This window comes from Dromaius novaehollandiae, chromosome 4, assembly GCF_036370855.1.
Source record: "Dromaius novaehollandiae isolate bDroNov1 chromosome 4, bDroNov1.hap1, whole genome shotgun sequence".
In the NCBI taxonomy this organism is placed as follows: Eukaryota; Metazoa; Chordata; class Aves; order Casuariiformes; family Dromaiidae; genus Dromaius; species Dromaius novaehollandiae.
The window spans coordinates 24,603,181-24,675,269 of record NC_088101.1 but is presented as its reverse complement, the minus strand read 5'-3'; the positions used below and the strand labels follow the sequence as shown (position 1 = coordinate 24,675,269).

Genomic DNA, 72,089 nt, shown 5'->3' with positions numbered 1-72,089 from the left:
GGAACACCGTTTTTAAGGAGGCCCTCTAATGTGTAGCTACTTAGGCCATCTTCCCTATCCCCATAAAGCACAGATGTAGCCGGCATTACAGGGTGCCTGACTAAAGAAAGCGCATTTCTGCTCTTGGCAGTTTCAGTTCTTAGCTATCTCTCTCAATGCAGGAACAAGGAGTCACTTCTATAGCAAAGGATAGGTGTAACTGGAGTATAGGTATACTTGAATTCAAAAAAAAAATTGGCATTTGAATTGCCAGTAAAACTGTTATTTTGGAGGGCAGTGAAGAGGAGATAATGGAAAACAATGCACACATGGTTTCTGTCACTGAGACTAGATTAACAAGAAAATTAAATTCTGCTTTTAAGAAGGTCGGTTTCTTCATCAGCCCAAGGGAAACACAATACACTTGAGGAATAAAGTTAATTCATTGCTCCTTTCATGTCAGGACTAGCGGAGTTAGTTATGATATTTATGTGTAACAGCAATGCCAAGAAGTTTCAATAGAATCATCGTGCCAAACGCACAGAAGTGCCATTTATCTTCTGCCCCTTAGAGAGACCTCATTTACAGCACGGGAGTAACGCGCTGGCAGATTAAATCTATAGACAACTGTTTAGGAAAGCCTGATATGATGGTACTGTGTGAATGCACTTTTGTTTAGTTTGAATCTTTGCAAATGTTGTGCAAATGTTAGACTATTTGTCGGAGATGTGTATCCATGAAGAGTAAACTCTATAACCACTTTTTTTTTTTGGCTAAAGTTGGAGACATAAAAGCGTAAGTACATTCATGTAATTCATGTTCTGAAATGATATGTTGTGGTAGGTTTTGCTGTCAGTATTTTTTTGCTGTCAATATTTCGCGGAAGAAAAAAGCCAGGCCCAGGGAAATCCTTGGTGGTTGTTGAGCACAGCAGTCCCCGACACACTGGTGGTTCCTGTTAGCTTGGCGCCCTGGCTCGCGGGGGCGTCTGAAGGGCGGGAGGAGCGAGGACCTGCCCCTGCAGCCTCACCTGGCGGAGCAGTAGCACGGGCAGAGTTTAGTCTGCCGTGGAGATTTCACAAGAGGCAGTAGGGTAATGAGAAGGGAGGAAACGACGGAAGGAGGACCTGAAACCCTTTGGATAGGCAGTGCCGCTGTTTCTCTGTGTTACTTACTTATTTTAAAGATGCAGGCCCATCTAATACTCAGGAAAGTAAGGAACAGTAATTGAAACTCCTGTTGACACCAGTGGGGCCAGGACTTTTCCCGCGTGGACGTGAGCAAAGGCCATGACCTAGGTGAGGCTGAGGCTGGGGACAATCCACACGCTCCTGTGGATGGCACCGTGGGCCCTTCCTGACGCTCACATGCATGGCCTGGCTCAGGCAGTGTCTCCTGAAGCCGGTGTCCTGATGAGCAGGGCGATACTTCCCGTGGAGGCTGCGAGGTTTCCTGGTGGCCTCGCGGTGGGTGACAGCCCTGGTGGCATGGGGCGCAGCTGGAGCCCAGGCCCCCAAAGTGGCCCAGTGGCAGCACAGCGGTGGCACGCAACCCTCCTCGGAGGCAGCCTTATGCTCCCCGTCTCTATTTGCAACCAGAAGAAGCTGCCAAGGCATCTGTTTCTTTGGAGCACCAGCGACATCGTGTGGGTGAGTGTTAAGCGTGCTCTCCATGGAAATCCTGCTTCTGGCCGCGGCTGCTCTGCCGAAAGCCGGCCGGCTGAATCCAGGTGGCATCCGCAGCCACCTGCTCAGCACATCCCTAGCCGTGGCAGCAGAGTAACTGCTGGATTGCAGAAGTGCTCATGAAGCACGAAGCCAAGGGCTTGCTAGGAAATTCAGTTAGCAGGCTCATATTATTTGGAAATAGTGTTTTAATTGGAAACTGACTTGCTAGTAGCTGTTACACATATTTCATCAAGACGACATGTAGAAAGCTTAGCTTTAGTTGGACAACAGGAGACTGAGGTATTTGTTAACACTAGTATATTTGAAGATGACCATAACCTGTATTTAATTTGCAAGAGTGCAATTAGATGAGTGTTGTTTCAGTCATCTGTTCTCATCATAGTAACACTTTCTTTTATTTTGGTTTTCATCCTTGATCTTAACTTTTATGCTAGTCTATTTGCCAGTTTGCACCAGTCTGCTAGTAGGGCTTTATTCAGTTCAGATCTAATTTTTTTCTTGGCATATTGAATTTGTTGCTCCAGAGGATTTTGCATTCCAACTGGGCTTCAGTTATTCTCTGATTCCCCCAGGGCTCCATTTTGAGTCCTACTGTGATTTGCATTTGTAGACTTTCGATGGGTAAACATTATAGCTTCTCAAGCTCTGTACTGTCACATCCTTTCAGATGGCACTCAGCTCCTGCTGATCTTGTAAAAGAGCATGATGCTTTGCATAATATTCTGCATGACATTCAATTATGGAGATCTTCACATTTAAAAAAAAATGTAATTGAGAGAGGAGCGATCTGCTATTAATTAGCTGTCCAATGCACAGGACTCATGTTGATAGTAATGGTTCCCCTTAGTTATGGTTTTATTCATCCGTAGGAAAATATGCCTTTATAGATAATAAAAATTTGTTTTAAAGGAATACTTCCAGCTTGAAATTTGGAGTTTATTTTTTTTAGTTTATTAATCTCTTAGTAAAACAGTTTTAAATAATAAGTTTTAGATGCGACGTGTTCATTTCCAGCAAACTTTAAGATAATGTCTTCATATGTGTGCCAATACATATTTGTGCACAAAAGGACGGGAATGAGTGATGTGTGAGGTCCAATCCACCTATCCCAGTATGTGCGTGCACAGATCTGCACATGCAAATATACAAATATACAAATACCTTTTCTGTTCCTCTAATGAAGTTTTGAAAATGAATGTATTCAGCACACATCTGCTGACTACCTCTTCTTCCTTGTGTCATCCTTGTTTTAAAATCCAGATCTGTAGTTCCCTGATGGGACCCTCTCACATGCCCTTGTACAGACAGGGATCTATCCAGAAAATGGTGACAGTTAGGTGGGTAATATGCAAAATAAACAAATTGAAAAAGTGAAAACAGGTTTTTTTCTGTAATATCTTTCTGCAAGAGTACTGTGTCAACTTGGCATTGGAATCAGCTTTTCAACTGAAAATACGCTTTTGAAGTTATGCTGTATGTTAAGAATATACTTACAAACAGAGTATTTTGGAACATATAAACTATCATCGTAGGTCTAACAAAAGATATGTCTAGGCCAGTGTCTTGTCTAAAACTGCCAGGTTGTGGAAAGATTGGAAGTTACAAACCTGAATATAGAATAATCCTTGCCTTCATGTATCCTCCAAGCATCTTCCCAAGTGTAGGGAGCGTGGCATTGCGGTTTACATCTGTTAATGAAGTTTACAGGTGTACAGTTACTCAGATAGTTAAAGAGGTGCCTGACCTGGGCCCCACTTGTGCCATCTTGAATTTGACTGTGTCCAAGACTCTCAGTTGCAAGGTAGAGCTTAGCTCCAGGTGTTGTATTTGAATACCTTTGTTTCCAAGCAATGAGGCGCTCTCACAGATTCATCCCTTGCCGTAAATGCATCCTGTTGGCCTGGTTTAAGCAGTAACGCAGAGTGCCCTGGTACACAGACCTGAGGGAACTGAAGCCCTGTACTCAGAGGCAGGCATCCCTTCCTGGCAAGGTTTCAGTGAAGGCTGACCGATACTGTACTTTTTTGCCCTTGCTGACAAAGAGTTAACCGTTGTTTTTCAGTATCATCACACACCATCTTTCTCGAAAGAGCAGCAGCATCTACAAGGAATTTCATGTTAGACTCATAGCTGTAAAAGTGAGTAAATGTGAGAGAGAGCCACAATCCAATAATCTACTAATCTTCTAAAGTGGTAATTCATCACAGTGCCATCTATTAAGAAACATTATAAATCAAGTGCCTTCCCTGTACTTATAATGATGTCTGTAGCAGACTGGTGTTTTTAATCTATTAAAAAGAAATTAAGGAAGATAACAATCCAGTGATCTATCAATTTCAGAGCTGCATTCTCTTGGACACTAAACATCAATTAATTAAATAATATAGGTGCAGTTTGTCATTACTATAATACATTTTTAGGGCAATCAATGTTTCCTTTTTATACGTTTCTGTGGACTATGAGTGCTGTTCTTCTAATGATACTGGCACATTAAGGGCACAAGGAGATGTTTGTCAGAGCAAAATATACTCCTACGCTATCTTAGTGTTTATTCTACTTTTTTGAAAGAGAGTGATTTTTATAGTGATTCATTTTGTGGTACAGCTTAGCTACTGGTTTTTCAGGTTCTTCTGGCCTTTTTATTTTGTATCTACCAATTTTCACACCTGCTTTTTTGCATGCTATTGAATATTAAGTGTAATTATACTGCTGGTGTTTATTAGTTCTAGAAGTACCCTTAATATGTTGGATGTTCTCCATAGGAGGGCAGTTACAGTCCTATATGGGTGAAACCCAGGAGTTAGATTTGCAGAAAAAAACCATACATTTATGCTCATTAGTACTCATATCGTGTGAGTTGCAAAGACAGAAGTGGTTTCTGACAATTATTCTCTAAGTGTTTCTAGCTCTCCTACTTACTTTCCTTCATTGGTTTGAGTATACCATTTAGGACATTCTTCTTCTAAGGGAGACAAAAGGCAGCTTCTTCCAAAACCCTGGCAGCACAGTAACTGTCTTCTGCATTGCTCCATCCATTCAGTAGGAGTCAGACTGGTCTATTCTTTGACATGGTTTTATCTGATTTTATGATTTTTCCTTCCTTTCTTTAAGCTTTGATACAAGAAATGTCTTTTACTTAAAATTTAACAAAATTATGCTGCAAGATACTGGCCAGATATTCACAGTTTATCTCAAAGGTCAGTCTAGCTGGCAAACTTTAGTTTTCAAGTCAAACTCTCCCTACATTTGGGATAATTAGCACCTGAGACTTTGATTTTTTTTAATGATTTTCAATGACTTGGAAGCCAACTGGAAAATTCAGATATAAGCTTTCCTAAATTTGGGAGTTTTCGGCTACAGTGTTCTGATTCAAGCAAGTCTGAAGTGCGTAAACTTTCTTCAACAAACCTCACACTCTCACTGACTTTCCCATGTTCAGTGTTGTATTGTACTGAAACACCTTTAACACATTTTATTCTGGAATTCAGGTATGAAAGTTTGGGACTTTCCCAATGTGGATGAGAAAACAGCAAACATCCATATTTGAAATGCAGTAAATTAAAATACCTCCTGATATTTCAAAAAATAAAAATAGAGACTGACAATTAGCTCCTGAAGATCCTGTTAAGACTGTTAAATAATTTGCCTGATTTTTGAAGAAAGGAGGGTGCTTGACAGCTTGTGTGGAATGACATTCAACAAAAGAATGATGGAAAGTGATAGGAAACCAGTGATTTGCTGAAACACAAATTGTGATTGCTTCTAACTATATATTTTTCTAACTATGTATTTGAGAAACTGGAGGGAGTGACTCTTTGCATTTAATTTTCTCCAATATGACACTGATTTTGAATGTTAGCTACAGAACAGAGTTACAGAATTTTCTTCTTTCAAACTTAAAGACGCTGTATTGCTTTTTAATTAAATGCAATGTTAAACTGCTTTTGTTCCAAAATACCTGTTCTACCAAGAGAGCAGTAGCAGCTACATTTTCTTTAATTTACATTGAGCAACTTAGCTGAAAACATGAAAATCTCTGCAGATATAAAATCTGGAAAGATTGAAAATATATTTCAACAATGATGGCCATGATCATTTCTCAAAAGAAAATGCATGTAGCACCTAGCTGCTAGGTTTTGGGGGGAGGGACAGGGAGGTGTGAGGTTGTTTTTTCATTTTTAAATGAAGATGTGCCATTTAAATAATGGAAAGTATGAGGCATCATTCTGCACTTTTCCATCTGTGCCAGCTGGTATCTGTTTCTGGGAGGGGAGTGGGAAAGATGTTTCTTTAGTCTAGCATCGCATGCAGTTATAAATTGGAAGAAATACAGCCTCATTATAGCAATGAATGAAAGCAGACATTTACTGTACCTGTGAATGGTGGGTGTTCTCTCACTAACAGAAACAAGTGGCAAATTTTTCACAGTTGTCTCATCTTGTTTTGAAACCACTTTCTTGGGAAATTAAAAGTGAAAAGCAGTCTAGATTGGTGCATCTTTGGCATTTACAATAGAGAAGACAGAGAGTGGTACAAGTCCTGCACACCATCCTTGGAGGATTATTTCTCTGCAGCTTGACCATATGTACAAAAATTGCAAGATGTGTCCTAGTATATATTCATCCACCTATAGCACTATTTTCTTCTCCTAGCAGTTCAGCACGGGTAGGTGTTCAAACTGGACTCAGGGCTCCAGAGCTGGCTTGTTAGCAGAGCTGGGCGTGTGACTCTCCCTTATTTAGAGTTAAATTTTTCCTTTAAAATAGAAAAAGAGCAGTAATTCTTTCCTCATGGCCTGATGGCCTCTGAAGTTCCAGAAGTATTTGATGTACTCCATGGTGTACTGAAGGATATATACATTGTTTTCTCCTCTTTGTTTCTAGCAGATAAAATATATTAAGAAGCATCTAAGTAGTTTACTGACAGAATTTCCTGTGTGATGGCTTGCTACGTATTTGCCCTGGGGGATTGACTTTCGCTTATGTGAAAAACAGAAGCACTTTGAAATGACAGATAGGAGAATGAGTGTATCCTGAGATAGCCTCTCTCCAACATAGGCAGTGGGACCATAGAAGTTAAGCGTGGCACTGGCCGGCGAGGATGAACAATGATCAATGCTTTCGAGGTCTGCAAGCAGTCCTGCACGTTTCATTAGCACCGCTTGCTAAGTGGGGCAGAATTCAAAACAAGGCTTTGAAAATATGCAACAGTCATGCCAAGAAGTATCCATCAGTAGTTCATTAATATGTTGTGGAAAATGCATTTGAATCCAGGCTCTATGTTGGAACAGGAGAAGGTGTGAAAGAAAGTGAGAGATCAAGAGATTTAGGAGTGGGATGACGAATGCGGATTTATTATCATTATCTTGTAAAAGAGGGAGAGCTATGGGTTTTCAGAGAGAAAATGTAGAACATTTACATGGGGATGTTCTATGAACTACTATTTGAAATACACAAAAAAATCAAAAACTGGCTTGTATTTGTCAAACATATGAAGCTTTTGACACAGCATTACTAATTTAGAGACATAAAAGAAACTAAATGAGGTAGAGTGCTAAGACCACTGATGGTAATTCACATCCAATCAGATGCCCTACAGTCAGTGACCTACAGATGAAAAACTACTGTGATCTATGCAGAACTTTCATATGGAAATAATGAAAATCAGGCAATATTTCTGCTATTTGTGAAAACTTGTGGGAGTTATCCACAAACACTTATGTGTTCTTCGTATATAATTACTCTAGTAATTTGAAGTGTCTTGCACTAAGTATAGTTTAATAGTTGAATGCCCCCTGCAACTCCATACAGACATTTCAGGGGCAGGAACATACATTTCACAAGATAATTTAAGTTTCATCCACTGTGTTTTCTGTAATATTTGATTTACTTTCTTTTTCAGTGTTCACTTTTATCATTTTTATTGCAATACTGAAGAATTAATTCTTAATTATTCTTAATACTTAAGAATACTTAAGAAGTACTGCAAAAATAATAGTGTTCCAGTGGCACAGAAGGGTTCAAAAGGAAAGGAGATGAACTTTGTGTACTTAGAGCTATCTCTGCATGATCCACACTCTGGCTGTTTGATTACTGCGAATTTCTTATTATGGTGGAAGGCTGGTTAACTGCGCTGGCTTCCTGTAACTGCAATGAAATGGATGGGAGAAGTTGCAGAGCGTGCTGATACTCCAAGATGTACTCCTTGGAGGAATTTTCCTGTTAAGAAAACTTCCAGATTTTCAAAATCTATTGAAGCTGAAGTTTTATGCTAAGGTTAGGCTTACACTGAGGGCTGTAATACCAGCTAAAATTTTAACAAGTAAAATATCTTTCTATAGCTAAGTTCACACCTAATATATTTCCTTTCATTAACTTTACATATTAGGTGGATTGAGACTAACATCTTTAAAATTCTATATTGGAAGAGAAGGCAGACAAAAAGATCATTTGTGCAGTTTATTTGAAAAGGCTACAATAATTCTTTCCAGCTTTTCTCTCCGTACCTCTTGCTGTTAATTTAAAAATCAGTAACGAAGTGGAAAAGTTGGTTCTCCAATTCACATCTTTTTGATGCCTGAATGTTCATTACGTACAGGCATGATTTGGGTTAAGGTTCTACCAGCTATTTGTGTCCATGCACATCCTCTCTTCACTGTCTTCATATTAAATATTTAATTCAAATTTTGTGAAATATTTCATGAATATTTCGTGTAGTACTGAAACAAGGGAGGGAGAGGACATTTGTAAGGCCAAAGACCTGAATTCTTGGGCAATTCTTTACCATAAGTCAAAATAAAATAAAAATACTTGGTCTGGACACACCAAATCTGCTATTTTTGGTGAAGATATGGTGCCTTTGATGTGTTCTAGGATACTTTTTTCTGTAAGTGTGAGAGAGTTATTTATTTATTACTGTATCAATCCTGATTACTTCAGAACTCCTTGGGATTTTCATGTCTGCTTCTAACTTGAGCAATACCTTAATGTCTTGTGCATCCGGTAAAATGCTCTAACAAAGTCCCTTTTCACTCTGTTCATTCACCATTTAAAAGCCTCTCTTGAGCCTCTGAATTCCTCTGGCTGTCATGTCACTGGCCAAGTCTGAAAGGTTACAGCAGTGCCTTAGAAACTGGGAGGTTACTGACTGAAGTAATTTATCTTTGCTTACCACTGTAGTGCTGGATCTGTTGTTTTCAAATGGCTGTGCAAGCTTGTCAAGCAAATCCAAGGAAGCAGTACAATGCCAGTGTGATGGTCTGAGCTGTTCTCCTCTGCTCAGGCAGAAGGAAGCTCCAGAGAGTCATGTCCTTCCTTTGCGGCCTCTCAGCAGCCCCAGAGAAGTCCTGAGCAGGAGCCATATAGCAGATTGCATCATGGCAAGCATGATGGAAAGCATGTCGTTCTGAGGAGCTCATCAACATGATAAAAAATAAATAATAATCTCTAAAGCCTAAAGCTACATGAAACACAAAATAGCCACTATTTTCTGCTCTAAAGATGGATTCATTTCTGATTCCTTTTACTAATTGTAGCTACAGAAAGTCTTTTTCTTTGGCACCTGGTCAGAAGTCACTGGCTGTAATCCTGCTGCATTTGTTCATTTCACCTAATTCTGACTGAGGATTATGATGTCTTCGCAGCCCCAAAGCTCCTATCTTTGCTGCAGTTTGTCTTCTGGGTTGCTGAGGGGTGTATCTTCAAAGATTGATCTCTTCTAACAGGGATGCTGAGCAGAGAAGTGTCAAGCTGCATTTAGTAACGGAGTAAAGCAACTGTTTGCAAATTCTGACTGGTCACTGATTACCCCACAGTACTGGCTACAAGGAAGAACAGGAGCAGTTAAAATCCCTAGCTAGTGATGCCTTCTGTAGCTCGAGGGAGTGAGTGCATTGCACCAGGCTGAGAGTGGAGGGCAACGGGACTAATGCCTTTTTGGGCTGAGAGTTTCAGACAGCAAAATGAGGCGAAGCACTGTGGACCTGCTGTTGCTGCAGTCCTCTTCCAAGTACCTTACAGAGCAAGCGATCTATTAAGAACTGTAGAAAATGGATTATGTGTATTTCATTAAAAACATCAGTTTGATTTACTCTTCAGAGAAAAGCATAAGAAATAGAACTCTATTTTCTTTGAATCCAGTGGCAAAGTACTTGTTGGCCTCATTGTGAGCAACATCAAGCCCTTTTTCTTCAAGTATTCAATCATGCCAGTGCAGCACCAAGCATCTATGTGTCTGGTATATTTTGTGAAGAGAGACATTCTGATTTCTGGGGTAAGCACCTAACCCTTTCTGTGAGAAGCTGAATGATGCTGCCTGTCAGGTGCATATCCAAGTTGAGCACTCACTGTGCTGGCAAGAGCCCTGAGTCTCTCTGGATGTCCGTAACTTGCGTAATGCATTTCCTCACACTGCTGCTTTGACTAAGTAATGCATTATATATATCTTGAGGTATGATGGTTAGTGTAATATTTATGCATATAGGTATCAGTGAGAGTCACCTCGAGCACAACACAGTCTGCAAAGAGCAGATAAACAGCCTTAGTGCCTACAGTGAGTGCAGCACACTTACAGGCACTTTACTGCAATCCAGCATCTAGACTTTATGTAAGAAGGTAAAAATCATGAAACTCACTCAGCAGTTGGTTTACTGATGGTTCTTCTAATAAGTTAAATAAGTGAATCAGAAGGAAAAAAATACGATGTTGGGGTCTTAACTAAAATACATGCTTCTAGACTTCAGCAGAAGTAGGTCTGCTAGAGACATGAATGTGATCATTTGAACCACTTGAACTCTCTTCACCTCCTAGGAGTTAAGAGTGGTAAATGGCAGACAAAAGCAGTGCTGATAAATGTTTTTTCACACTTACCAATCCTAGTTATGCATACACAGTGGAGAGCTCTGAACTAGCTGTTATCACTTGGGAAAGAAAGCTTGAAGTTTTAATTGATATTCTGTGCAAACATTAGCTCAGTGGCGGTCAGAAAAGCAAATCACATGTTGGAAATTGTTGGGAGAGCGATAGAGAACAAGCAGAGGATATCTTTATGCCACAATGCAAGTCCATGGTGCTCCCACATGATGAGTATTGTATATAGTTCTGGTTTCCCATCTTTACCATTTTGAAGAAAAAGGTATAGATGGGTATGATAAATGTGGTCAAACTCATGGTAGGTTTCCATATGAGCAAAGAGTTAATTCACTAGGATTTTTCCCTCTGAAAAAAGGAGTAACGGGGGGGGGTATGTTTAGGAATGGTGGAGGGAGAGAGGGTAAAATGGAGTTCTGCCATTCTGAAAGTGTTGTGGAAATTAAACAAGAACTGCTCTTTCTTTGTTTTTCATTACATAAGGACTGCAAGGCATCAAATGAAATGGTTAGAAGGATCTTTCAAAACAAGCCAAAACATGCAATGCTTTTTCTCACGTATAATCTAACAGTAAATTCTTTTCCACAGGACCTTGTGGATGCCAAAACTTTATATGGTTAAAAATTGGTTAGATAAATTTATGAAAGAAAATGTTTATTAAACAAAAAATTCCACCTCAAGGCTCAGGCTCTCCCTGCCTTGCAGATTGCTGCAGGCTGGGACAACACTGGGGAAAGTGTCATACGGTAGCCTTCATAAATTCCTCCAGAAACATCTGTTACCAGCCATGGTTGGAGACAGGACGCTGGGCTTTTGTCTGGCCTTGTGCAGTCGTTCTTGTGCTCTTACATAACTACACTGGCTGTAGAGCTGAGGGTCAGGTGCAAGCAAAACCTGTTTTTTTGGACACCCTACTGAAGAGAGAGGCTTGCGAGCCCATAGGAGTCTGGGGGTTGCCGCTGCTCCGCTGAGCCACATCACGGGAGGGAGGGAGGGATCACTGCTGCAGTTGTGCGAATGATGTGGAAGAGCAGGGACCTGAACAGCAGAGGCAGAGCAGCAGCAAGCTCAGAGCAGGCTCATCTCTGCCGTTTACTGAGGGCCAGAAAGATGGTTTGCAGTCTGAGTTGAACCCCTCTGTTATGAGTACCTGAGCTAGCTAGAGTGGGTATAACCGGATACAGAAACACAGCCGTTGCCGACCCTTTGACTGTTTGGACTTGATGAGAAACAGAGTTCAGTGCGATGCTGCAGAAGGGCAGGCAGTGAAAGCTCATTCACTACCCCTTCACTGCTTTATTTAATTTAATTTCTGAAATCCTCTTTAACTTATACACTGAGCATTAGCAGGATACAGGGATGTTTTTATTATGGGATTTGTAATGACAGTAAGTGTTCAAATCCTTCCAATATTCACCTCCAGCAACAAAGTGCACCAAGGCACTGAACAGCATGCTGGCATATCGATTTAGAGCTGAAATACCTCTGTGGCTCCTCGGGCTTTTTCAGAAGTCTTATATGCAGACAATGAAGAGGTCCAGCCCTCCTGAGCTTCTAAGTCCTGATGATTTCATGGTATGAGTCAAACCTAGCTTAAGGCTCAGCCTTGCTATTCCAACTTCGTTATTGCTATGTATTTTGGTGTGCATGTAAACTACCTGAATTTCAGCTGTGTTATTCTCAGGGTAGAATCAATACTGGCTTGATCCTGTTTAGCAGAACAAGGGTCAGCACTTCTGGTGTGAATGAAGCAAACAGAGACTTGCTCTTTTAGTTAGAGAAATGAAAACAGGGCAAGTTTGCCTTTGAAAGTGTGGGGAGTTTGTGTGTTTATAGCAGCTCCCTGTCCTGAAGTTGCTGGGTTTTTTTCTTTCATAACACAAAGCAGTTTTTCTTCCTGGTCCATAGCACAGAAAATCACTGGCTATAAGATGGGTGGTTACCTGCCTGTCTTCAACCTTTTTCTGTACAAATACCCTATCAGTGCACCTCAACAGAGTGACAGGAGGAATCCTGTTGTCTCCTACGTGGTAAATGGACAAGCCATAAATCATGAAAATAGTCCTACTGAAATCAGGAGATTTACTCATGTCAGTAACAGTGCACCACAGTAAGAAAGGCATTCAGGTATTGGCCCATAGTAATTATTGCCATCTATCCACTTGTTAAACAAGTAATTTTTGATTTCAGGCTGTTCTTTTTCTTACTGCAAGTATTAGCCTCGCAACCATCTCGTTACAACAATTTTCTCTTATTTTTGCTGTATATTCTACAGCCTTTTGCAGTCGGGTGGGACTGTGTTGGGCACTGCCATTTGGATCACACGTGGTTTTTACTGATGAGGAATAGTGGTCGTTCCGTAACTGTCTGCTTAACGCAGGTGGTGCTTCTTTCATCATGAGTGCTGCTCTTTCCCGAGCCACAACAGTGCCGTTATTAGCTTGGAGAAACAGAGAGAGAGGTGTATAATTGTCTGTGATGGTGGGCAAGAAAAGGCTGCTTTTCTCCTTCTCAGGCACGGCCGTTTTCCGTACGGCAGTAAGAATCCCCAGGGCCTACTGAGGAGCAGGCAGGCAGGCGCAGCGAGCACGTGCTGTGGCTGGGCCTGCAGGAATATGCCGCTCTTAGCCGAGTGATTGTTTAACAAAGTGTTATATAGAAATTCAGAGGGCGAGGGATGTTGTAAGAGTAGGCCATTAAACACTGCCAGTAATTGGGCTTTCTGAGCCTGCACACCATTACACTGACTTAATGGTGGAGAGACTCCAGTGAATACCTGTAACAACACTGGCATCAAACAAGTAACAGTGCTGGAGTGGCCTTAGAGATGAAATCTGGCACTCACTGAGGTTACTGGGGGGGCTTGCTATTAATGTCAATAGAATGGGGACTTAAGGAAAACTTTTTTTTCACCCTGAAGCACTATACTTCTTTCTTCCTTTCCCTTCACGTCTGCTTTTCGTATTTTGCTCTCCTTCCTTTGTTGCTTTCCTTCCCCTCCCTTTCACGGCTGTTTTCACTTTTTTCTTTAATGGTTCACATCTGTTTCTGCAGAATATGTACTGCTGCCTCCTGTCTGCTCTGCGGGGCAGGACTTTAGCTCTCTGCAACCCTGCAGCTTCCCCGAGTGCCTGCTGCGTAGGGGGGAGCAGGGGGGCCATCCGCCTCCCCTGGGGTCCAGAACGAGCCACTGTGAAATGGGCTGCTCTGAGGAGCGCAGGGACTGACATCCTTAGCTTACTCCCAGTGCACCAGGAGTGTAGTTTGCCTGGAAAATCTGTCAGGCAAAATTTGTTAGGTTTTTTGCAGCTCTGATTTCTCTATCCCCGAGAGTGTCTTTGATAAGAGAAAGCATTGATTTTTGCCATCCAGCGCACACACGTATGAATATGATTCATTCTACTCTATTCCTCAAAATAACTTTTGTGAGCTGTTATCCCTGCTAAAATGAGCCTTTTCACAGTTCTGTATTTCCACCTAGTACACATACAATAAAATTACCAGAAGTGAAATAAACTTTCTTTGACCTGGAGTAAATTTTATGTTGTTGCAGAGAACTCTCTCTGAAGTAGTAACAGTTAGTCTTATATTACATTAATTCATATGTAAACCTAGTACTGTATTTATTTGGTTTAAATAAGGGGTCAGTTAAAACAAGAATCAATAGTTTGACTGTAAGGTCCATCTTATAGCATTATAGTATATTAAAGTAAAAATCATTTATCAAAGGCCAGATTCTATCACACTGACCAGAATTTTTCAGTCTGACTGAAAAAATAACAATTTATTCAATGGTAATAACACTATGTTTCTTTGCATTAGGATTTTCCTAAGTTTCTATTCATTTAAATTTAGTGATAGTGATAAAGTGAAAGAAATGTTTAGGTAGACATTTTTAAGATGCACATATTTAATATATTAAATTTGTGATCAATAATGTACATTAAGTAAGAAGAGGTTCTACAAACTGAAACAAAATCATATCTAAAATTAAGCAGAGCAAGACTTAGTAAGGAAACGCTTGTATATTTTTCTGGAAAAAAGTAGGTAAAATTAAAAATCCTGTAGTTTGTAGCTATCCAGAGGTACGTCAGGATTATGATCCTGCATTAGGAGACCTTGCTGTGCATGTGCTGCTTTGTTTCTGTTTTCCCTCATTTTCACACCTTCAAACTGAAGCAACAGCGGAATCACGGAAAAATGAGAAGTGTCTGGGACCTCCATAAGAGACTTATGTTGTTCCCCAAGGCTGGATCAACTGGATCTGTGTCAGCTCTAGCGTATGTTTATCTAACTTGCTTTTAAAGTCTTTTAGTGAGAAGACTCTGAAGCCTCTTTATTTAGTCCTGATGCCTCACTATCCTTACAATTAGGAAATTTTCCTTAACGTCTAATCTCAGTCTGCCTTGCTGCATTTTTCCCTCCCTCCACAGATAATGACAAAATGACTATCATCTCCTTCTTTGCAGTGGTCTTTTTATGTATTCTAAGATTTTTTAGTGCTTTTCTCTAGGTTATACAGACCTGAGTACACAGACATCCTCATAAGTCTGCACCCAGACATCAGATTGTTCTTTGGGCTTTCTCCATTCATCCACTTCTTTCCTTGAAGAAGGATGTCCAAAAATGAGAGGACTTCTTTCCAGCTAATGCTACAAATGCTGAGTATACTAGAAGGATTATTCATTACATATTGCAATTCGCACTGTAGAATACCCTGACTAGCATTTGCCTTTGCCAGGGTAGAACATACTGATTTTGATTAACTATTTTTCTGAAGACTTGCTATCAAGCTAGTTGATCTCTACCCTGCATTTATGCACCTTACCTCTACTGCCTAAAATTAGAACTGAGCAGTATATGTATTGATTCATATACAATATTTTCCATATCATTTCTCCAGTTTGTGAAACTGTTCTTTGGATAGATCAGCAGGATCATTTGACATCTAATCTTGATAGAGTGCCTTAACTCCTCTTTTCCCCTTTGCTCTTTTCAGTCATTTTACACTCCATTCATTTTTCACAGAGGCTCAAAGATAACTAGCCACAGCTCTAAAGTTTTGCCAGCTGGTTTTTCAAGGCTCATGAGGCAAACCAACCAACACATTCCAACAACCTGTTAGGCTGATGATCTGAAATAATCAGAACTGTCTAAGTACTGTTTAATCTGTTTCTTCTTTATCTGAGATCTTGGAGATCTTTCCTCTTTTTCGCTGTGTTAACAACTTGATCTCAGCTGTCATTTTGATACAAAAAAATAATTAAATATTTTGACCATCTCACCATAATTTATTGATAGCTTTACTGTTTATAGTGAACCCATACTGATTTTTCATTTTACTTTTATTGTAGATACTTTTAAACAATAATGTCTTGTAGAATTACAATTGCTTAAAATTTGTGCCTTTGGCTGTTTGGATACATACTCACGCTATCATTTTAAGCCTCACCTTAGTTACACGGGCTGTTTTCCATGACTTACATGCTCATGTTTTGGCCAACTTCGTGTGTCATTAGCTTTCCTGTCTGGTTTTCACAAGTTTTAAATTGTGTTTGTGCTCTTGATATGATTTTTTCAGGAAACCGCCTAACCTCTGTAATTCTCCCTGCTGCTAGATTTGTCTCCTAGGAGATCTCCTCTATTAATGTTTCGGGATTACTGAAGTTTGCATTGGTGAGGCCAGTTGTTTGGGTTTGCCCTCCTTTTTCTCACCATTCTAAAAAGTATGAATGAGATTATTTCCTGGTCACTCTCCGCAAGCTGGCTTCCACCTTGCTGCTCTAAAGCTCCTTTCTACTGGTTAGAAGCACATTTATCAGAGCTTCCGCACTGTTCTCTTTTACCAATTTGGGGCAAAAAATCATAACCAATATGATCCTGTAGCTTCCTATTGTACTGTTTTTACAACAGATGTCCCTTTACAACAAGTTCTGTGCTTGGATGATTCTGATCATTCACAAAAAGCCTTACCTACTGTACCTAGTGCAGCACTATTATATCCCCCAAACCTTTAGAAAGTTTAAATTATAGAGAATGAAGGCTTTGTGATGTGTGTTTTTAATGCAAATTGTCCAAAAATACTGAAGACAAATTTTCTTGCATCCATTCATATCACAGATACCTCATCTAGCTAAGCTTTTATATAGTCAACCCAAGCTTTGCTTAGGTTTTGAATGTTTAATTTCATTTATATATTCATATTGTAAAACTCGATGAAGAAGATACATAATCTTGGTTATACACAGCATCAGTTCATGGAGGAGCACACCCTATTTTAAGAACTTACTTACAAATTGCACAGCAAGTGGACAGATAAAGCTAGTGGGTTTTTAGTTTTATTTTCCATTTAAGTCATCACCATTTATGTGAAATTCAGTGTTAAACATGCAAGACTGCTCATTCATACATATTCATATGTCATCAAGTAGATTTACTTCAAGTTTGCAAATCTCCCTTCTCAAGTAATTCATTATTTTGTCTATGATTGTGAACTACTAGATGCCTAACTTGTCTTACTGGAAAATTAAGAACTGAAGTTAAAATGTCTCTAGACAAGAGAAATGTTTAAGTAGAAGAAAAACCAAACAAACCTCACTTCAGATGAGAGACAGCATTTCTGTATGTTTGACAATAAGAGCCTGATTTATCAAGACACCCAACATAGGTGGGAAAAAACGTGGAAGAGCGGATAGGGAATGTGTTTGGGCAGGCTAAGAATGGTAACGAAGATGTACGGGCTGCAATCTCTCATTCTGATTTCTGTGGAGAGGTAAGACTTAGGCTGCAATAGGAAAAACTGCTAACGGTTGAGGAACCTCAGTTCCACACAGAATAGGCAATGTACAATTTTTTTCTTTTTCATTGAGGAAAAGAAATTGTGTTATTAAGTGAATTATCCATTATTTACACAGGGGAATAGCAAGATAAGAGATGAAACAGTAAGGTAGCAGATGAGAATCTGTCCAGCATGAGCATTGGAAGCCCTGCAGAAATGTTATTAAAACAATAATCCAAAACTTGCATTTCATAGAGGAGAAATAAATGAAATCTGCTGTGAAATATGACAAGCTTTTCTGAACAATTAACCTATAATAAAGCTGTTCTGATACAGCAAAAATTCAGAGGCAGAGACCACTAAGGACATCGGCTACTGAAGAAATCCTATAAAATTGATTCTTACAGTATGTGGAGACCTGAGTCATCCATGTGGTCTTATCAGAATATCTCTTATTCTTTCAGCTGAGTTAATCCTGCAAAGTATTTAACCTCCAGAGTTCTAATTTTTTTAAGAGAGAGCTTCATGTACCAAAGGTGCCTTAAGGTGTTTGTTCCATCAAGCTGGGTTTGTTATCACTATTAAAAAGAAAGCCGTGACTCACTTGATTTGAAAATCTTCTTCGGAGAGAAGGATTTTTCTTCAGCATAAATCTGAAATGCTAGAATACAGTATGCAAAAGTGAAGAGGAAAGTCATGAGCAAGGGAAGGAAAAGCAAAATGACTGTGGGCATGTTTTACTGAAAATACTAGGTTCTGTTAGGAAAAGTAAAACTTAATTTTCTGTTAGCTAATTAGAATTATTGATTATATTGGAGTCTTTTTTCATGAGAAATCTGAAGAAATAAGCTGAAGGAAGAAACTTTTTAAAGCTACATTGATGATTATCAATGTTTATCTTTTTGAGTGATTAATAAAGAGATAAACAGAAAGGACTGTAGTGGCCTCAAAGCTTATATTTTAACTGAGAACAGAATATGCCTTAGGATTAAAAAATAATAACTTCACTCTTAAGTTTTAACTGGTAAAAAGCTATGGTATGTAGTGTGCAAGCTGTGGGCAATATTGAAATGGGTATGGCTGGATAGACACTGGTAGCAAAATAGCAAGAGTGGAGGATAAGTACCGAGTGGGTCAAGATCTGAGCACTGAAAGGGAACACAGTAGCGCTGCTTTTTGCAGTCTGCCAGCTGGAAGCACCAGAAATTATGGAGTGTGATGACAGCTGGGAACATGAGTAGGGAGCTGAAGATTTTGGTAGCATACACACAAATTCTTTTACATACATATTCAAAAAGACAGCGTGACTGAGTGTAAACAACAATCCTTGTACTGCATCCTGAAACCCTGAAATATTAACCTGACATCTTGGGATCTTAAATTTCTCTACATAATTTCTAACCTGTTCTGTGCTGACATCTGTGGCAAAGAATGACATCAAATGCTGGCTGCAGGCCCACCTGGTTACAGTAGACCCTTGCGGTGCGAGGCAGCGGCCTAGCTGCAGTGCCCTCCCAGGGAAATGCGAGAGCATATGGCCTGGCAGGGAGCCTGCGCCGCTGACAGCGAGGGAGCATGTTCCAGGAGCAGCCCAGCATCTGGGGCCTTGTATGCGAATGACAGTACATACTTCATTTAACTTTTCAAGCAGGCTTTGGGAAGGGGTACTCTCATAAAGGATGACTCTTGCATTCGGGATAAATGCTATAAATGAAAGCACAGTTTTAAAGGATGAAGCTTTGAACCATTTGCATTCAAAAAAGATTGATACAAACTTTTTATTCACTTTAACAATACTTTTCCCCTTAACTTCAGAAGATTTTTGTTTGGTGTCACTCCTTCCTACAAAAGAAATATTTTCTATGTACAGATTTGGAAGGAAAAAAGATTATCATCTTCTAAATTATAAATAAATGCAATTTTCACAAAATAGAAAAGCAGTGGGCCTGTGAAACTGCAGTTACAATAGTTCATGGGACAAATCCAGGTATGTAAATATGGAATGAGCAGATTATTCTTCTGGCTCTAAGTGTGCACTCTGATGTCAGATTTTGATTGCAGGTATGTGAGTTGTGAGCTGACTGAAGCAATTTGAAAAGGCAAAGAAAGGTTGCCTGTGTCTAAATAAATGGAATAGTGCTGCACTGATGAGCTTCATCTAATCATGGCAATACATTGAGGGTGAATTTCCAGGACCTAAGAGTTCTGGATGATGCCCTGGGGAAATCAGTGCTCACTTTGATGGGCATTTCCTGCTAGGGAAAGTACTTCTGACATCTCCCATGCTTGGCACAGGCAGGGAAATGGGGAGTGGTTATTCTCTTGTGATATAATGTTCACTAAGGAAGCATAAGCAATGGTAGAAGTCGAAATTACTCGTCAATAGCTCAGAGCCTCATGGGAGCTATGAATTTGGGTACAGGTGAAAATCAATCCTGATGTCTTTTGTATTCAATTACAGGAATGAATAACTACAGCTGAGTTGAAGGTGGACACCCCTCCAGGACTGGGACTCATATTTTACTCCTGGGTAGAGGGTTGTCTTTGGAGGAATACTTGGTTAGATGAGGATCTTGCTGATAAGACATATGTTTGGTGCTTGGGAGACAGCCGTTCAATTTTCAGATTTGTCATTGAATTTCAGTGTGACTTTGAACCGGTTCATTGGAAGCTTCATCAATAAAATACCTCATCATCCAAAGTAGGAAAGAGTAAATGATCATTCAGCAAATTCAGAAGATGGATGCAATTACTCAGATAGACAACGCCAGGCATTATATTAATACATTCAGTCATGATGGGGGATGATACAAAATAACTGATAACCCCTCACTGATATTTCATATCTTACTGTTAGTTTTGTAGAAATATTTTGTAAGACAGTTTGAAAATACATATACTTACCACGTACCACATAATGAGGTAATACCAAATGCTGTGTGTTGCATAAGAAGAGAAACTGAATCTTATTTATCTGCCTGAAGAAACTCAAGGAGAAACGAATTATACCCACAGAAGCCTGGAGGTATATTTAACTCTGCAATATCTGTAGCAAGCAGAGGTTTTCATGTTTTTTAAGATGACCAAAAATAAGGTTTAGCTTCTATTGATTTTCATTAAGATTTACATACCAACTAACATGACACTCCCATCCAGGAACTTTTTAGTTTATTTTTGTGGTTTTTAAGTTACTGACTTTCAATGTTTCCTTCTTTAGTACCTGAAGGAAAAGGAATGTGTTATCTTGGAACAACATTCTCTGAAAGGAACCGAATACGAAACACAATACAGTGTTGGAAATGGAAAAGCAGAGCCTTCTTTTATCATATTGCAGGACATGTTTACTACTAAATCTGTTAGAAAATAATTTAAAAACCTGAAGTCAGATTTTCAGCTGTGCAGAACTCTGCCTGAGAGGAATGACGAGGATAAAAATATGGCTCTGTCATCTGCTGCTGCCTGATCTCTACACTTCCCTGAGCATAATTCTAACTTAAACTCTGCTCTTGCTCACTGCAGAGTGGACTAGCCATATTAATGCTGATGTTATCATTATTTCCAGTTCCAGAATTGCTTTATAAGCCAGTTAAGGTGTTAAAGATACTAAAATGCAGATTAAATGCTTCAGTAATATAATGCAGTCAGTTGCTCTTGTTGCTAAAGTGGAGTATAATGTATTGCAGAAAGGAGTAAGAGACACTCCAGGAGAGTATTTCCTTGTGAAGCTCTGGTGTGCCAAATTATGAAAAAAAGACCCGAGAACCATTTATTTCTCGTAATACTGCATTTGCTGATCTCTTTTATCACCAATTAGCAAAATTATATTTGTCCCTTTAGCCTTAAGTAAATGGTTCAACATTATCTGCATTCCTTATTTGCTACAAAATATCCCAGATTCAGAACAAGAGATGTGTATCATACGTAAGTTGGAATATGTATCTGTAATCTACCCAAAGTTGAGACTGTCTCTATATCTTCATAGATGGAACTTCAGAAAGAAGTAAATCAGTTCCTTTCATCCCTGCGAACACAGGATATAAGGATAGCAAGAATATCTGGGAACTCCAGTTGATTTACCTGCTTCACAAACTCATTAAATACAGCACACAACAATCAGCAGTCCCAAAGCTGGAGACATCCAAGGTTAAAATGACAGAAACATATGAAACTGGGCTTGCTACATTCTGCTAGTGAACAGAGTGCAGTGCCTACACCAGTCATCGTTTTACTATTACCTATTTCTTTGCAAGAATGCTAAAATTCATCAACATATATGTAAGTAAAGCAGGTATTTGACTGTTTGTTTGCCTCTGAAGTTTCTAGGAGAAAGGGGTCCTCTGAGGGGCAAATAAGGATCAGTGAACTCTCACTCAGCAGTCTGGGCAGTGCTGTATTTCATCTATTTTATTTGAGCTTCTGATCCATTTTGACAGCATCTTACATATGCCTGTCTTAAAGGTCAAACCTGCTTCTCACCAGTGATAACTGACAAATGAAAATATCGGTGTTTTAGAAAAATGACATCCATAATAGGTTAATCTAATCTTTATCAACTGAACTTGATAGAATGCTCTTCAGAACTGATTGGGGATATTCACCATAAGCATTTCTGAGTCTGTGAAAAGCTCAGTTTAAGCTTCCCTTATAACAGACTGTAAAACCGATCAATGTGATATCTGAAAAATATTGGTGGCTCACTGCAGATGCCAAGTTTTCACAGTCATTTAGGATTACTCTGTCAATGAATTTGACTGCATAGCTGAGTCTGCGAAGGTGCCCTCCAGAACGGAACAGTTTTTAAAGGACCTTACTGTCAAAGAACGCAAAAGTATAGTTGTATTTTTCTCATGTGCCTTTCTGGATCTGAGTAATACACAAAGGCATTTTAAAGCAGCTTGAAAAGCCCTGAACAAACTCGGTGTATTTTGTAGATGTCTGTAGTGGCAATGCAGGTTAATTTAGTGTGCTCTATATAGTAAAACTCATACAGCTACAAAGATTGAAACCAAGGATGATCAGGCTAAGGAACCAGGAGAACTAAATGGACTGGGACTCTTGATTAGGAACATCTGTCCAGGAAAAACAGTTTACCATTTTCCACAGTATAAGAAATAAGGGTCATCAGCTGAAATTACTATGTGACAGGTTAAAAAACAAGAGGCAGTTAACCCCTAGAACATGCCACCACATACTGCTGCCAAGAAGTTTGGCATGGATTCAAACAGCAATCGGATGTATTCATGGGGGGGAGGTGCGGGGGACCATCAGTACTTACTAAATGCAAATTGCTGCTGTGGCCCAGTAAATTTCTAATAAAAAGATGCCTGAGGCTTGGGAGACTGCCCTGGCCAGCCATCACAACAGGGTTGTTTTAGCCTTACACTCCCCAGATGTGTCTTACTGGCCACTGTTGGAGGGGGTGTACTGGGCTGAGGTAGACCCAATCGTATGGCTACGCTTTTTTTTTTTTCCCCCTTGTTTCTTGTGGCTGCATTTTATTGCTACCAGTAACTCTGATTTAGGATGGTAGCTGACATTTAGGTAATTTACAGCTCTTGTTTATGAAAATGTATTTCTTTTATGCTGAGTGGGAAATAGTCCATCACGTGGGACTATTTCCCACTAAAAAACCAACCACATTTTACATACACATTCTTAAAAGCTATCCTCACTCCAGGATGACTGTGTAACTTCCAGCATTAACAGCTGTGATCCTCAGTGACCAAAAGAAGCTGGGAGCCTGCTCACCCTTTGCCAGTTTCAGAATGAAATGTGATGCCAATTTTGTTTAAGCTTTTAAAATAAGCTAATTGATAGGCCATCCCTCTCCCTTTCCCGATCCTGACATTACCTGTCTTTTTCACTTAAATTTTTGGAAGAATCTGAGGCGCAAACCGCATCTCAGCAGGATCTCCGCCTATGACTGGGAACAAGAGTGGGAAGAATCAAACGCAAATCAAAAGCGATTTGTCTCAAAATTTCAACATGCTTTTAGAGGTTCTAGAAACAGCAATGATGTTCTAAAATTGCATCCACACTTGGTATACTCTTGCCCTGACTCAGAAAAATGATGAAGCATGTGTTCAATTTGAAATGTGCCCATTGCTTTTCAGCAAAGAGAAAAAAAAAATGGAAGCACTATGAAATGCTAAAGAAAATGCCTACACATTCAATGATACATTTTCTAAATATACTGGGTAAGTCTACCCTGTTCTTCAGAAATAGTCTTAAAATTGGCTGCAAAAGGGCAGACAGTATTTTTCTATCAAACTGGATTTGGGTCACCTCCAAAGACAACATGGTGCTGGTCTTGGGAGTGCCTTATGCTTTAGGCTGTTCATAGTTCAGGACAGCTCAGGAATGATGTACTTACATGATACTGTCCAAAACACATTTGATTTTAAAGTTAAGAAAGAAAATGCAAGATGAAAAAAAAAAAAAGTAAAAGTAATTAACTCCCTATAGGATCAATTTTAAAATGATATGTAGAAAAGATTAGCTATGCCACTACATAAATAATATTCAAGAGTAACTTGAAATGATTCTTCCTGAATATAGTTCAAAAAAGCGTTACTGTCAGAGCTGTATCCTTCTGCTGCAAAAACAGTCATTGTAAATGCTGTAAAAATGCTGAATACAATTTATAGATTCACTTTTATTATGTTAAGATGACACTACAGTGATGCCATGATAATTAATTATAGTGTAAAAGCCATCTGTGAGTTGGCTTTTCTTTATTTATAAAAAAGATGTGTTGAAGGCTGCAGTAACGTATGGATAGCCTCATTCACCACTGTACTACTCCAGTTTTAAATGGATGTAACATCATATTACAGCAGCATAAATATGAAGTACCACAGTGGGGAGTCAGTCCTCTGGTCTGCATTATTCCAGAACAATAAGCACATGACATATGGGTAATAGCGCTATGTTCAGTAGGAAAGATGATAAAAATGTAAAATTAGACACAACATCTTCTGAGCAATTCCACTAAGTTTAGTTTAAAAGGTGTGATCTTACAGCCATCCAGCAGATGCCCACTAAATATTAGAAAGGCAAACAGTTGAACTCCAAGTCGCCTAATTAGACAGTACTGAGCCTCTAAAGTGAGTTCCTGTCCTTGTTTAAGGCAATTACAAAATAGGGGGTGATTCTGATGTGGGAATGAGATCAGCCTCAAAGTACTATTCTGTGTATTCACTTGCAAGTATTCGTAGTCTGCGTTTCCATACTGCTTAGATGCATGTCAAAACCAAAACCTTGAAGAGCAAACCTTAATCTGCTTAAATTGGCTTAAGCTTCTGTCCCTTTTTTTTTAATTTTTGATGTTTGGAGAAAACCGTAATTAACTTTGGTTTTACATAACCAGAACTCATCAAAAACAGGTCTCTTCGGGCCACTCTCAGTCCTTGTATAGGTCATACAACGCTTCAGTTCCCCCCTGCCCCCCCAAAACCCGGCTGGTAAAACAAGTGAAAGGAGTAAGAGCGATTGTGAGTGGAGCTCACTGATGGCCAGTTGCAAACTTCCCTGCTCTCACCTTGGAAATAATGAGGTAGAATAGTGCCCAAAAGTTAAAAGACTGAACTGATGAAGATGCCTTCTGAGGAATGTATAAGGAATTATTACATATAGAAACTGAGTGAGTACTGAGGATGGAACTCAAAAATTGACTATATAGATTTTCCCTAAACATAGAAAGAAGCACTTTCTAATATTATTAGTGTCTATTAGTATTGTTGTTTTATTATTGCTGTTACTATAACTTTCACCTCAGGCCACAGGTCAGCAACAACTGCAGTTTCTACAACGTCAGGATTGCTGAACATTTCCTTTCTGCTCAGTGATGCTGAACACTCTTATTTCTGGTCAAAATAATTTCAGTAGAAACTATGAAGCATAAAAATAATGAGCCCAATTTCCATAAAGACAGCTTTCCCTCATGAAGGCAATGTGCAATCACAGCAGAGCAGTAGATGCAACTCACCATTTGTGCTTCTGCATCAAAAAGCATTAATGGCGCTGAACAACAGTCTGGTCAGGTCACCCTTGTCCAGGAAAGATTACTTCAAACTAGAATATTTGCTGGGAAGAGCTACTAGGATTTTAAGTAGACAAGAAAGTCCGTCATACTAAAAGACATTCAAAACTTGGCTTGTTTAGCTCAGTAGAGGAAGGCTAAAAAGGGCTATGCTTTTTTTTTTTTTTTTTTTTTTTTTTTTTTGGTACATATGTTGTAGAAAGAAGTATACAAGATGAAAGACAACCTTGGCAAATGAACAACTAGCTATAAAACAATTTGGGCTGAAAATTAGAAAAAGGCTTGCTAGTGTCTTAGTCTCTCATTCTGGACTTCTGATTTTAGCAATGATGGAAAATATTTAAAGCTATAAGTTATGAAGCTGCTGATGAGCACAACCTGACGCAGGTGGTGGCTGATTCCTGTGGGTTGCCTTTCGCAGCCAAGAAGCTGTTGACCATTTCTATACGCCAGGAAACACAGCTGTCTGTAAAGATCAAGTAGCTAGACCCAAACACGCTCAGGTAAGTGCGCATGTTTGAATTTTGGCCTAGCTCTATAGGGAACTTGGGACCTGGTCCTTCTAAAATGCTTTTTTCAATTAGAAAGTGCAGAACAATACTGTTTTGCAAGATTTTTGAAAGGAACCATTCTCTTCCTTTCTTTCTCCCAGAGACCTAAACAAGTCTCAGTTTTAGCAAGAAAGGGATTACAAGGAACTATGTACTTTCTTCCTTTATTGGATTCCCAGCTGTAGAAAGAATTAAGCAATGAGGTGAAATAATTGTTTGAAATTACTGAAAATGAATCTTGATCACAACCTCAAAACTGAGACTCATGATCACTGTATTTGCATTCTCATGAATGCACATGAAGTTATTGTTGTGTACCAGAGTGTATATTTGTGTATTAACTTTATCAAATTTAAGTGTTTGTGATATCTCAGTGAGCATGAAATGTAGTTACTTGGTTGCACCTGTTCATAATAATTGGATTCAATATTCATGAATGATTTTCCGGCAACCATGTGCATGAGCAATGATCATTAAGACAGGCTCCCAGCTTCCCAAATGTTGTACTGCAAGTGAGCTGTGAGCTCTGTGAAAACAAAGCCTTATCAACTATCAGCTGACACTTGGAAACGTATACACAGGTGAGTGTTCCTCTTGGCCATGGCAAACAAATCCCTGCTTGTTTACAGGTGTGAATTCATCCTCCCGTGACAATTAAGAATGATGCTAACTGGAAAAGGATGCTTAATTCTAACTGTTAAGTGAGCTGAACCAGAAGCAGCCTGGAAGAGACAGAGGATTAAAATAGTGAAAGTTAAATGTGCCAAGAATGGCAAAAATCAAAGAGCAAAAATCCAAGTAAGTACAGTAGAAGAAAATGTAAGCTGTAAAGATAAAAGGATCATTTAATTTAGCTTGTAGTAAAGAAATAAATATATTGTCTTTCAAGAGACTTTTGTTTATCCCTGAGGTATTTGCCCTCACCTTCAAATATTTGAAAGGTCATGGGCCAAACCAAAATACCATTTGAGCAGGCAACACCTCAGATTAGATGAGATAATGTAGTTATGTAAAGTGCTCCCCTCTCTGGAGGAGCTACAGGGTGTGATGTGATGTGAAGGTAGCCAAGCATATTGTGATTCCCACATCCTCAGTTTTCCAGATTTATATTGCTGTTACCAGATGAAAAATTTTTATACTTAAAAATCGAACCACTTGGTACTTATTGGATCAGATTGTTAAGCTCTAGATACTTGGTACAATGTTTTCCAAACAATATTTGTGTTTTCAAATTGTCTTGTTCATGGCCGTGATAACAGTAAAGGTTTAGATGTAAGTAATTATTTCTTTAAAGCTGGGGATATGCTGTCTGATTTACCCAGCATCCAGGTTGGAAACATCACTATAAAAATGACATTGCTCTAAGCAGGTTGCATTTATCAACGTTGTGGGTGTGAAATAAATACTGTCTTGTATTGACACATAAAAGGGTCCCACACCTTCTCCAGGGAGGGCCCGTCCCTCGCTGTGAGATGGAGCAGCTATTGCTGATGAGCTGTGCAGGAGCAACCTCCAGCAGGGCCATACTCCAGTCTGTCTGAAATCAGTGAGAAATATAGGCTTTGAGCAGGCACTCAGCTGGTTTACAGTATGGATTACGGGCAGTCTTTGGGCCTAAACATACATTTTGGAGAAGCTGGTCAGTTGGAAATTGGCACCTTTGAGTTACAGCAAGGATAAAACTGAATATCCCGGATATTACCTAATGGCTTTTGCTAGAAAGACAATTGTTATGAGATTGCTTCGTGTAAAGTAAGCATGCCTTCCCATGAGTAGGTGCGCGAACAGCATTACTGCATTTAGGCACTGTGGCTGGCAGGTTTTGCATCACTGATGCCTGAACATCAGGATGAGAAACAGTCACTTTCTCCTCCTCTTCCATCTATACTTAGGACGAGCGTATTTCCATTTGGGATTTCCTGGACAGAAATATGCCTCTAATTCACTGTGTTACACATGGGCAGTTAGGCCAGTGTTTCTAAGATACATTGGATTTGCAGCAAATGAAGAAATGATGTCCAGTAAGGCCAGTATTTCTGGAATGTGTGGAATATAGTGTACAAACGTCTTAAAATTGACCTGTATGGGCAAGGCAAGAGAGTCACGCATTTCAAGACTGAAAATAATCTGTAGAGCTCCTGGGGTTTCTCTGAGTAAAATGCCAAAACTTGCTGCAGATAACATTTCCCATCAGAAAAAAAAAAAGAGGATGTGATGAGGGACATCCAAATGTAAAAGAGCCCTTTCTAGGCCAACAGCATATTGCACAAGTATGCAAACTTAACATTTTCACCTTGCACATGTTAAATGATTATCTGGACAGGTCTGAATTGTTCCACAACCTTTAAATGTCCTCTGAATCAAATCCTACTCTGACATCAGATGGTACAGTGAACAGAGTGCTAAGGCAATTCCCAATGAGGCAAACAGTTTGAAAGTTCATATAAACAGCTGGGCTTTAGCTCACCTCTGCTTTATTCTAACTGCACATTGCTGTGATTCCACTGAAATAAGCAGACATATCAGGAAGATCTAAAATGACACATAGGTTGATCCAAGACCAGTGAAAACTAGAAATAAGATGCTTTAACCCCTCTCCCCTTTCTGATGGACTGCCATTTCCTGTTGTGTTAAGAAAGGGCAAAGTAAGCGTAAGCAGCAACTTACTTTTTTTTGACATTTTTGCAACAATACACATTTCTGTAGAGGTGAAGACTGGAAGAAGAAAAGCTCCATTTTAAAATCTGATCAAGAGAAAAGCAATTAGCCAGCAGTTCCTCAGAGAAGTCTGTCAGGTCAGGCCTGCACAGTAGGGAACTTAGGTACTTTTGAACTTCTGAGGAAAGCTAAGGGCTAGTCTGTGAACATTATGCAGAACATCTGACACAATGGTGATCGGCTACTTATGGATGGAGGAAGCTCTAGAAATCAAAATATTTAATATGCAAATTAATTTTACATCAGCAAAGAGATTTTTTTCCCCTCATTCCCCTGCTTTAATGCAATTTCTCCTTAACAAGAATAGTTAGACCCTATAGAAATGAACATCAGAGAAACCAGATTACATTTGTGCTACATAGGTATCTACAGAAAACTGTCACCTTATGCAAAAAAAGAGGAAAAGGATTAAGAATGTCTAAGAAAAAGCTGAATGCTTTTTTTTTAACATAAGTGCCTACATACAGGCCCATGCCAAAACTACAGTCTATTTTTTGTCTCTCATTATCTATATTGTTAGCTCGAAAATATATTTTGTCAGTACTTCTATTTTCTTAAGGCATACAGCTATTTATTGATCCTGAATTCTGAAAATTCAGGAGTTTTGGAACAGCAGCTAGCCTCCAACTCACTATTCATTATTTAGAAAACTACCTCATGAATTGTATCATCTTCTTTTTACAGCTTCAGCTCCCAAAATTATGAACTTTAGATCATACTGTTTATTTCAGTAAGAACAGAATATAATTTGTGTTGCCATTCTCTGTATTTCATTAAAATGTGTCCCATGACAAAGGATGATGGCAGGCTTTAGCATGAAAGGCAAAACAGGTTAGATGTAAGTTAGGGTAATGAGATTAGAGTGAGACAAAATTCAGGATAATACAGTAGCAGACCATGTGGTCTTTATTTATATAAAGGGCCTTCTGTAATGGAAAGCTAAATATGCAAAGATTAGACGCTGTTTTTAATTTATCACTTTCATCTTCTTCTGTTTTGAAATCTAGTTAGTAGCATAATACTGGCCTGGAGTTGCAAGGAGGAAAATGTTAGCGGTTGTTATTAATCTTAGTTATATGCAGTTATATAAAAGCAGTAAAGGCAAACAACTTTGTTTATCTTTGTTTTGATGGTTGCAGATACTGCAGTTATTTTACATTATGCATATGGGTATCAGTTGCTGTGTTTTTTTAAGTCAAATGAATATTAAACCCTTAAGGAAGGCCAGTGACTTAATGCCGCTTAAAGAACAGCGAGTTAGAAGCCTGCTTGCCTAAGGAGCACAGCGCGCAGACAGTGCCGCTGCCAGCCCATTTGGCTCAGCTTAACACAGCCAATGCCAGTCTCTGCGTGGTCTAGTCGCATCTGTCCTCCTAGAGGAGCCCGGCTCCTCTTCCCAACGCCAGCTGCCGCACAGCTGCTGCACTGCAGAGGAGAGATGCCACCAAAAGACTCCAACATGTGAATACAAGTCCGCAGCATTTTGCTTTGGCCACTTAGCAGATCCTTCCTGCCGATCGCAGCCCACGGAAGACAAATGCTGCAGTGGGTGGCTGAGCACGGCACTGACAAGGCCCATGGGCTGTGCAGCTCAGGTTGTGTCAGCCACCCCCTCGCACGTCTTTCTGCCCTGGCCGAGCAGGCAGCAGACCCACATTTTTGTTGTCACTGCTTGTTTTTCCTTTTTGAACTAAAGGATCTCTTGGGCAGCTTCTAGAAGCTGAGGCTACAGGATGTGAAGTGCCTTTTAACATGGACAAGAAAAGGGTTTTCAGACTGTCTTTCATGCATCCGCATACCTAGAGCTTATCCACTCAAGTCCTTGTGCACCTGCTCCTCAGTAAAACTCAGAACTGGAATGTACTGGTGATACTGGAGTGTATTCTGGAAATGTAGGATCCGTATCAACTAGGAGCGCGAGGGCTGGCGAGTTAAAAGGAAGACAAGGTTACCTGGGATTTGAAAAAGGGAACCACATTATTGCCATATGACTTTGGAAAGATAAACAATTCAAGGAGTCAGATCAGAGAATTTGCCCTTGACCTTCGTGCCGTTAACTTTGTCCTAGGTGCAGAGGCTCATCCGCGGTGCGCGTGGCTGGCACACGAAGCACGTCGGAGTGGCACAGACTAGCGGGTGCTCTGGAGAGGTGAGATAACGTTTCTACACGAGCCACGGCCTGGCTAATGCCAGCTAGAGCAGGAAGCGGTAGTCTGTGCCTCCAGCTCTGGGCCTGGTACCTGCAGTAGCTGAGCCAGGCCGATGTCTGTCCCCTGATACACGGGATGGTGGGTGAAGTGGGCTATCTTGAGGCTAGTAGAGGCTTGGGTTTAGGGGAGCTAGTTTGGAAAGGATGGACTGTGCAATAGAGGGCTGGGAAGGAGGAGGCAAAGGCTTTGGTTGCACAAGCGTGCCAGAGAAGTGGGAGAGCAGCATGCATAGGCCTGGGGGCCAGAGTCGCGATGACAGGCACGGCTGCTGTATTTCTGGCCAAGATTTTTCAGTTAGAAGCACAAACATGGCATCATGCTATGTAATAGAGAATACACCACTTTCCAGATGCACTAAACTGACTTCACATACAGCTATCGACTATCTTACACAGGCATATTAGGTCAGGTATTTTGGGTAGTGCTACCTTTATTGTGTGCAACCTCGGAGAAGCCTAAAAAGATGTTTCGGGTCTGCATGGCTATATTTCTGCCTGAGAAATGAAGTCGTGCCCAAGGAACGCACAAACCTTTTGCCCAGCAATCACTAAGGCAGGAGTTGCTGTTTCTACCATCACCACTGATTGTAGCCAGCCAGAGTCTGTGAACCTCAAATTAGCCTGTTGCTCCTATCTGAGCTATATATTGTCATCTGATGATAACCTCCTCTGAGTTCTTACTGCCCATATATATTTTCCTGCCTGTACTGATTCAAAAGCAGCTCTTCACTGAAGAAATATTAAGGAAACAATAAGTGATTCTTGTGATTGTATTTAAAACCACTGTAAGAACGGTGTAAGCAAGATCATCGTGTGATCAGCTGCCTTTTGAAGCATTACCAGTAAATGCAAGACCATGCTTCTTGTTTCTCAACTGTATTTTAGTAATAGATAACCTACTTGTGGGTGTCTGTTTTAAAAAGGGTGCTGACGTTTTGTGGTGAAAATGGAGCTACTGCGCTCTATATTATTTTCCTGAAAAGCTTAGAAAAAGGAAAGATTTTTGAGGGGAAAAAAGCTTGGTTTTATGTAGCTATATAAATCTTGTTTACATATAGCTCTACACAGCATATTTCTTTTGCATGGTAATGCCCTAAATGGTAGGGAAAAATGCTTTGCAGTGCTCCAGAGCTGTTGAATCCCAAATTAATTCTTGTTATTGTTTCTTTTAATCCTAGATGGTTTGATAAAAACATTTAAGACCAAACTTATTTTTTCTTTCCTGATGAAGGGTATATTTTCAGCTGGAAGAAGCTAGCAAGAGCTGTAAGTTCTATTCCCTTTGGCAACCGTTCAGGTTTCTTAAACTACTTCTACTACCACTTCTTGAATTTTCTCATCTATGGGCACTGAGATAAATTAAATGCCGAAGTGCCTTCCCACCCTCTCATACAGAAATTCAAATGCTGATTTCAAGCAGTAAACATCCGATCTTTTTAGATGTTGAAAGAAACAGCCCCTCTTAAAACTGTTCCATCTGGGTTATTTTGAACTTTTTCTCTGGCACCTCATCTCACACTGGCTTGCAGAAGTCTCGCGCTTCTCAGCTTACTGGAAACAATAAATTCAATGTGACTTTGGGAGAGAATTTGACAGACTGATTATAGCATGCCACCTCAAAATTCTGAAATAAAACAATCAGTTTTCATCACACCACCACTTGCTTAAGGGAGGTGTTCACACATGGGAAAACTTAAGATAACATAACATGCAAACTTTAAATATTGTCTCTTATGCTTTCTTAGTAATACTTTCTAACATAGCAGTGTTTACATTAGATAGGGCCTTGAGCTACTAATAACATTCTGATTCTGGTTTCATCAAGAATATTGTAAAAATTTTAAAAGATGATCTTATATTACAATCCAAAACAGCACTTGTGGTGGAAGAAACATCCCATTGAAGAAAGAAAATATAGTTATTCTGTAGTCTATGCTGGGTGCAATTCTGGACTAACAGACATCTTTTAAACATAGTGAAGCTGTGAGGATTATAATTTATCTTAAGACTTTTAAATAATGTTTCTCAGCATTACTTCTTCTTTCCACTTATACAAAAAGCTCTGAATTTCTCTTCAGCTTTCTATGCATGCTGAATATTGTGAAAAATTTAAAATTAAATGAAATGTAGGTTGCTATCACTTGGCAGACCCTTAGGCTAGGAAAAATATGGAAAGAGCAGACTGGTGAACTCGAGCAGAAATTGCCCTAACAGGAAGACGGCTGATTCTTCAAGGTTTTCAAAGCATCTGTCTCAGTGTATACCTCCAAGACAGAGTCACTGCAAGTGCCATGAGACACTGCAGAGGAATGGAGTGATCTGAAAACCACTGAATGGGAGGGAAAGATGAAAAAAGCAGATGTGGGTTTTCTATGGTGGGAGAAGGGAATCATGGGTTACGCTGGTCAGACTGAAGCCAAGATTTCCTCTAAAAGGAGACAGAAAAAAGGAAATATGTATTTCATGTTTGGATGAAGATAAAAACATCTTACAGGATGAAAACTAGTTAAAGTTAGACTGAAAATCAGATAGAATTAAGGACAACAGGGAAGTCTTACTGAATTTCTTTCCTTGCAGTAAGGAGGTTTGCTGCAATAGTAGCAACAGAGGAAACATACAGCTCTTTCTTGCATCTAGAGAATACCTCAAGCACCAGTAAAAGCTCAGCCTGCGTTGTCTGCCCAGGTAAACCTGTGGAGTTCGGGAGGGGGAAGATATGTCCAGGGAGATGGCATCCTCCATCACATTTTGGAATATTTAAATTTCAAATACTGAAAAACCTTGCATTACTTTTGTGCTCATCTTTAAGTGAACATGTGGAATAGTATGGAAAATTGTATACCATCAAACCACCCACCTCATTATTGGGTGTTTGTATTACTAACTTTGTATCAAAGACGGTATAAATATTGGTGGCTAAGTGTAGTCACCAGACTCTCTCAGAATGATTCTGTTACATACAATTACAAAACCACAGCGCTGATTTAGAAGGCATTTTTTTTCTTACTAAGAAAACACTGTGATCATTTACATTCAGAAAATTTCAAATGTGTCATATCTCATCAGAGTGCCACATAATTAATCTCCAGCCGCTTGGTTTCCAAATGTGACGCAACCCAATCTTCTCTGAAATGTGTGTTATGCGTTAATGTCTTCTTTTACATATATGGTGCGTATCCTATATATGCACAACTGTGTAGTGAATTTTCCCTGCTTCAGCAATGACATGGAATGAAGATAGTGTTTGCAGTTTTGCTTAGATGGACTTTACAGGTAGCCAGCCTTAAATGTTCTGCTAAAACATAAAATTCTGCTAAAACATAAAATACTACTATCAGCTTCTCCTTCAATTTTTCTTCATATTATAACAACAAGACTAACATACTGGAAGCTTGCAAAGTTCATTTTCAAACATTGAGGAAAAAGCTACATCAAAAAAAATCTGCATGAATGATTGAAAATACACAAGCATGTTCTGTGGGAACAATGTTTTGAAAACAGGCACATGTATCTTTTCAACTGTTAAAGAAGATAAAATAGCCAGCACTCTCTAATGTTTACTCTGCCAATATTTAATATAGATGATAGCTCCCATTCTTCTTCTCTTATTAAATACTGTCCTTAATCTTAATCATTGTTGTATGCTTCAGAATAGGCTGAGTTCAAGATTCTTGATAGTGATGGATGACTTCAGTGCTTCAGTTCTAGGTTACTAGCATGAGATGTCCTTAGAAAGATAAGGCTTTCTATTTGCTGAACACTTAACCTTTGTAAATATTTTGCAGGTATTTACAGCTTAGTTTCCTCAAATATGTGCCAAATCACTACTGCTTTTTTTTAACATAATAGTAAATGAGGCTAATAATATACCTACCAACATCTCCCCACCAAAATTAAAAATATATGTATTTTTTGTGTATGTAATCCTTCTATCTTAATATCACAGTGACAGGAGGATCTGCCTTGGCTGTTTGTTTTGTGCTGTTATATTTAATGTATTTAGAATGACCTTGTACCTCAGTTAAATTATATATGATCTGGTTTCTCAACAGGGCAATTTATGATCATTTGTCTTAGATTTTATGTATTGCTTTTCATTGTCCATCTCAGAAACTGTCTCACTTGCACTGAGTAAGAAGCGACAAGTGATGTAGTATGTTATTAGAAACACTTTGAAGATTCTTGATTTCAGAAATATTAGTTTATGAGCCTCAGTCCCTCTCGGGATCGATAGCTGCATTAAAGCAGGGCCAGTCCAGGTCGGGCGGAATGGTGGCAAGCAGCGGACAGCCCCGACCTGTCCCTCCACGCACACTGCTCACCCCGTGTGAGGCCTCTCCCCCACAGCCCTCAGCCACCAAAAAACTCTCCTCAGCATCAGGGTGCTTGTTCACTGCCCAGGTAAGTTGGCTTGAAGGCTGCTTTGAAGTGCCACAACAGTGTCCAGAGAGCAGCTCACACACAACTTAGGCTCTGCTCATTGCTAGTTGGTAATCTACAGGCAGGGCACTAGTGCAAGAGGGAACTTTTTCCTTGTGTTTGGCTGATACGCGGTCATAAAAAGGAAATGGGGGGGGGGGGGAAGCTTTACTAGCATTACTTTCTAGTGAAGACAATGCTGCTAGAATTGAAAAGAGAAAAGAGGTCACGAAAAGAAAAGGAAGATGTCTTGTAAGTGAGAAGCATTTAAAAATGTACAATAGAGAAGAGCCAGGGGAGGATTTTCAAGGCAGGCCACTCAAAGCTGGTTTAACCTTGTGACACATCTCTGTATTCACAATTTTTAGTCACATTCTGGAAATGCTTGATAACTGTAAAAGGTGAGTGAGTGCTACAGAAGTAATTCATACTCACTCTTTTGCAAACCCCATCTCTGAATGGAGGAGACTGCATTACAAGATGCTGTTTAAGAAAGGGGATGGAGTTTCATCCTTAATAACAACATACATTACAATGTTACTGTAGAGATGTGAACTTGGATCCTCTAGAGAGCACAAATACAATCCTCACAAGCTAGTTTTAATGTGAACATTGTTAGTTTAAACTGTATTGCAGTGGCATGGCATAGGTAATGTTGGGACTCCAAAATATTTTTTCAGTTTACCCCTGCACTTGCTGATGACTCAAAGGCAGGGATGATTCTCCAGAGGTCAAAATCTTACTTCCATTATGTCACTTACTTACAAAGACCAGGATAAATCAGCAGGAGATTTGCACAGTCCGTAGGGGTGTAGTTGGGCAGCCCAGAGCCACAACAGAGCCTCGGCGAGGCCTAGCTCAGGGCCTGTGCAGCACACAAACCTCACAGGGCTGCTTCTCTGCTCCTTAAAACCTAAGGAATGTGGTACACCAGGCCCAGTGGGTGCTATTTCACACACATGTTTTAGGCCTGAATATGTCTTCAAAGTTGCTCGGGCTTTTTCTGGCCTCATGCAGAGAACTGAATTTTATGCTGCAAAGCAATGAGCTGCAAAGACTGTGCTCCCTGCACAGTCTAGTCCCTTAACTTGGGTCCATTCAGGCACCTGAGCCCATTTGTATTTTGGTCTTGTCATTTCTAGTATCCATCACATTCATTTATTGGAAAGCAGTATCGAGAACAGCCTGCCTTCACATTTTAGTGGTTTCTTGGAAAAAACCCACTGGCTTTCTCTTCCTCGCAACAATTTGGCTATGTTTTTCTGTGCATGAGAACTCTATGCGTTATGTTCAATAGGGACCATTTGTGAAGCACATGTGACAATGGCCAAGTGGCATTTTTCCCTTTCAGTGTGTGCTTTAGTTATCCTCAGTAAGCTGAGTGAGCCTGAATATGCTGCTTCTGCATAAATGGATTAAGTACCGTTAAGGCACTGAGGCTATATTAAGTAAGCCTCATTGCTGCCCCCTTTGCTCTTCACTGGGATCATGCAAGACAAAAGAAAATCTCACTTAAAGGGCAAAAGGGTTAAATAAATAAATGCAGAGTCACTTTTTCTGCTTCAGGAAAGAGTTTGTAATAAATTGTATCAATAAGGGTTTTCATGGTTTTGCAAACAGCTGGCTTTAGGGTGCATGAATGCTCTTTGAATCTTCTGTTAATTTAGTTGTCTTCAGAGATTAGAAAGACCCTACAGGCAAGAAGGAACAACTGTTTTAAGATTACCTCTGTCCCATTTCTGGCAATGCCCACTCAAAGGTTTTTTTTTTTTTTTAATCTTAATAATTTTGTTGTCCTCAAGTGATGTGGCAGAAAACATTTTTCTCCTACAGGTTGATTGGTTTATTAAGCAATTAAGTCTGATACTTAACTTTGTTCTTCTTTGCCCCGGCCATGAAGAGGAGACAGGACGGGGACTTTGTTCCTTTAGGGCACTTTCAGAATGCCCTAATGCATTAGCACAACCAGGGCAGATAAATCCTAAAGTAAGTCTGGGACTCATCTAATTTTTCAAGGATCAATGAGAGATGTGTGAGTGTCATTTCCCATAGACAGTTATATTTGTTTGCTGCTGTCCTACCCGAGGCTGTCTTTTATTATTTTTCAACCCATATGAAAGCAGAATTAAAATAAGCACAACATAGCAGAAGAAAACCTCAAAAGGTTGTCAACTGAAACAAAATCTGCAACATTGGTTGTTCAATTATACATAATTAATGTAAACATGAATAACAGTTTGCCTAACTATTTCTTATGCCACATCAGCTTTTCTTTAGGGAGTAGTAGTATTCTCTGGTGCTTGAAATGCAAATGTTTTAAATGTGCATCTACGCATATATCCTATTAACCATGATTAAGTTCAGATTTTTTATTTTTGCCAAGAATGACTGCATAGTCAATATTTATTTCTGTAATAGCTAGCCACAGTTACTGAGAAATGTCTCTTCCTCTTCTCATTCAAAGCCAAACTCTCCTCGCTTCCCCATTCAAAATCTTCATTCAGCAAATAAACATTTGATTAAATTAAAGTATAAGAGATGTCCAACCTCCATCCAGGAGATGTAGCCACATGCTTATACTTATACAAGGAAAAGGAGAGGGCATTTTTGCCTATCAGCTATAAGAGACGATCAGGTAGCTTTTTTATTGTTGTCATCCCAGTAGACATAGCTGATCTGACATGAGTTGGTTTAATGCTAATGATATCACTGAATACCTCACTGTATGTATACATTAAAATATATTCCCTCTAGAGCAATATGGCCTTTCACCAATCTCCCGATGGCCATGAAAATAAACTGCAGTGCAAATTATGCTAAAAATTCAAAGGGTCAAAGTAAAATTCATATCTGTAGAATTCTTAATTTGTGCTTATGGCCATCTGCTGTTGTTATCCCTTGAGATACTGACCTTGCTCTCTTCTCGCTCTGTCAGGATTTCATTCAGTCACCTCTTCGGTTACCACACAGTCAAAGGAAACATGCTTTTTTTCCCCCTTCTCTCTAGCTCTCTCCTTCTCTGTCTCTCCCTTTTTTCCTTCCTCCTATAAGGAAGTGATACTTTTTTTGTAATTTGAACAGTAAGCATCTCCCTGTTGAGCCAGTCTGAAAAAACCAAAAGGCTACACCCTCATTCCCCACAGGTGAGGCAAACAAAACCAGAGGTCCCCAAGTAGAGGCTGGAGCGCGGACGGCGCTGGTCCCTGGGAGAAATCCTCAGCTCAGGCACACAAGTTACAGGCTAGTGCATTTATATTTCCACCCCACTGAGCGGTTCATCAAAGCTAACTGACCTGCTCAAGTCACACATAAAAATACTAAACTACCTTGTCCTTTCCTAAATATACTTTGAAAGAAAAAAGTCTATCTGATACCTGCTTTCTAAAGGTCACAGTAAACAGGGGAGAGTTGGCACCATTTCTTTTCTGCTTTTATTATTTGGCTTAACTGCTATATTTGTTCCCATCCCTACTGTGGAGAACAAGCATTTGGGTCAGTCATAAATCATGAATTTATCAGTACCTGTATCGAGAAAGTATTAGAAAATGCTATTGTCAGCCCTAAGCCTGAAAATTCAGATTGCCAGGCCACTGTGACTAAATGCAGCCTTGTATGCAGCAGGCTGCAGATGTCCTTCCGGAGGTATCTTGTTGATGATTTTGTGAACTCACTGCCGGTACAAATACGCCCCGTGCCCTCCGTGAGCATTTGCCAAAAGCAGTAAATGAATCACTGCTTGGCTTTTTACAATTCCAGAGAAGAGCTGTGCTCTCTGGTAACTCAGACTGCCTTGACTTTTTCTGCTGCTTTCAGCTGCCACTCTTGGTCCTATCCTTTCATATTTTTGGTAGCTTACTGATACTGCTTTTGATATTTCTTTGGAAAAAGCACATTTCTTGTGCCAGTTACTTCAAAACAACCATCCATACATGATTGGGACTATGCAGGCACTGAATTAGTCAACAGACAAATAATAAGCGTAATAGTACAATAAATGTACAGGATAAACCTGATGTCCAGGCAGTGAAAATGGGTATGGTTTCATTACAGTTAATGGGATTACTGACTCCTGAGGACTTGTTAACCCCCACTGGAAGTTGAATATTTGTCCAGATATCATAATAAACCCAGGAAAAAATCCTCTTTATACATGAAGACTCTACACATCCCTCCATACATGGCCCGTGATCTTGTACACACAATATTATACTGGGTGAAATCCCAATCCTGCTGAAATGAACAGAGCGGATTTCATTACCTGTAATTGTTATCTGCAACTCAGGTTTCTTCACTGATAATTATGTGGCCCTATTGTAATAGAAAGGTAAGACATTATAGATTGTTTAAATGGGATCATGCACTACATGACTAAATATTTTGCATCATGAATCAATCTCAAAGTAAGATTTTGGGAAACTTTTTCTTTAAAACTCAGGGCAATGCATGGAAAGTGACCTAACAGAGTCAACAGAGAAGCTCCTGCTGACTTGACTAGAGCTCAGCTTTTCCCCACTTAATTTAACCCAATATTGCACCTATAGCAGGAAAAGGTTAAAGTCATTAGCTGAATTCCATTCTGATTTTCATTCATTAAAAGCTGTAATCTACCAGCAAAACTCAGGACTTCATACAAAGGTAGGGAACAAAACCAGGGAAGGTTTTGATGCTGCAAAGCCATCAAAAGTCCAAAGATTCTGTTCCAGGGGCAGCAAAGCTGGCCGGGGTCCTTGGTTAAACTATATAAAGAAGTTAACTTTATGTCCTCATTGACTCATTTATTCTACTCTGTTTGTTGATCCTTTGCACCCTTGTGAACCTGAAGAGAAAATGATTAAAGGAATTTTAAAGAGAGCACTGTAACAGTTACCGTGCAATTAATTTGTGTTATGCCCCTGGGCATTTGCAGTGTGAGAAAAGATGTGTCCAGAAGAATGAGCTGTTTTGATTTGAAGAGATACTTGTATAGTTAATCACAATGTTTTGCGTATGTTTTGGCCAGTCTGCCTTCTGAGTACTTACTAAATCTAGGCTAATTTAACAGCAGCATACTCAGATCTCTCCATGCATTTTGATGTAAATATATATAAATTATATAACAAAACCCATTGATCTGGATTTTTAGTATGGTTAGAAAAGCAAATAAGCAGTCTGTGAAAATACAAATGGGTTTGTTAATGCTCATATCCATCAACAAAGCATTTCAATGCATTTTAATTTATAGAAGACATTTATACGGACTTGTCATTAAGCTCAGTCCTGAGGTAATGGACTTGGATTCTTTGCCTTTCAAAAATATGATGTGAACTCAAACTACTCATTTTCTGATATATAGCACAGTTTTCCTTTACCATGAACAACCATATCCTCACTGTGCTGCCAAACATCCTCAGGAAGATGCGTCTTCCTCTCTGAATTTCAAGGCCAGCACAGCTGAAACTCTGAACTAATTACTGGAGCTAGCACTCAGTAATCACTACAGGGTAGAGACAGATGTAGTTGCTTGGCTTGATTGCAGCCGGCCAACTAGCCAAGCCCAGTGCAGGTCTTGTGGAGGGGGGTACCAGCTGCAGGGCTGTGCAGCAGCTGGTGGCAAGAACCCCTTTAAATCCGACTAAAAGGGATCAGTCCTCTCAAACTGCAGATGGGTGCCACAGCTCAAACACGTCATGTGGCAGCAAGTGCATATGTATGTTCCTGAGACCAGGCAGTTCCTGGAGATTCACGTGTAGGGAGTCACAGGAAGTGGGAGACTGCTGGATCTCTGCAAGGAGAGAACAGGGTATGTTCCTATGTATTTTGCTATAATTTGATAATGCAAAGTTCAAAGTTGGTCTAGTTATTCCACTGAGGTTCACAAAGGGTTTTTGTTAATGCAGTGTCCAAATTTGGCCACATATAGCTCAGAGGCAGTTCCATGGTAGTCAAGGAACAACATTTGGAGGAAAATGTCATATGCCAAAACCATCCTATCTGAATTGCACGCTTCTGAGAATTGCAAGAATTGCATAAATCCAATGTATTTGAGTATGATCCTAAATGACAATTGTATAAAAATATTTTCATATGGTATTGCTCCAAGAATAGTGAGTGAAAAAAGTTTCTTCTAGAGGCTCAGAAAACTGGACATCTTTCAGCTGGATTCCACTCAGTACGTGTAGGCTTACCAGTTAAACTTACAAAGGCAAACAACCTCCTTGGCAAGTTTCAAGAAAACTTCAATGAGCACTAAACAATTAAGTAAGTAAGACAGTGGTTACTACCACTGGATTTCAGTTTTACATTTAATCATAGTGCTAATTGAAATTACTTTTGTAGCAGCCATACAGCTGTCATTAGAGGATATTCCACGTCACAAACCTGCCACATATAATCTGGCACCTGCGATGAAATCTCTAAAACTAAGGCCCAAGACACAGCTAATGTGGAAAAAGAATTACTTCTGACCACATGAGACAAAAGTTCTCTTGTTAGTCAAGCAGTGCACATAATTTTGCATCTATGGATAAATTAATAGCACCACATCCTGGATTATTACTCACCATTCACTTTTTTTATGAACATACTGCAGTATACTGGTTTTAAATGTCAAAATGCATTTATCAATATACATAACAGCATTTAAATACTTAGATAAAGAGAATTAACCTAGGTATCTTATATTATGGAAAGGGTAAATGTATTAAGTCATACACATTTAAAAATTAAACTATTTACAAAAATGGGGAAAACTTGCCATTACTATCAAGATCTATCATAAAACATGAGGAAATATGCATATATATCTCCTCTGTCAATATCTAAAGGCCAAATCCTGAAAATACTCCCATCATTGGTCCTTTAAGGATTTACAGAAGCATGCTGAAGCAAGATACAAGCCCAAATATATTTAATGCAAAAGGAAAAAATAAAAGTAACTAACTAAAATTCAAGCTGAACCCTAGATCTACATACTGGCAAAGCACCATTTTCTGCAGTAGTCCTCATTCTGCAGAATCAGACATGTTTGGAGACTGGCTGGAAATGATTCCTTCTGTTTTTTGATTAAAAGACTGTACAATGTGCAAGGCAGTAGACAACTCATCCCAACATTTCTGAGTTATTTCTGTTCTGCTAGAAGATGACATTACACTGACACCATCTCATACTTACTTTATGCTTGCAGGTTTTCACAGTTTCTCATCTTAGGGACAGTCCAGAGGAATGTGTTCTTTTTCTAGATTATGTACTTTGTTGATTTGTGAAAACATATCTTAGGATGTTTGATGTCCTCTGGTTTTGTATTGCAGGCAGTGTTTTTCTACAAGTATCATCTCCAAATCTTGAAAGATTGACTGGTTTTTTTCCTCACTAATTATCTTAATGTAGATTGCCTTTCTGCTACTCGCTTAGACTGCATTACTAGGTCAGATAGAAGGGAAGGGGGGAAAGGGGGACAGGAGAAAAAAAAACACAAAGTTGGTACTGTTTGGCACTGTGAGTACTTCTGCCTCCCAAAGAAAATAATTCCCTTAACTCCCATTATGAGAATGTCTGAAATCAGAGGCTTGTCTAAGCTCCCCTGAATGAGAGTAAGGAATAAAGATTTTCATTTTGATACAATTTTTTAGAGTTGAGACTTAGGCTGAGATGATTTCAGCTAAATTGTTTCAGACCTCCTGTGATGCATGGGCCTTGATTCATCAACTGGCATGCAAAAATTTAGTTCAGATATGCCTCTTTATTTTATTCTTTATCCAATAAAGAACTGTATGCTTCAGATTCCAGAATCATCTTTTTTTCCTTATTTTAAGGTCTATAAAAATATTCTACAACCTGCAACTATTCAGGAGAGGTTATTATATCAAATGAATTACATTTGTACACAGACAGAGTGAGAAAAATGAGAATCAAAGCCTTTAATGCACAACTTGTCACCTTTTGCAAATTGTTTTGAAAAAATGTTAATCACAGTGGCTTGTAATTCACTCGTCTCTCAGTTTCTGCCCCATTAAACATCATTACATCCCTTAAAGTCTTTTCTTGTTTCTTACACTTTTATTTTTTCTCTTTGCCTGTTATAATACAGCTCTTTTTGCTCCATCATTCTGCCTGACAGATTCCTCTCCGTTTAGCTTTGGCAGAACACTGCTCTTTATTGTAGTTCCTGTGATCTGTTTTGGTGCTTGGAATGTCACCTTCTTTCTGAAAAGACCTATCATCTTGAAAGCTAGGATCTCAGCTCACTGAATTCTTAATATAAATGATTTAAACTTCATTTATGTAGGCACTGGAATCCACATCTTCCTTCTCTCAGGAAAGTGCCTTAACCACTAGCCTCCTGAGTCTCCCTGGACAGATAAATTTTGAGTTATTCAGATTTTGATTACGCGAAGTGGAACAGTTTCAGAAGGAGCAGCTGAGAGCACATACTGTGTCCACCAACTAGCTAAAAGTCTGCTGCCTTTCTGCAAGCCGAGAGGAATCGTCGGATTCCTCCAGACAGGAGGCAACTGATCTTGGGTTATCCATATACCAGGAGAGTTGTTTCACGTTTTAGTGTGTTAAAAAGGGCATCACCAGCCTCTGACTCCTCTTCTTTTATAAGATGAGGATATTAAGCATCCAGCTTCAGGAGGCGATTCAGAGCCACAAGTGGTGCCAGTGGTCAGAAGTCAGTTTGCATCAGACTGCAGTGCCACAATTCTGAATGAAAAAAGTGTTGAGACATACCTTCCTCAGGGCAGTGTTTCAGATATGATTATATTAGGTGTTTCCCTAATGCTTTTTTGTGCATCCCATGTGTCAATTTTCCCTTAAAATGCAGGAAGAAATATAGGCATCTCACTCCCACATATATCCATCCCATTAAGCTAGAGGACACAGGACCTAAAACTTGCATGTTACAATGCCCAACTCGGAGCTACCATTTGTGGGCTGGGACCTACATTCGGGCACTACCACGCTCTGGAAACCTTTCATGAGCTAATGGGCACCACCTCCGCTACCTTGCTAGTGGGGAGAGCAGTCTGCCCACTGTCTGAAAAAACAGGTGGGCGAGTAAACGAATGTGGTTCGTGGACCAGAGCTAATAGATGCTGCTAGTGTCTTGGGAATAAAACAGTCAAGTGGAAGAAAATGTACACACATAGCCACTTCCATAGTAATTGTGGATACTAGCAAGACAAGGTGGGGGTGGGAGGGATGGAAATTATATAATGGGAGATTTTCTATGGGGCAGGGATTCCTGACAGCTGATTCAATATGCAAACCTACCATAAAGAAATGCAGACCTTCACTCCATTTCTAACTGTGTTACTTTGCTCTCTCAGTACTGAGAGAAAAGTTCATGTAAGCGCAAAAGAAAAACAAGATGTTAGGAAAATATTATTCCTATTAAATCATGGATTGTAATCCTGTAAAGCATGCTTATCAAAACATTTCTTTCTTTGGTAAGTCTGAAACTATACAACAGAAAAAGTGGCTGTTACTTAACTCTAAATGTGACAAAACATTTAACATAAAGGGCAAAATCCTGTCTGCTCCTTTTATTGCATTAGGAAAAAAAAGTATGAGCAGATAAAATGTTCAGGCACCAGATGAGAGCAGACAGAACCAATAAAATCAGAAAGATGGTGTTTTATTGTGCTCTGGTGGATGGTGAATTATGCCTCTGAAGGGTATTTCACCAGTTTACTGTGTATAGGTTTGATGGTAAGTAACCCTTCTTGTAATAGCTGCTGCAGTGTTTGCCTGGATAGTGCAAGATGGTATAATAGTAATAATAACCTGTGTAAAACCCTTCCAATGACCATATAAAGACCTGTATTAAGGTCTTTAATAGTGTTGTAATGGCTGAGTAAGGAATTACGGCACATTAAAGATGATCCTACAAAGCACAGTATGCCATCAGTAAAATAAGCCACATGCCAGCCTTTTCTGAGTGCAGATGAATGAATAACAGAGGAAAAGGTCAAGAATATTATGTAGAGTAAGAAATTTTCAGGGCATAAGATCATTAGATCATTTAGTCTCATCACCTGTATAACACATGGTAAATAATCTCACCCAGTATCCTTGGATTTCAGCCAAGTATCTTGTGTTAAAAATATGCATATTTAACAAGACATCAAGTCCTGATCTGAAGACACCGAAAGACAAAAAGTGTACCGGTCCTTTGGTACAGTGTTTCCGCAATAAAATATGTGCGTTGTTACATCATTCTGAACTAATCCAGAAATTTTTAAAGATGGCTATACCTGTCTCTAGATGAATGACTTTACATGTTCAGATCTTCCCATGATTTCTTTCTTTTTAAGAGACATAGAAGTTAATGTACAAAAAGAAGCAACAGTACTCACTACAGAATTGATTTCTCTTTTTGTGAGACGACTCTTCAAGTGGCAACACGTCATCTGTGGGAAGACATCCTGCCAAAAAGAGAACAAAAGTAAGGCTCTTTTTGGTACTGCTAAAATGTTTTCAAATTCTGAAGTGATATGAAAATTTTATGAGGATGATCATACATTCTTGTAGGGAGTAATCACAAGAGTGTAGGGGAAAAAAAGAAAAGGTTCTGCATTACAGATCAGAGACAATACAACAGATTTACTGCTAAGCTAAGCTGCAACTTCCAGCAGTTTAAGTTTCTGAATAAAAGCTAATATGCATTACCCCCACACACCCTGACCTTAGTCCAAAAAAGTAGCCATCTTGCAAGGTGAATACATTCATGTTGAAATTGCCGTGGATCAGCTATAGTTTCTCTTAACTTCAGGGACACTGCCAGTTCGTAAAGAGTTGAGAATCTGGCATGTGTTGAACTGAATGCCAGGCACAACCTCTTCTCCCCTTAACCAAGGGGAGGAGGGGGTTGAGGCCTGGAAGATATGGAGCATACTGATTTCCCAGGCACAGCGGTCTCTAGCTTTGAGGTTTCTACAGTCCCACAGCCACTGCTTTTCTCTCCTTAGAAGGAGGGGTTTCACTTCAGACTGAGGGCTTGCACAGTACAGAAGGAAATTACATTTCGATAGCTACTGCATAGCCGATTGCTGTGTCCTGCAAGCAATTGCAAATGTATATGCAGAACAAAGATGGCTTTTACTTGTAAGAATGCGAAGTTTGGAAGCACAGATGATGCATTATGCACCGGAGAGGAACAGGATTCATAATCCTTCTCTAAATACCTGTGAAGAAATCCTGGCCTTCACTGGATTTAATGAGAAAATTAAATGCCACGGGTGTGCTAGGTTCTTCTCCTGGATTTTCTAAGCGTGTGCTGTCAGGCTCTCTAATGCAAGGGCTGGTAACCTCTTAAAGAAGCAAGAAGTTCTCAATCGGGGAAGAAGAGTTGGTTCCTCACTGGGTGGGGCACGGCATCCCAGCTCCCGCTGCATTCCAGAGGACCGTGCAGGCTTGCAGCCAGCATCCACAGTCTCCTTCAGCATCTTCAGGTGAAGATCCTTTTCCTCTATTATACAGAGGTCTCCATTTCAAAATCCAAGACAAGTTCTTTATACTGAGGAGACAGGGAAAAGAAAGCAAAATTATTTGCATGAAACATCAAATAGCCTATAATTAAATATGTATTAATTATAAATACACATAAATCTTAGTATGTTGAGAATTAAAAGAATAAAATTTATGAATGGCTTAAGAATTTAGGGAAAATTACATATACACACATTGTGGACGCACACAGAAGCCACAGCCACATTAAAATCTGTATCCTTCAAAATGATTAATTTCACAGTATTTCATTAGTTCTCTTGCCTTTCGGAGGCCAAAAAATGCACAGACTGGCAGAGTCATCTGTACTGTGCCCCACCTTTTCCCTTAAAACACAAATTCATGCATCAGGGGCTACAGTGAACTTTTCTGCCCTGATCCAAAGGAGTTACGCATGGAGACGAGGGGAATTACTGGTAGCCTGAGTGCCAGTACCAGATACCTTCCTGATGGAAAATCTGTCTCGAAGCCATCTCTTCACAGAGTAGAGCTACTTCCTCTTCTCCCCTTACAGAAAGATCTCTGAGGAATACGGGCTAGAAAAGGGGGAATGTAGTATACTGGCAGCTCTGCCCACATTTGACAGGTTTTCAGGTGAGTCTTGCTCCCCTCTGCTTCCGCTAATAGAGGGTGGCATATGGCCACTTGTTAAATCTCAACAGGATTCCCTACAACTGCAGTGTTACTAGAGGCATTTAATAACCCTGATGGATGCCATGGGGGAAAGGGAGGTAGTTACAGTGTCTGCATGGTGAATTTTCAGAGAACTAATTAAGAGTCCCTGGCAAATAGTTTTCTGAATTACTATTAAAAAACAAAAAACAAACAAAAAAAGAAAACAAAAATTAAAAAAACCCAACTGAACAACATAATAACTAAATTGACTCCTGTTATGATTGGGTATATTCAGCACCTAGAAAGAAGAAAACTATCACTAACAGATCCTGGGAGGCTGGTACGTATGAGGACATACTTCTGATAGATTATGCTGCAGAGGAAGTGGTGAAAGACTGTCAGCCACATTGTTACATTACAAATAATAAAATTAAAGCTTTTCTGTTCATTTAAAATATATTTTTCCTCCTGAAAAATAACATCTTCGTTTTGGTTAATAACAAAAGAAATAGAAACAGTATAGATAACTGTTCTCCTTTCATTGCAAGCCTCCAGACACATACAGAACAGAATTCTGAGGCGGGGAAAATCATCACTTAAGCTTTGAGCTTTTGTTCAGAAACCTGCTATGTGACCACACCACTGAAATCAGTGCAAATGCTGCCATCTTTAATGGGCTTTGACCAAGTCAAAAAGCTATTAGGACACCTTTTTTTTCCTTTTCAATGTAAAATTAAGTAGCCTTTTGAACACAGCTTGTATTTAGTTAGAGGAAAAAAGAACAGGAATATAAACTGTGAAAGTATTAAAACATATGGGTGGTATGAATATATAGTATATATTTTGTAAATACGTTCTAAATCAACATGCAAGAAGGATATGTTGGAAAAATACCCAAAGAGAATTTCTTAAATACAGCCATACTACTCTGTGTTATCATATAAAATGAGGGTGCCTTATCTACAAATACTGGGATGTTGCTGAATAGCAGATTTTCTGTATCAACAGAAGCACGACTGAACACTCAGAAGTTGCTCTGTGCAGTGATTGGAGGCTTCATTCCTGCTCGCAGAATGTGCAAGCATTAATTTGAAGAACATGTTTATTATCGCAGCACAATGTCCTATCAGCAGTCATGCATCTGTTCATCACTTCAGCCGCTTCTAGAATGTGACAATGAATTTTCCTTTAAGGAAGCGCTTGTTCTAACAGAGGCTTTCTTAAAAAGTTTAATTTGGGATTGTTTTTATACTTACTGTGTCATCATGTGATAACTTATTGTCACAGAAATGCCTTAAAGATACCAACAGACATACAAAAGACTCATGAAGAATTAGAACTGTCCAGCAAAATCCAGTAATTGAGTCTCCAAGTCCTACTTCATCCTAAGTTTATGGCTTTTGACATTTAATATACATGATTTGATTTAGCATGAAATCTTTGGCTTCTCTACACCAGAAAAGCAGCTTACAGATATGAGATATAGATATATGTAAGTAATTCTCATATACCCAGATATCTACCCATATAGATATGTTATACCCATATGTTTTACCCATTGTGTATGGGAAGAAGGTAAGTTTTGACTGACCATTGATAACATTTATGCAACGTTATCCCTAGGTCCACAAAACAATGTAATAGCTGTGCAGAATAAACAGTTACAATATCGACAAAGGTTAAGCATCAAACATCCTCTAAAATCTGAGCTGGTAAGCATTCAGATCAGAAACCAAAGATCTAAACGTTTTGCTGGTTCACTACCTGAACTTAAATCAGAGGTTATTATAATATGAATGACTATGCTGTTTGCTGCTGCATGCAGGAGCAAAGCTCAGATGATTAACGCTCTGATGTGCAGACTGATAACTTGATTTGCTTGGGCAGTTCTCCTGTAATAGCACTGAATAAAAGGGAAATGTTTGTCAAAGCACTGTAAAGTGATTTCATAACTTCGCAAAAAATAGAGAGCTTTACATACACAGATTTTAGAAGGAACTGCCTTATTACTAGGTAATAACATTAAGTAATTGTGTTCAACTGATATAAGTATGTTTATCCTTGATACAGATTTGAACCTGTTATTCATCATTTGGGAACCTGTCATGAATTATTCACATTCTAATGGCAAAGTTAACAGAAAGCACATTAGTAACACTTCAGGGACCCACTGGGTTGTGGAAAGATCCACTGTACCTTGACAGGAGCTGACCCATTTGACATTGCATAGGACTAGGGCTATATCAAACAATAAAAAGCACATTCAACAAACAAATTCCAGAGGAATAGCTTAATATCAAAGTGCTGGAGCTGCCTCTTGACTCAGGGGCTATTTCCCCCTAATCTTTAGAGGTAGACATTTGAGTACTTGGAGCTTACTGCTTTTTTATTCTTTAGAATTAAAGAGTGAAGTAAGGTTTATTATAAATCTGGTTAAATTACCAGTTTTAGAAGAAGAAAATTAGAAATGTTGACTTTGTGTTTGCCTGCTTATATATTGTAGGGGGCAATCAGTTCCCATCATGAAGTACATTTAGCACCCTACTTACTGACTCTTTTTTGACTATCCCAACTTGTAACAGTTTTGGATGATGTTTATTCTGGCAGACCTGAATAATTTGGGAAAAATCAGTCAGAACGGTTCAGTCAATTTCCAAATCTGAGATGAGCAGTAACTACCCACTTTCACCATTGTAAGAAGTGTTTGGGTCTTTTCTAAATGTCTGAATACTGAAACTTAGAAAAACTCTTGCTAAATCTCGCATTCACGCAGGGTATAACTGAAAGGAGGAAAGCACGCACTTCTGTTTTCACAAATTATTGACAGCTGCAAGGCTCTCCTTTCACAGGACTCTTAATGTCGAAGTCAGCTTTGGTGGAAAATTGTTTGCTTGATTTAAAAAATATTAACATTGAAGCAGAACATTAAATTGCTTACGCTTTTGAAACTCTCAGACAAAAAGGAAAGAGAAAAGTTTACTGAGCTCTACTGAAATAATACATTTTGACCATTTAGAACCATCTTTGTTTTCATAAAGGTGGACAAATCTTGAAACAAAAACTTAGACATTTTGATAGTTTTCAATCTAATGGTCAGACATTTTTCACTTAGAAATATGAATAAACATCAAAGATTTCTTAGTAATCAGTTAAAAGATTTGGCATTTTTAATAAAATCTCTTTCAGTTTTTTTTAAATCCCAGCTCAACTGCAACAGGCATGGAGACTACCGTGAGGGCAAAGGGATATTTTTTTCTGTGCTTGTGAATAGCACTATAGTATTCCATAATGATTACCACAATTTCCAGAAGTCTTTGAGCATGGGCATTTTCCCCCCAAATATTAATATAAATACATATGAAAATATATAGCTACCTATCTATGAACTGTCATGCAACTCTTGCATTTCACAGGCAGGCACAGTGCATTTTGAGACTCCACAACTCCATTTTAAGCAGGAAATCCCATTTGGCGTCTCTCCTCTCTTATATAGTTGTGTCTAAATTGTCTCGAAATGAGAAACAAAACATAGACAAATAAGAGACGAGAACAGACGAAACTAAAATGTTCCTTGAAATATTCCTACAAGAAATAGGCATCACCTTCAGCTACTTGATTATTTTCTTGTCACAGGATACGTTGAGAATGAGAAACTGGTTTGGACAGTGCCTGACTTTTGAGATCACTGAACGACCTGAAATTTAGAATGAAAGCTCCCAAACTGAGACAGTTATTAATCTGCGTTAGCAAGAGCATGGTGTAACTTCAGCATCTGATTCAATCCTACAGACGTGTGGAACTTCAGACCACTTCCAGGACTGGAAATCTTCATGGGCAGAAAAGGTACTGAGTGCTATAAAGAAGACTCTTGTCAAAGTTGCTGCTTTTGAAAGGATGCCAGGGAAATTCAAGACACTGTAGACCGAAAGTACCAGTGTTGCTCATTGTGGGTTTGATTGTCCTGGATGGGGTCCAGAGAAAAACAGTAAAACACACCAGAGTGCGTGTGTGTGTGTGTATATGTATATATATACACACACATCGGTCTACTGCATTTGACACGTTTTGCATTGAATAGTTAAAAACTAAGCTCTTATAAATTACATAACGAGAGATTTATATTGAAGGAATGAAAAGATGATATATATTCATGCAATTTTACATACTGTTATAATCCTTGCTTTTCTCTGATAGTAGATATAAACAGTTAGGAAAATTTGGGTAAGGTTTCTTGCAAAGCCTACTGCAAACTTTTCTAACCTTGATGTCCTAAGTGCTCTCAGTGGCATTTTAACATTCGTTTTTTAGAGGGGTTTGGGTGATGACATGAAAATTCTTGCAACCACATGGCCTGGTTGGGCCCTTGCTGGGCCACATGTAACCGGAGGACAGAGCACTCGGGGAAACCCTCCAGCCCTGATGCACTGACAAGTGGGTTGCAGCTCAAAGCGGGGTGTGGGCTGGAAACGTCCACAAGCTCCGAACTGGCCTGAGCGCTGGCCCTCCGGAAGGGGCCGTCACTAACATCTCTGAAAGGTTTTGCAGCAGGTGCCGTTCCTGCAGCCATGGCACAGTGCTATGAACTACACAGAAAGGACACGCTTTGCCGGTGCCAATATAGGCCCGGCCAGTGCTGCGAATAAATTTTCATGTGTATTTTCAGTAGCTGTTACTTAGAGATTTTATATCTCGGTAGCTTCTTGTGATTAGATATATCAAGTCTCCCCTCACATCTCTCTTACATCAGGGTAACTATACAAACTTTGTGATAGTGTGCCTGAGTTATACAGGGAGAAGCGAAAGAACCACCATGCCCCTGGAGTAAAATATCAGTTTAAGTATAAACTTATGTACAGCAACTTATTCAAACAAATTATATGAAAGTCATGGATACTCGGGTGTAAATCCAGGTGGAACTGAGCCACTAATTTATGAATGCGCTGCACTCCTGTGAGAAGGAAAAACAAACCTGGAGATCTGACAGCCTTATAAAAGCATTCCCATTGTGGCCTAATCTTTTAGGAAAAAAAATAAATCATGCCCCATCTTTTTGTAAACTGACCTGTAAGTTACTGGCAGCAAATCAATAGGCTACAAATGAAAAATAATAATTCAATAACAATGCTGTGTTTTATCCTGGACCCCAGATGAAAACTTGTAAAACGATCAATATGATAAAGATTCAGTGCTGTTACTCTTTTACAAAGAAAAGACAAAATAGCATACTGATTTTAAAAGGTTGCTGGAAAAAACCTATACCCCAAAATGCCAAAAAATGAAAAGATAAACCCTAATATAAAACATTTTCTTGTTTGTGTCTCCATTTCCTTTCTTCCAGCATTCCATTAATTTGAACTGCAATAAAAGGGAGAAAATTTTGTTTTGTTTGCAGAAAAAGTGAACAAGCTACAGAAGTCAGTCATTTCAGCATTAGCCCGGTAAGCTCAATGGATGAGAAAAGAAATCACTTGCATACAGTAAGTACATGAAAACTGGTGGTTTTCATTAAATGCTTATGAGTGCTTATTGCATTTACTATTTAGTTTTCTATGCTCCAGTGCTACTTGTCGTTCTGCTGCAAAAAAACTGAGCACCTCCAAAAAAATCCCAGCAAAGCATTTTTTAATTGGAACAAGTTCAGGACTCCTTATACTGGTGCTCTGCATACCCGGCTGGCTGACAAGTCTTGCTTCGTCAAATCATAACACATCTGAAGTCTTTGTTCCTATCTCCAAATCTCATCTGGATCAAACGTCAGGAAGGGTCAGCCCTCTCTTAAGCAATACGGCCTACTGCAAAGTGGTTTTTTTTTCATGGACTTGGAGCTGTGTTCAAAGTTAGTCAAACTCATTCAATGATTTATACCCAAAAGAGGTGGGCAGAATATGAGACTTCAAGAAATTAAGCATTTCAGCATTACTGTTGAAATGATTATAGTTTCTGTTTGGTTTGTTTTTTCCTATTTCAGCCACTGAATATTTGGTAAGCATATTCATAAATTACAAGAAGGAAAATGTTACCGTAAAACAAATAGTTTACACAGGGAAATTAATAAATAACATCAGCTTTGAAATACCTGTTTGTTGAGATATCAATCACTGCAAACAGGAGAGGAGGAAACAGAGCCTTAATGTCGGCAAAGCATTCTGAGATACTCAAAAGAGAAATAACATATAATTACAAATGATCAATCACTATTAAATGCATTTTTAGCGCTACAGTTATTGCTTATGTGTTTCGTGTGTTTGTTAAAGAACAGCAGCTTAGGAAAACACTGCAAGTAGCATTGACTCAGCGGGAAATCCTGTCTTTACTAAAGTGAAGAGAACTTGCAAGAAAGGCAGAGATGAACAGGAATCTCTTAGTCATCCCAACACTTACTACCTACACTGTTTTTTTCAGGAAGTCTTATCCCTCCACCTTGCCAATTTTTTTTTTTTTTTTAATTTTCTGATAGCCTTTTGCTTCATGCTACTCTTTCTACCTGCCTTATCTTGTTTATCAACTATAAAGGCATTAGGCAGCTGGGAAGACTCAGAATAAACTAACAAATCTGGGAGACGCTTTGGCCCTAAGCCAGAACTGATGGACGGACACCTCAGCTCTACCTTGCTGTTTGGTTTAGCTGCATGGTCCCAAGGCCTCCAGGAAGGAGCCCTTGCCCTTGTGTGAATGCCCAGCTCAGAGCACTGGGAAAGCTTCATGGAGTTTAGCATCAATCGCAAACACAAAACCTTAAAAAGTCTTATTACTGACCAGTCTTAAGGAAATAATGACAGCATGAGAAAATGCGGATTTTTATTGCTTCATCCCTCTTTCAGTCAATCCAGAATTTCAAGTGCATTGTAGAAATAACTTCGTATAATGTGTTTTGTGCAAATGTGTTTTTCTATAATGGATTATAAGATTTTCAAGTGATAAAAAACCACTGTTTGTCAATGGAGATATACTTGTGCAAAATATAGTTTATTGCATGTACTGAGTGCTAAAATGTTTAAACAACTTTTGCTTAGGAAGTCAAGTGCATAAAAATAGGAAGCGTCATTACTAATGCAAGTTTAGTTTGGGCTTGTTACGGATTTTTATGGTACTTTTTTCAGTGACATTATCATGTAATTGTACGTATTCATGTTTTTATGATACACTGTCTCAGACTACACAGGATGGTTGATGCTCAGAAGGAAGGCAGTGCTTTGAATGGGGCTAGTGATGCATCCTTAAAAACTTGTCTCGTCTATAGAGTGGGCATGGTGATGGAGGCAGAAACCTCCAGGTAGAAAAAGTCCACCTGGAGCTCTTATCCTAGTCTGACAGAGGAGCTGCTTAGCTGTGTGACATGTGAATGCTGTATCAACAGCACTGATGGCACAGCCTTAATGTTAGAGTACATTAAGTCCTTTGCTGAATCAGGGCTTTAAGTATTACTAATATTCAAAGGTTAATTTAAATAAAAATAGTGGCAGCAGGGTTAAGAGGTATTTTAGAAAACCACTCTTAGCTGTCTTGTGATTTAACTGTCAGGACCATTTCTTGCCCTCTAACGGGCATGGACAAATTCCTGTAAACTTGCAGTGAACTCAGGAATGAAACTTATGAAGGCAGAGGCAAGATTATATCAAGGATTCATTATTAAAAAAAAATAAGGCTGGCCATAAGCTTCACTGAACAAAAGCTAAAATTAGTAAATTCATTTTCAGTACATGATTTCCACAGTCATGGTACAGAATAAAAAATTAAGAACAGCAAAAGGAAATAAAAACTCAAGAGAAAATAAATATATGAAGAGAGAAGACAACACTCAGCCTGACTCTCGCACAGGAAACAAAGATTTCCATCCCTGACACATTCAGAAGTGACAGCAAACACCGTCCTTACAGGAACCCAGGAAAAACATGAGGAAGGTGGGCACACAGCTTAGGGAGAGAGAGTCGGGTTTAAGAGGATTACCTGAATCTCTTGAATTCATTCATTCATTATGCGATACAGGTTTCTATACGCAGCAGGAAAGGATGTTCTGTATGAAAGCCTGCGGAAAGAAAACTCACAGTATAAACAGGTTGACTGTGTCCACAGTCCATAACAAACATACCCGCATGTCACTATTTTACACTTACACCACGTGTGACACCACACCAAGGTCCAAAAGGAAGTAACTTCTAACACCAACTTCATGGCAGGTATGTGCACAAGCCAGCATATTCAGGCTAAGAAACACAAGGAAACTAATTAAACATTCATCACTAATGTTATGTTTTTATCTCTCTAGGTTTGCATGGTGCTTTTCAGATTAGCAGAAATGTAAGGACTTCACCCTGGAGATTTTAAAATTAAAATGAGTCATGATGATCAGAAAATAAAGAGGGGGAACGAAGGCAGAAATGAAAAAGAGGTGGTAAACTCACACGAGGGCATCATTTACATGAAAAAATTTTGCCATTTCAGCTTGTTTTCTTGCAAGTACAAGGTAAACAGTTATCTCACTCATTATTCTTAGTATCTACCTACAGCTGCTTTATTGTGCAGTAATTTCATTTAAAAAAGCATAAAAAATTGTGGCAACTTGTGCATTCCCAGAACTATGTAAAATAACTTGGACAATCAATGCAACATGGCAAATAGCAGTTACCTTTCGATCTCACTTATATTTTCATTCTGGATTAGTAACTGCAGAGTGAAAATAAAATGCCTTTCTTGAAAGGCAGCCAAAAGCTAGTCTTCAAATTTCAGTTCATGTTCAGCGCTTTATCACAATTTCATAGGAATAAGTTCTTAGCTTAGAGATTTACAGAATTGCCTTAAGGTGCATTTAAAATCATTTATCTCCATGCAGGTGCATTGCTGTACACATTTTAAAAGTTATTTCAATATAAATCTACAATTCACGGTTAGGAGTACGGCTCAGAGGTCCACACACAGCTCCAGTCCCAAGACAGGCCGTCACCTGTGGAGTCACCCTTTATTTATTTTCAGCCAGTGACAAGGAGATCCCATTTCTCCCATTAACAACCCAAACTTTTAATTTACTGGCACCTTGAAATAAAACATGAAACTCACTGTCTGTGAAGACACATTAATTCCTGAGGTGCATCAGCCTCTATCTTAATTCTGTTCCTCAAAAATCCATGTTTTAAACTTTTTTTTAAGTATCTACCTTTCCCATTGTAAATGGCATTTATTGAAAATCAGAATGACCTCAAAACTGAAAAAATCTCAATTAACATCTTGTGTATCTCGAAAGAAAGATAAAAATTCCTAATGAAAGTCTTGCCCAAACAGCAGCTTTCAGTGTGTGCAGATTTTAAGATTTGGATCTCTATACTGTCTTTCTTTTTGAAGAACTTACTAAGTGAATTTTCTGGACATATTTACAGATCATTTAATAGACACTGTAAAACAGATGCCTTAGACACAGAGTTCCACAGACCTGACATTCGCCCACCTCTGAATCTGGGCAAAGATCTCCTACATGCATGGTTCACAATGTACTGTAATATCGAAATGACTGACTAAACCTCTTAGTGAGATTTTTGTGCCAACTTTCACTGTTAAACAAAACAAAGTATTTATTTCTTTTACTTTTTTTCACTCCATTTTTATAGCTGCTTTGTACGTTTCTGTATGACGCACGCTCCATAAGAACAGCCTAAGCTGAGGAGTTACTCAGCAAAATAGGCAGTGCCTGAAACTGCACTGTCCTAACTGAGAAGAAATGCAATTAATTTTGAAATCTTTGATATGGTGCATAAATATTAGCACATAAATTCTACAGCTAAGGTATCTGACTATTTCAGCAGTCTGGCATAATGCTTTAAGTCACAGGGAACCTTAATTTTAAATTCTGTGCTCACATGTTACTATTTAGTCAACAGACAAAAACCTTGGAGGTTTTTGTTTGTTGTTGTTACTATGAAACAGGCAAGTGTCCAAATCAGAAAAGACTACTTAAAACGTGAAGCAGAACATTGACAATTCAAACAAAATCCCCACAACAAAGCAAGCCAGGAAAAAAAAAAAGACATCAAAACCAACTTTGCATGTAAGATTGAGAAACAGTCATTAGCCTTTATAATTTTTGGAAAAGTCTCAAGAATTGGAGGGGGGGTGTCACATGCGTAAACAAAAAAGGTTGTCTGCTCAAGTTAAGCAGGACTTAGGGAAACATTCTCTTGCCTCACAGTATGCCTTCGTTTCCTTTTTGATTAAGTACTGATAGCTTGGAGATTTGGAAAGACCATGCAGTGATTTCCTAGGCCCAATCACTTTAGAAGTAGAACTTGGACTCCTATCTGTTTTAAAAATAAACATAAGTGTTTTTACCTAGCCATTATTTCACTGTGTGGGGAAAAAATGAGAACATTTTAAATGGATTTGCTGACCTCATGCTTAGAAATAAACCTCTATAACTCACTTATAGACCAGAAATTGAATTAATCTATTTCAGATGTTCTAGATGCAGAAGAGCTTGCAAAGGCCACAGGTTATTTGGCACCGAAAACAAGTGAGGACAATTTTAAGCTGTGTATCAGGTATATTTGCATAATAATGAGTCACATAGTGCTTTGAAAGTATTTTCTAAAAGTCATAGGAGATGATTGTAAAAATCATTAAGTTTTGCATGCAAAAATGACACATTAATGAGTGCAAATTAGATTTCCTTTTTAAAAAAACTTCCATCAAGAGAATGTAAGTATGTGATAGAGAACTGGGAACTTTAACTTGAGCCTCAAAGTAACCAAGTTCATCTGCAATAGATCTGCTTCAAAATTTTATACTGTTATGAAAAATGTCCACATTTAGATTAAGACTTGAAAAAGAACAGAAAATATGTTTTCTGCAAACAGTTTACATTTTGTCTTCAGCTGAACTTAAGCACCATTAGTGTGCCTAGTGCTGGATGAATAAAACGAACATGCTATACAAAAAGCATAGTCTGAAAGTGAAGACAAACAAGAACTAAAGGCCGAGCCTCCTTTCACTGAATTTGCTTACAGAGTTATTCAGAATGAAGACACTTACGCTCTAATGTAAACCTGTGGGGAAGATTATTTAACTTTAAGATGACATGAAGGCTAATGTAATGCAGACTGAAAATTTTGTCTTTTCATTGTGGAGGTGGATTAAATTGTTTTCTTTAAAAAGTACCATAGTTTAAAGAGTTGGTACAGCTGTGCTGAGATAACAGGTGCTTTAGTAAAGTTAAAATATTTGAGATATATATGCCTAAAACATATGCAGTCTGTACTTAGGATTACGTTTAATTTTTAAAGCTGCAAAAGTGCATGATCAAAGTACCTTACTTTTCAATAATCTTTCCACAGGAAAATTAAATTAAAAACACCAACTGGGAGGAACTCCAGCTTCAAACAATTTTTGCTTCTTATCTTGACTGGTGCTGGCACCTTGCCCTCTCCTGAGTGAACCCTGACAATTTCTAAAGTAACGAACCAAAGTCATCTCACAAGATTTCGTCAAACACCCTGTAGAATCACAGGTCCAGCTGACAGCTAAGGAGGACCAGATCATGCTCTTACCTTTAGCACACAAAGGTAAAAATTCCAGCATGACAAGATAACGTTCACTTGTGCACATACCACCCTTGGACACACCATTTTGCTTAGCTGGAAGAGTAGCTTCCTCTGTCCTTCCTAAAGTGTTGTGACACCTACTCGTGAATCAGAAGCCACAGATAAACACAGCTCTTGATCTGCGACCCTCTCCAGATCCCTCCTGCTGCTTTGCCTGGTGTCACTGTGGACACCACCACACTGTGTGTAACCTGGCCTCATCTTCGGCCTGAGTTAGATTCGCCCCTTCAGCTACTTTTAAGGCTGGAAGTTTGTTTTCCTTTTAATATTTGTAAAATACAGCCTTTCATAAACATAGAGGTAAGGCTTGGTTTCAGACTCCCACCCTCTATTCGTGGTTCTTGCTGTGCCCATATCTTGATAGAAATTATCCTTCCCTGTTTGCTCATTATGAAGGTTGCTGCCAGGATCATTTTCCATGCTCGTTCCCTCTTTATTTTCCCTTTGCTGGCTCTGGCTTCTCTACTGCACAGATTCTCTGCTGCGAACGAAAGTGATTTGTCTTCACATTCAAGGTTCATTATAATTTACTCCCTACTTACTATGTCTCATTTACTACTGGAGATTGACTTTGTCCTCTGATTACTGCACAGTGCCAGTTTCAGGCGCCCACATACGACATAGTTAAATGTAGCTGACCATTTATTGCTCCTGATTTTCATTCTCCTCTGCGTCTTTGGCAGAGGGGAGTACACAGATGGTAGTGGGAGATTCGTGCTAAGGCAGTAAACCCCTTGGAGTGGACACTATCTTTTGTTACAGGTTTGAGAAGGGATTTGCACAAAGTAGCCACAGTCCTTCCAAGCAAATGCCATGCAAATAAGTAACAGTGAAATAAAGGAGAATAACAGACATATAATATGTATATACTTCCTTAATAGCATTGTTCTATGTAAAATAGTACCCTGGAGACATTATGTACTGAAAAATGAAATATGGACCATAGGGCTACAAATGGGAGTAGGGGGAATTGCAAAGATGTCTCTAACCAAAAGGAGGCCTGCAGCATGAAAACGTTTGAGAATGTCTGCAATATATTAAGCCATTAACCTATTTTAGGCAATCATGGTCTTACAGCTTCTTGAGCCAACAGGAGTCCTTCTATTAATTTCAGTACAGATTGGATGACAAACACTTATGCGTTCATTTTCTTTGAGGAGTTTTGAAAATGACATATTGCAGAACAAAAGGCAAACCAAAATCTTTTCTCCAAATGTTTGTCAGCAGTCTGTTTTATGAGAGTATGAAGGTAGAACTCAAATTAACACACTTGATATAGTGCATCAAGCAAGGCTTTCTGAGATAATAACAGATGAATTCTCAAACACCAGACACAGGTGACAAGCTAAGAAGCCCAGCACATCATGTATAAGATATAAATGGATCCATCTGTCAACAGTTACTTTATAAGTGAATTGCTCTCAATTATGTTAGAAACAACATTTAATGAAATACAATTTTAAAATACTACACAGAGGAAAAAAATGTGCAAAGTAAATTCCTGATACAACGAAAATTGAAAGGAATGACAGATTCTGCTATTATAATTGGCAAACAGAATAGAGGATTTTGATAGAGGTGACAATAGGACAGCTCTTGGGGTATCATTTGGCTGGGATAGCAATCTTCTGATCATATGTCCAACCTGTCTTCAGAGGTCATTTTCAAGGTGCATGTTCAGATGAGAAATAGTAGTGTTATATGACAATTTCACTGATGGCTGCAAAGAAGTGTTCATTACGTTGCTGCCTTGCCACATGAGGAGGGACCGGTCATGTATCAAATGGTGGAATAGGTGTCAATGAAAAACAAGTTTAGGTATTCTGCATTTCAATCCTTCATTCAATCCACATGCAGTCCTTTCTCCTATGCCAAGAAGTCAATGAACCAATATTAAGTGGAAGACGAACAATAGGGTTTTTGTTTTTCATTATCTTCTGGGTTTTGGATGTTTTTCCTTGAACATTTATTATGTCAGTCATCATGAGAGTCTAGTTTGGAGAAAGCACCCCATTTTAGAAGGGAAGCTCTAGATACACCTAGCTTTAACAGCGTTACAGATCTCAAACCACCAAAGAAAATGGAATTGATAGGGAAAATCTAAACTGTCTTTAAGAATCAACAAATTATTCTGAGATTGGAAATGTTTAAATTGCAAACATATATACACTTCCTGATCTTACTACAGGGTGGAATAAAAGTTGTTTAGGTGCCTCATCTGTGACTTACCACATAATAACAAACATGTTTGTGGATATACTTTAACTTACATCATTTAGGAACTTCCTAGGAGTATGTTTGGACAATAAACATAATGTGTTTTCTACCGAGTTAACGATGCATCCTCTCAAACTGAATCTCATCCTCATACAGCTTTTACCTTGGTATGATAGAGACAGATTGTGCATGTTGCCCCATATTGACTGAAGTTATATCAGGGTGTGTGACATATTTTTGCAAGTTATATCTTAAAATATTCTTCCCATAGCCCAGCAATGGAAGCACACCATATTTTTCTGAAATGCAGGCACCAGTGCGTTGTAGTCTTACAGACAAAATTTACTAATGTTGAATTTAAAGTTATTAGAAATACCATTGCTTTCACAAGTACACAAACATTGAATTAATTACTAAATCTATCTGAGATCAGCCAAATTATGAGTAGCACTTCAGTGACTGATTTGCCTTGGAAGTTCACGTTTACAAATTATATTCACCAATAAAATAGGCTTAGGTATGACACAGAAGTTACTTCTATTACTCATGAAATATTTTCTACTTTGCTTTTTGTTCTTGGGAATGCTATGCACCAAACGATATATTTCCCGTATGAGATGGCTTTCCTGAAACATCTGATGCCAGAAAGTTTGTGTGGAACTTGCAATGATGGATGAATTTTTGACAGGTAATTGCAATTCAGATCAGATGCAGACAGATTTAGTACCTAGAAGCTCCCAGTTTATTAAAATCACCATTGATTTATTTAAGCACCCCCTCCTCTTTTCACCACCATTCAGAAATTAATCACTTGGGTATGGTGTTCAGGGCTCATCCAGCTGCTCATAATATGAAATGCATCAGTTTAGCCTAACTTCATCTATCTATCAGCACTTTTGAAGTATTCATCACCACAGTATCTAGGTACCACCAAAACCAGCATGTAAAATTAGTATAAACCTTTCGTAAAAGCTGAAAGAAACGCTAAGATTCATTAGTTACACGGTTTCAACTCTTCAGCCTTACTAAAGCAAGTTAAGTGTCACCACTAACCATTTCATCTATGAAAACTATATTTTTCTTACACAGTAGTGGAAAAGATTGAAAAGCATCACTGGTTTGGTCCCAGCCAGTACCACTTCTTCCTGTTTGTAATGTATTAAAAATTCATTACTGAATGTAATGTGTGCCACTTATACATATTTGTGTGTGTGTATATATAAAAATATATATATGAACAGCACATTAAGAAGAATTTTCTAGAACACCACTGAATTTGTGTAACTGATAAAATTACAGCAGCAATGGTCAAAATGAAGGAAGGACTCGATCTGGTCATGAACAGTACAGGACAATTTCTTGAGCCACATTAATGCTCTAAGTTAGATGAAGTGAGGTGGTTTGTACTTGCTTTTGGATACCTAGACCACCATTCTGAATGCTGGATTTGTTTTTCCACATTGGCTTAGCTGAGATTTTCAAACTGCATTAGTATCATTTTCCTAAGTAATTCTTGCCTAACCTCTGGCACTACAGTTCACTGCTGTTTAGCTTTGCTAAAGATCAGGTAAATGACATCGCTGCTCTCCACTCATCCACAAATCCAGTCATTTTATAATAGAAGGATCCAGGTCAGGCAAGATTTACCCTTGCTATATCCATGCTGACTGTTCCTGGTCACCTTCTCCTTCATGTGCCCACATGTGTTCCCAGAGGATTCACACTATGGTTTTTCCAGGGCCTGCAGTGAGGTTGACTGGCCTGTAGTTCCCAGGATAGTCCTTCTGGCCTTTTTAGAAGATGGCTGGCCTTTTTGAAGGATGATGGACAATTCTTCACCCATTCTACCTTTTGTTGCTGTCTTACAGCTTTGGTAGTTGATGTACCTGCTCTTTCTTTCAAGTTAACTATATCTCCTTCATACCCATTTCATGGGGAGCCAAACTAAAATGAGTGCTAGCTGTTTGATTTGAGGACCAGGTATATCACCTCCGTGCACTCAGAAGATACAGCACAGAAACAATGGACAACATGGGGCAGGAATATCTGTATTATCTAGGGATGTACACTGTAATACAACTCACTCAGACCGTGCCAGATTTAGACAAAGAAAAGTTGCATTGATCTCCTTAGATTCTAGATTGAAAGGACAGCTCGAATCTAGATCTCAGATGTGATGAAATTTGTACTGATTTCAATAATAGTATTGGCATATGCTGCTTCCACCAATTCACAGTCAAGTAGGCAGAGACAGATTTAATTTCACTGTAGATACGTTGCTCAGTTCTGATTTGTTTCAAGACACACTACCATCAAGCCTTGGGTAAGGACAGATTTTAATTTTCTTTGCAATTCATACCTGTTCTGATGAAGGATAGCTATGTATTGATAGTAGCCAGGTGGCCTTCAGCTATTTTCCTAATACTTTTCCCAAGCTAAATAGAGCTGGGAAAGTGTTAGATGTGCTTGGAAAACATCCACAGAAAGTTGAAGATGCTGAAGTGAAATGAACCCATGAAATGTGGTCAGTTAAAGCATTTCTATTTGATTTAACCCAGTTCTAAAATAGTCATGAAAGTGACTCAAAGAGAAGAATGATGGAAGATAATAGGTGACATCCTCTCTTGAACATAATCCAGAAATATAAAAATATTTGTACCTGGTCAGATATTCCAGTAGTCTCCCTCTAGCAGTAGGCGCAAGCAGATGCTAAAGGAAAGGTATGAACAGAGTAAGCATAAGCAGAATAAGCTTTCTGAGTTAGATGTAGTTTTGTGCATTTACTGTCAGAAGTAAGTATGGTTTGGTTCATCTGGGCATAAATGCCTACTCCAGTTTGTTTGTCATTCTAAACCTAGTTTGGAGGCTGGTCTTGCCATAAACCATTGAATATTTATTATTCCATATGCCAGTAACTGCACTTCAAGAATAAACGTAAAAATATGTCTGCATTTGTACAGCTACCATGATCTCTTGCTGAAAAAAACAGTAAGGCTTGTTTTAACAATGACTTTTAAAGTGGCATAACTGTTCTAGTGAGGGGAATGACCACTGCACGTATGTTGTTCTTGTACATGTGATACTAAATTACAAACACCTTAATGCCTGTAGTTTGTTCCCACCTCTCACAAGAATAACTATTCCTGTAAAAAGAAGCATCTAGTAAGAGATTTAGGATTAGTTTATGCTTCTTCAATCATAATAGCTTAGCCAGGTTTTTAGAGGCCATACAGTATACGATTTCATCAGTAGACTAAGTTGGTTGTGCCCGTCTTTAAGACAGAATTGAGCTTAGGCATTCCTCAATCTCATGCAGTTATGTCATTTCTTGCTCCTTTTTTCTCTATCAACAATGACAACATCTGTGAATGCTTTATATAGTTCTCACAAAAACAGCCTGTTCTTTCCATATCGCTTCTCCCAACTAGAAGGCCATTACTTGTCTTATATGATTCCATTTTTATTCTACCCATGCCTCTCAAAGACCAATTCTGTCATATTAAATGTATATAATTAACCGAGACTACTCCAGCTGGGCATCCACAGACCATCAGTAGCCTATTATAGCTCTTGTAGGTGTTAGTTCTTCTAAGCTGCACTTTAGTGCTTTCTTAGCTCCTTTCTAGGCTGTTCAATATTAAGTCCACAAGTTCAGTGTTCGGTAGGTTTAAGCATTAAGTCTTAACTGTTAAGAGCCACAGAATGATCAGTGATCTAGAAAACACGAGTTATGAGGAAGGACTGAAAGAAATCAAGTCATTTAATACAGACTGGAGAAGACTGAGAAAGGGACATGACAGTGCGTTCCCTGACATGCAAACTCATAAAAGGTAGCTCTAAAGAAAAAAAAGGGAAACAGGTATTCCTCAAGCCCACAGTTGAAAGAGCTTAAATCACAGTGAAGGAGATTTAGGTTATGCGCTTGGAAAAATCCCAGAGGTACGATGCTGACCATAATTAACTGAACAAGAGACCCAAGTTACTTTTTCAGATGCAGTAGAGAATAAAGCAGTTGTGATGCAAATGCTTCACATTAGTTGCTGCTAAGCAGTCAGATACATCTGACAAAAGATGTTTAGGAGGCTTATGACCAAAAGGAGAAATTCCAGCTGCCATTGAAAAAATATTTTCCTTCCTTTTTCAAGCATCTACCCAAATCTTACTAAGTGTCACTCTCTCTGTGACAAGTGCAGAGGTGTACACACGTGTACAAAACCAGTATTTACCTCCTGATGAAATGTACCCGTGTGGTACTTAAGTCACTGCTACATCAGAAGGTGGCTAGAAAATGCCCCTCCGGATCCCGTTTGCCTGAGTACTTGGTCTGACTGTTTTAGCTCACTGGTTTGTGATTTCATGTAAGTGACTACAGCAAATAAAAACGAAGACCCACCTGCCTGTGCCATTAGAGGGAAATACAGTTCTGTAAGCTATGATCCATCTCAAGTTACTGGAAAAAGAAAGGAAGGAGTCATTATTTTCACCAGTACTCATATCATCTCTTAATTACACAGCATGCTGCAAAGGAATTCTTCATCTGTTAGGATTTTTCAGTAATGTATGTTCATCAATCTTTTTATGGTTTTAAATGCAATATGCAGATTCCCCTCCCTTGCTTTTAAAAAGTGCTTTGAATTTTAGTAAACTGGTATTTTAAAGAAAGAAAGGCCTGCAGAGTTTCTGACAAATTTGATTATAGAACATCAAAATGATGATACACCTCTATTAAAAAAAAGCTTTACAAGGTGCAAAGATTTATAGAGGTGTTCTGCTGATTCATGAAGACTAGATATAGAAATTAATTTCTAGAAGCCACTCGGTGATGAAATATGTACCATATAATGCATTTGTCTGTAAGACAAATACGTATGTCGGTTGATTAAAGGAGATAATATGACTTTCTAAAAAAAGGAACAGGAAATTATTCTCAGGTACAAAACAGCTAATTGTAAAACAAACAGGAAATGAAATGCCTATATTGAATAACTATCATGCTGGCCAATGTTTCCTAAACATGAAGCCTTTGGTATTAAAGTATAACATACTGCATATACAGCCTCAACTTCTAATGTCAGTTCTTCACATACACCTGAAGTGTGCCTAACTTTCAGCTAAATTAAGTCATTTTGTGTCTTTATTTCTCTTTAATTATGTTGTTTCTTACTATTTTTTTCTCTTAACAAATGTGAGAAATACCAGGACTATTATTCTTTGCTTTTAACAGTGGATAACCTCTGAATTCAGAATATGTTTATCAAATAATAGTAACAAAAACAACAAAACAAAATGGAAGTTTAAATAGATTAGAAATTCTCCACTGGTTAGGTTTCAGTCTTTTGATTGATATTCTCTTCTGCTTCCACGCCATTTCTAGACAGAACAGAGTACTCAAAGACATCCAAAACATTTGGAGGTCTTTCCACATCACAAATATGGGAACAGAATAAAAACTAACCACTGACTTCAAATATTATTCAGTTGGATGCACCAGTTGAAGAAGAGGCCACCATTTCTCAGAAACTTCGGCACCCTGTAAAATCGGTTTACGTACAATAGGACCCTTATGGCAAATGAAACTGGTCTATAAAAAAAGTGGGGAAAAAAATTTGTACAAGTGCAGAAATGGTAATTTATCCAGAAGGATTATTCAGTCTTGTAAGAAAAAAATGTTTTTGTATATTTTACAAAATCATTTAAGCATTGGAAAGTTGTAAATGCATTTTTTTCCACAAATGCCTTAGGGGTACATATTTCTGTGTTTAACGGGCTAGTAGTTTAATTTATTTCTTTTTTCTTTTGCTGGGTTTATCACCCAGCAATACAGAACTGATTTTGCATTTTGAAAGAATTTGAACGAATTGGCTGTAAGATCACAGGGAGATACTAATTTTATTTTTCTGCTCCTGATAGAATTTTAGAAATGTTTTCATTACATTTTCTTATAGTCCCAGTTTTGTAACAGATATTCCAGAAAGTGCAGCACAAACTGCAAATCTCATTACACCAAAAATCAATTAGTTGTTAGTGCACTAAGGGAAGACAGCCCAATGAATACTTTCATAAATCCAAAGCATATCCTTAGTTTCTGCCTAATAAGAGAAAATCATGCCAGTTGCAGCACTGGCTGGAATAACAAACCAGCAAACCAAAAACCAATGCGTGGACCAGGAGGAACAACTCTCATATGGGAGGAGGAGGAGGAGGAGGAGAGGGCAGCAGTGGCCACTTGCTGGTGAAATCTGGATTTTCTGCCTGCTGCCAGCGCCAGCCCGGGTGGCGGAGCGTGGTTGTGCCCTGCAGCACCCGGGGCCTGGCCCGCGGGGGAACAGGATGTGCCTATCACAGGATACAGATCTACCTCAAAGACAAACCACAGCAATTAACTGAAACGTGTCAGTGAACTCACTATTCAGAAAAGGAATAAGGTAAAATTCAGCCGGACCAACGCCTGCTGCATCACACTGCTCTTCGTGGCACAAGCCAGCAGGCAAGGATGGACTGCAAGTTTGATCATGATTAATCCAGGATTAAAAATAAATCCAGATTTTATTGTCTACACTAAATACTGTTCATCATATGGGACAAAAGATAAAGACACTGAAAGGCCTATAAATAATTAAAATGCACAATTATTAGTGAATCTAAGTCCATAAGCCAATTAATGGAAAGCTACGTCTTCAACATACATTTAAAGTTTTCCTACGGAAAATGTGTGGCTCCCTCCATAGCAGAAGCAACAATGTGTTTGTGTGTGGTTTTTTTAATTTCCCAAAGAATATGTCAATGTGAGGAACTCTCTTTTTTGAGAAAAAGCAGTTTGGCTCCAGACATCCAACAAGTGATAAACAAAGCTTTTCAAAAATAAAAGTGGCTAAATGAGTTGATGAGACAATATGTGAATACTAATGAATAAATATAATCTTCCTGAGAAGGCTGAATTTCAGCTTGCCCTCACAAGTAAGTTATTTGCATTTCTATAGCTGTGCTGATTTTATGTGCCTTATAGGCAAGAAAATGCAAAATTTAAAAAACAGCTTTTCCCTATTTATATTTTAAAAATTGCCCATTTTTTTCCTGTCAGGTTCAGAGATTTGAAGCAATTGATGCTGTATGAATAAAAAGATCAGGGACCACATCATCAAGCTTACCATCTACATTTCTCTAGTCCTTTTGCAAAAATGAGAACAAATTATGCATTAGGCCCAGGCACACACAGGCTAGGGCTTTGAAAACTGCAGATTTCCCTGGGACATAATGGTTCCAAACACATTGTCATAAGTTCCAGCTTTGCTAAAAGAAGAGACATTAGGTCTATATATGTCCTTTAATTCAAGAAGGAAGATTACTTGAGTGTTTAGAACTGCCAGTTGTTCTGATATTTTTTTCCTTTTTTCCCTACTGGATTTGGTGGGATGAAGAGTCTTCAAAAGATACTTTGTTTTTCCCCAGTTCTCTTCTCCATTTTCCCTTCCATCCCCTAAGAAAAAGGAAGAAAAAAAAATGCAGGCATCAATGGTATTGCTCAGTGGCAGACAAAATAACTCTGAGCTGTCCTGTTACTATGATGATGGCAAGCAGGTATCTTCTGATGCTGTTTATACAGTTACACTATAAATTAATAGTATGCCCCTGTCTGAACTACTTGTGCATTTTCATCTTTTCTAAATCTGGACACTCTCTGGTTTTTGAGAGGGCCTGCATGAGTTATCACTGAGAAAAATGAATCTAATCTAGTACTCAGTCTGCATGTACGTACCTTTCCTACCGTTCAAGGACACGATATAAAAACAGTGGTAGCCAAAAATACAGAATTGCAAAGCAGCTGCATTACACTCTTCTAAATAAAGAAATAAGACATTTTCAACATACAATCACATTTTCTTCTTTAAAGGCCTCAGTCAAGCTAATGATACTCTCTATGTGTCCATTTGAGGAGTTATGGATAGCTTACTCAGAGCATTAAAAACCAACATGGGACAAAAAGGAAGGGATCACAATTCTTTGAAACCCGTTAAGACCTACGCTACCCTTGTCTCATCCTGTGTTCATCCTGACTCAACCCTATCCAGAACGCTCTCAACTTCAGAAAGCAATGAGAAGGAAAAAAAATCCAGCCTGTAGCCTTGTCTGCAGAGAGAAAAAGACTGAAATTTGTCTGTAGCTATACCGAAGTCCAGTCAGATACTGATGTACAAACTTCGATAGGCATCGATGCCTACCTACAGATAAGAAAATCAGTTTTGAGACTGGCAGCTATAGATGCCTGAGGAGATTGAAAGGTATTAATGGTTATACATAGTCATTGATACCTACAGATACGAATCCCTATCAACTGATAGGCATCAATACCTCTTGATATAGAGAGCTTTGGATGTCAATAGGAGTGGATGCCTGCCTGACACCAAACTCATCCGAGAGCAAAAGCTACCTATGCCTGTGGAGCTCGAGAGGAAACAAAGCCTATCAATAGCTATTGATACCTATCAACATTGATCCTTATCAATAGGCATGGAAATTGATACGCACTGATGCCTCTTGATGTGGAGAGCTATGGAAGTCGATAGGTGCCAATGCCTGACTGAGAACAAAATCGGCCCAACAGCAAAAGTTATATGTGCCTGTGGAGGTCGAGAGTTATTGATGCCTATCGACATCTAAAGATTTCGTTCCCTAGTGATACATATGGAAATCGATACTTATCAATCCCTCTCCATATTGAGGACAGTCTTCGGTGCTTACCAAGAGCAAACCTGGTCCAAGAGCGAAAGGTAGAGATACCTTTTGAGATCGAGAAGAATCGATGCCTATCGATAGGACACCGATATTGGCATTGCACTGTAAGTCCGGTGTGCACCAACACGGCACAAATCAGACCACCACAGAGGTCTTTCACCTAATTAACTGCGAATCTTCCAGAAGCTGAGATTTGCTTGCTTCATATTCCCTGAAGGCTGCTGATCACTGCTACCAGTTACAAGGAACATCTTAGCTTTAAGATGCTTGGATATTTACTACTTCAGCAACACTTGCAATGGACTTTAGCATTAGAAGTCCCAACTGACAAAGATATTTAAGAATATAGCTACAATGAATGGTTGGTATGGCAAGGGAGAGACCTTAAACAAGGAATGCAAATAACAGTTTTATATACCAAATTCTATTTTAAGTATCACTTCCAATTTTGACTTAAATTTGAAATGCTTTTTTTCAAGTGGAAATACATAACTTAACAAGTGTTCTTACTGAGAAGACAGTTTGTTGACTGTAAAAAAAAAAAAAAAAAAAAAAAAACCTGCCGTAATTCTACGGCGCTGATTTACAGAAAATAGGCTTCCTAATAAAAAACTCATTGCAAAACAACAGGATTGGAAGGCAGAAAGATGGGTCATTTCTCTTAAGGAAGTGATGCATTCCTGATTCTAAAGATGTTAAGAAAACTATTGATTTTTTTTTCCTGTTGTTATCCTAGGCTGATAGATTAATATCACTGTCATTGTTCCGCCTGTGTTTCCATTTCACAGTTCATGCTGAAAAAGATCCTGTTTCTCTTCTAATTTGTTCCTACTTATGTGCCACCACCCAGGGGAGATCAATACAGTGGTAGCAATAACGTCTGTGTACATCTGTATCTACTGTGTGATTCAGTGAAGAGACAATTTTAACTCACACCTAGACAGTCATGAAGACATTATGAGAAAAGTGTGATTTAGGCAAATTATACAGGACTTGTTGGATAATCTGCAACTTGCGTGGAGTTCTTTAGTTGCTCAAATGCCTAAAGCAACAAAAGAAGTAAGGAGCAAGCTTAACTCTACCTCAGTCAAGGTACTGTGGGTCTGTAATAGAGGTTCAGTATTGTAACTTCTGGGTTAAAATAGGAAATAGGTAATAGATCACCGAACTATGAATAATAATCCAGAGCAAGGTGAAAAAAATTCTTATATTCCTTCATTGCCTTAAAATTCTGAGTCTCATTTTACATAAAATAGTATCAAGTATCTGATCAGTTGCGAATAACCTGCAGTCTATGAACTAGATCCTGCGAGGTGTTCCCTGCTCTACACACAAAGGCTCTTAAAACCTTAATGTGGAAAGTATAAGCAACTGTGGAAAAAAATAATATTACCCTAACACAAGCTATACATTTGTGTCTTTAATGAATTTCTGACTTCTTCCAGCCTCTCAATCTACTAGTGGACATGGAAGTGTAAAGATTTTATGAACATTTTAACTAGGGACTTCTGGAATCTGAAAGAGAAGCGTATGAGGACCGATGCTACCAAAGTAAAGGGGAGCAACAGACCAGGAATCAAAAATTCTGGCCACATCCTTGATGATATTCATGAATTTTCAGCAAGTCTATCCATACCTTTAACCATAAGTGAAGCACAGCAAAGATGAGAGGGGCAGCAAAGCCACAACAGCACCCTCCAGTGAGCTATTTTGCTATAACCAGTGTTTTAAAGACTGTATAACCCATAGAAGCTCCCGTTCCAGGAGGGTATTGCCTACATTTCACTAGCCAGCTACTGTGGGAATTAGTTCTGGTGTAGGCAGTCCTGAGATGGTATTTATAATATGAACAAATGGAACTAAAAAAGGTAAGACGCTTAGAGGAAGAAAGATTTTTTTACAGGTAAGTCCACTGCAGTCAGAAAGCTCAGAAACAGTCTAGAAAAATGACATAAAAGACTAATGGAATATATGGTGTCATTTTTAGCTCCCTCCCGCTGACTCCAGCTATGCCTTTTGAAGTACAGCAGCATCTTAGATTTGGAATACAAGGGGGAAAAAAGTATAGTTGCACTGTTCCCTGTTTCTTCTCCCATCTGACTGTTATTTTCTTTGCACTGACCCAATGAGAGGGGGTCAGGCTGAAAACCAAGCTTCATAATCAGGACTACAATAGTGAATAATCACTGGGCAACATCAGTA

General features: G+C 38.8%; 1 long non-coding RNA gene across 1 annotated transcript; it reads left to right on the top strand.

The window, feature by feature from the left end:
* The first annotated feature begins 20,319 nt into the window (after nucleotides 1-20,319).
* On the top strand, nucleotides 20,320-62,332 carry LOC112980874 (uncharacterized). The gene is made up of 12 exons (XR_003258539.2): nucleotides 20,320-21,587; nucleotides 25,678-25,856; nucleotides 26,534-26,702; nucleotides 30,691-30,771; nucleotides 32,010-32,097; nucleotides 33,409-33,516; nucleotides 45,546-45,676; nucleotides 50,986-51,195; nucleotides 52,745-52,829; nucleotides 55,619-55,816; nucleotides 57,794-57,878; nucleotides 58,671-62,332. It is a non-coding gene; the product is annotated as an uncharacterized LOC112980874 (long non-coding RNA).
* The last annotated feature ends 9,757 nt before the right edge of the window (nucleotides 62,333-72,089 follow it).